Genomic DNA, 70,196 nt, shown 5'->3' on the forward strand with positions numbered 1-70,196 from the left:
TACATTATTGTCTCAGCTTCCCCTTAGAGACCAAGCAGCCATGGGACTGAGCAGAAGGTGGGAGATCCCTGGAGAAAAGATCAGCGGTTCATTCCTATGTTACTATAACTACACTATTTACAGTTCAACAGTCATTTTCCTCTGTCAGACATGGCAAAGAGGTCTACAGATCTGATGACATGATATGGCTAATAAGATCTAATATGTACAGGTTCTGTTCTTTACACCCAAGGATCCACACTAAATCTGACCGTTCTAGTTCTAGAGGAATTTGGTACTCGCTGTGTAACGGCCTCCGTTGTGAGCCGTCTGTGCTTTAATGGTCGATCAGCTGATCTCAATGCTAGCTCTGCATTACGATGGAGCGCTCAGCACCCATTCCTAGGTTCCAGGGGTCAGCAATGACCAACAGGCTGCAGATAAGCAGTAGAAGAGAAATGTTCTGAAATGTGTAACGAGGTCGGCGCCAAGTTCAAAGAGAGAGAGGGGGGGAGGGAGAGAGAGAGGGGGGGAGAGAGAGAGACAGAGAAAAGACAGAGAGAGAGAGAGAGAGAGGGAGAGAGACAGAGAGAGAGGGAGACAGAGAGAGAGAGACAGAGAGAGAGAGGGAGAGAGAGAGAGGAGAGGGGGGGAGGGAGAGAGACAGAGAGAGAGAGAAAGAAGGGGGAGAGAGAGAGAGAGAAAAGACAGAGAGAGAGGGAGAGAGAGGGGGGAGAGAGAGAGAGAGAGAGGGAGAGAGACACAGAGAGAGAAAAGACAGAGAGAGAGGGAGAGAGAGAGAGAGAGAGAGGGAGAGACACAGAGAGAGAAAAGACAGAGAGAGAGGGAGAGAGAGGGGGGAGAGAGAGAGAGAGAGAGAGGGAGAGAGACACAGAGAGAGAAAAGACAGCGAGAGAGAGAGAGAGAGAGAGAGAGAGAGAGAGAGAGAGAGAGAGAGAGAGAGAGAGAGAGAGAGAGAGGAATAAGTTAACCAATTTGGAGAACTGTACTAATAACTAACTATATGTTCTGTTAGAGGCTCCAACAAACACAGAGCTAGACCAGAGTGACAGCTTCCTCTGAAGGAGGTGAGAACGTGTTACATCTGCTCAGACCTGGGGGGGGGGGGGGGGGGGGGGAGTCTAAATGTGGCACCATCTCGTTCTTAACAGAAGACAGTCGTCTTAGTGGAAACCTAGGAATGAGTGCCGACCAGGTCTGTCAGAGCTCTGCACGCCTCCTCCTGCTTCAGAGGGCTTCTGGGAGAGTGGCAAGGTTCAGGACGGATCAATGGAAGTGTGCCATCGACGATCCGATCCCCACACAGCATCGATCAGTCCCACCAGCCTGCCTGGAATACCGACCGCCGTATCTGCAGCTGAACACATCCTCTCTAGTGTGTGAATAGATACGAGTAAAAGTACAATCATCCCAAGTAAACAAACGCTTCTTCTGCAAGACACGCACACACACACACACACACACACACACACACACACACACACACACACACACACACACACTTCTTTTGAGTATCTCGTGAAACGCAGGTTTAAACACACACACGTCGGTGGTCCCACTTGCTCAACCAGTCCCATGGCCCGGCAACGATGGCACCCATAGCTCTCTGTCTCTGTGTCTCTCTCCGTACAAGCGTAGCGGGGAGTTTGGCAAGACCGATCACTGAATACAAAAAGGCATGCATAGATTAAACCTGCTAAAAAAACAAAGAAAGAAAGAAAGAAAGAAAGAAAGAAAGGGATTGAACGTGAGAGTGATCGCTGTTCAGCTCTCAGCCATACGGAGAGAGAAGGATGCTGTGACACTTTTATCGTGTTCTCTTGTTAGTTGTTGTGAAGTCGCAGAGAGACCTGTGGGGTCTAAGCTAGACTCTCAGTAAACCAGGTCAGACCGGTTCTAACCCTCTCCTCAGAACTCCCTCACTGAGAGCAGACAGTGAGCTCTCTTTAGGGTGTCACTGTTCGAGACCCAGAGCTTGATTTATGTTCCCATCACACACACGCACACGCACACACACACACACACACACACACACACACACACACACACACACACACACACACACACACACACACACACACACACACAATAACACCGGGTACGTCAGCGTCGTGGTCCCATTGCGTCGCTGTTGCTCACATCGACCACTTGGGGTCAGTGTTGCCACAGAGAAAGCGGGGCGGTCGCAGTTGTCTGGTCAAGGTTAAGACGAAGCAGTCGTCAGCCTCGAGGCTCTTTCAACAGTCCTTCAGCGACGCTCCGCCTCGCGCCCAATTAACCCTGGATGTCAGACAGCAACGGCAGCTTTGTCTGTTGTCCAATTAGAGGAAACTACCAAATATTTATATCTAACGTTAAAAAAAACAAAAAGCTAAAATAACAGCATTAATTCAGCCTTCAGTCGTTGAACGGCACACAGGTCTGTTATGGACATGAGATTAATTAAGCCCCAGTAATCACCCGATCAGCCCCACTACGTCTTCCTCTCAGCTCTGATGATTCAAACTCGGACGTCATCCAAGCGAAGCAGCAAACTGCAGGATCTGGAGCAGGAAGAAGGATGCCAGAGCAAAGCTGGTGTCAGAATTGAAACCAAAAGGAAAGAGCATGAAGAACCGCAGATAGTCCAAACAGCTAAAACTGGTCCTCATAATTCAGCCAATGATTATTGGTGTCTTTATACGTCTGTGTCTTTGAGGAGCTGCCCAGTGGAAGGCCTCCTGACAGAGAGGCTGCTGCTGCTGCTGCTGTACATGGGGCGTCTAGACTACAGTACATCAACCCGGGGGCAAGGGCGAACCGGAGGAGGAGGAGGGGGAGGAGGAGGAGGAGGGATCGCTCAGCCTACGATCTCAAGTGTTACAGCGGAGGGTAATGAATCAAGCTCCAGCTCCACCTGGTATCTACAGCACTGAGGAACAGACTGAGGCGACGGCTTGGCTGCAAAGCTGTGTGTGTGTGTGTGTGTGTGTGTGTGTGTGTGTACTGGCACATGAGTTTGGCAAAGAGTCTATCAATTCAAATGTTTCATCTGGCAGAAGATTAAAGAGGTGGTGGTGGGGGGGGGGGGGCAGGAAAGACATATATTTGTGAAAAGCCTCCTCTAGCTTTCAAGGCCTTTGAATGGATCCGTATTGTTTCTGTTAACCCTGAACAACATGGAGGTGTCTGTACTATCAGTGAACCAGAGAAAAGTGAGTGCAGGCTCATAAGTCACAGTATCACAACAACCCTTAACCCCGGTGTCGAGATGTTGTGAGTTAAAGTGTGACGAGACGTCATCAGAGAGAACCGGTGCAGCACAGTCTAGAGGGGGTTCCACGTCCAGAGAGAGATCCCAGAGCGGCGCTGTGCAGAGCGGGAACCATCCACAAGTGCTTTTTCTTTTTTTTCTTTCAGGAATGAGGAGGGCGTGAAATGGGAATCAATGTCTGTTGTTTTTTTTTGGTGTTTTTTGTTTTTTTAGGGATCCTGGGTCACCCCTTTCATCTTTTTGTCTCCACTGATCCGATCGATGCTCCGCGTTCGATGGCATCACAGGGAGCAACAAATCAAAACACGACGACACGGAACTCACCGAACCACACGTCTACTACCACACGACCATAATCCAGCCTAATACTGTGAACGGGGTCAACGAGGGTCGGGAATGTTAAGAAGAGGGGGGGGGCCCTCATCTACGCTTACATTTGTGATTGATGTTTACGATAACGCCATCTACAATCACTAGACATTCTCACTGTCTTCTAAACCTAGAAACACCAGGGAATGGAAACACAAAAAGTGTGGGGGGGGGGGGGACGTCCGCGGAGGAGACGTCCTGTTCTCAACACAACAAAAATGGCCGCCGACACCGTTAACGGCGGCGTTGGGGAAAAACCAGGCCAATTTGTTCTTCTGTTCTCATTCGGCCTCATGAATCTTTAACGGCTGCTGAGTTATTCATCCTGACACAGAAGCCGCGGTTCCATCGTCCCTCATGAGGGACAGAAACGGGAGTTTTTGACAGGATTTATTTTGCAAAAGTTTTGAGAGTTTGAGGCTCCGTCACACCTGGGCTAATTATTTTCCAAAACCCTAAACACCTAAAAAGTGTTGTATGTTACATGTGCTTTAGATGGTGGCTGATAACTCTTCACAGTACGACCCTCAAAAATGAAGCAAAGCTCCTTTAATAGCGGCGCCTTCTTAAGTTCCTGTTCACGACTAGCTGGTTTCAAAATGCAAACGTATATTAAAATTAAATTAACGTTAGTGTGTGAGAACAGTGCTGCGTGTTGAGAACAGAACGGTCCCACACGGAGAACCTTAAACTGTTAAAAAGGTCACGGAGAACAACTGAGGAACCTAAGAGAGAGGACAAACAAGAAGCAACAGAACACCTCAAAGAAAGTTTGTTTTTTTGTTTTGCTTTTTTTTTTTAAACCACAGTACTACTCTCCACTACACGATGCACATGGCGTGGGTAGGGTTAACACGTTACTTCATTTACATTTTGAATCCTCGGTCTCCAGCCAGGGACCCCTCCCAAAGGAGGACCCAGTGTGGGTGTGTGTGTGGGGGGTGAGGAGGGGGGGGGGGGGGGGGGGGGGGGGGGGGATGCACTGGGCTAGGGGGGGCAGAGACATTCGCACACCGACCGTCCCGGAGACAGAGAGAGAGCAGCGGCACACAATTTGCATGTTTCTTTGACGTGTAGCTGTGATTGTTGTTCCTATGAATCCACGTAACCTCGATGAGGTTTTACCACTTCTGTGTGTGTGTGTGTGTGTGTGTGTGTGTGTGTGTGTGTGTGTGCGCGTGTGTGTTATGGGGTGCAACTCTATGCAAGCCCGGCGACAGCAGATGGTCTTGTGATCGTCCCGCCAGCTTGTAAGACGGCAGGAGCAATAATTATTATCATATAACGGAATCTTGCACACGGCTCGCTGTACAAAAACAAGCTACTCACACTATGGCTTCGTCTCTTCACTCAAACATCTACAGTTCTCTCTCGGAGAATGAATTTTGGCTTCATGGCTCTACGTATACAGTATTGCTGGAATGTAATATTTGAACAGAGCGTGTGTGTGTGTGTGTGTGTGTGTGTGTGTGTGTGGTCACACTCGCTCTGTTAGTTACTTCACTTTTCCTGAGAAAAGGTGCTATGCATATGTTGCTATATGTGTGTGTTTTTTTTTCCGCTACTAGAATGACGTGTTGACTTGAAGACCCCCCCCCCCCCCGACGGCGGTGCTTGTGTGTCCTCTCTCTGCCTCCGAGTGTGACCCAACGCTCCGGGCTGCTCCCCCCTGGCAGCGCTGCGAAGGTCAGGCCGTCCACCAGCACAGCAGAGGGCGGGGGGGGGGGGGGGGGGCCCGAGGTGGAGGCCGGCAGGGTGAGCCTCTCTTGTTGTGATGTCGGGGGCTTGTGATGTAGGCACCTCCTGCCCCACCAGCCTGGTCCCCATTGCTCTCTACTGTGTTGGTTGCTATGGTTGCCGTGGCTACCCGTGTCCGGCGGGCTTGACTTCCTAACCCAAAACCCTCCGGGCCGGCGGGCGGCCGCGGCAACTCTCGGCCAAGTGCGCTCGACCCAAACTCACACAGCTGACGTCGTCGCAAAATCTCACGAAGAAGAAGAAGAAGAAGAAGAAGAAGAAGAAGAAGAAGAAGAGGCCAAATCTCATCGGATCGTATTTTACAGCCTTTCAGCTCGACATAACATGATGCTGAAGAAGAACCCGTCTCACTGCTCAGCCGTGGTCAGAATACATAAAGGAGGCTCTAAAACATATTCAAAATGTCTTCCAAAAACAATTTGTTTTATTCGGTGGTAAGGACTCACAACTTAACTCTCGTCTGCATCTTTACATGCACGGTTCTCAACGGGGCGCTCTAGCATAACCGCCGCTGATAGGAATGGACGGTAGCCAGGTCTCCCTGCAGCACACTCCTTTTAAAATCCCTGACTGTACAGAATACAGTTAAGTATTTAAATGAAAGAGGAAATCCGTTTCATGATCTCATTAGTGTCACAGAGAAACAGGGCTACCGGTGTCCCACAGCTCATGCCAATTCCCAAAACTTATCTCATGTAATTCTTAACTTAACGGACGGCGAGTTCGCTCCTTTCAATCTGCCGATACTGCGGCTCTTAACAGCATCAATTAAGACGAATGAAACCACTGAAAGGCAGAGAGATCGGGGTCCTTTAGTTCTCGTTCACAAATCAATCCAAATCGTGTCATTTGACGCGGCCACTTCAATTTTGAATAGAGCCAATAGACAGGAACGTATGTTGTGCGTTAACGCTTCTTTGCGAGTCGGCGGCTGTGTGCGTTTGCGTGTGTCAAACACGTTTTTTTTAGGACGTGCTCATGCCTCCCCCGAGGGACCCCTGGCTGCGTTGTTTCATATCATCTTCATGTTGAACTTCCTGGTCCCTCCCGAGGAGCTGCCGGTGACGGGTTCGGATTTCCTGAAGGAGTACTCCACCGTGAAGTTGTTCCTGCGTTGGCCGCGTCCCCGGCTCCACACGAACAACAGCAGGAAACAGAAGAGGACCACCCCCAGGAAGGTGATGCAACCCATCGCCGTGGAGACCAGGATGGTGGTCAGGTCCAAGGTGAACTTGAGGAAAACGCGCGTGCTGTTCAGATTGGTGTCGTTGAAGAACTCCCCGCCGTACAGCGAGCGGTTGAGAAAGAAGGCGGAGGCGGCGTCCAGCGGCTGGCCGCGCACCGTGAGCGTAGCGAAGTAGGTGTCATTGCCGCCGGCGTTGCTGGCGATGCAGATGTATGTTCCGCTGTCGGTGAGCTGGGCGTAGCGGATCTCCAGGGTGCCGCTAGGGAGGACAGTGACGCGCCCGGAGCTTTTAGCCGTGATCCGTCTGCGCTGTGGGGAAATCCAGATAATAGCAGGTGGAGGTTCTCCTTCGGCTCGACACAGAAAACTCACAGGTTGGCCCTCGCGAGCGATCACCTGTGAAAGGTGGAGGAAAGGAGAGCATACACTAATTATTTCAGGACTTTCTGTGCTTGCAGACGCAATTAAGAGTAACCTCAATGATAAAACAATAAGCACTTATCAAAGTTTGAATATTAAAGCTGAATGCAGTCGTCTCCATTACCTGCTGCAGCTTACGGTTGCGTATCTTAGGTTTCTGGCATGTAAAGTGATCGAAGAGTGCAGAATCGGTGAAGGCGCTGAGGCTGACCCCTTGCACCTCCACCGGCCCCGCACACACCGGCACTCTGCCGTCAAAGTTGAGGGTCTTGCGTCTCTGCAGGATCCACAACAGACGGCAGTCACACATCAGGGGGTTCCCGTCCACTCTGAGGGTCTCCATACTGTTGACAGAGTGGAAGGAGCCCTCTTCAAGAGTCTGCAGGTCGTTGGAGGAGAAGTTGAGGACCCGGATCTGTCGAAGGCCCCCGAGGGCATGGAGCTCCACTGTCATCAACCCCGTGCTTACCATGATGAGCTCCTTCAGCCTCAGCAGGTCCTTGAAGGCCCAGGGCTCTAGTGTGGTGATGGGATTGTAGGACAGGTTGAGGTGGGTGAGGTGTACCAGATTTTTGAAGGAAGCGGAGGGGACAGAGGTGATGTTGGTGTTGGTGATGGAGAGCCAGTGGAGGTCCAGGCCCTGGAAGCTAAGAGGGGAAATGTACTCCAGGTACGGCCAGTGATCGATGTCCAGACCCCGCATGTTGGAGAGCTTGCGGAAGTTCTGGTCCTCCAGGGCAATGATGCTGAGGTGACGGAGGCGAAGGGTGACCAGGCTGCGCAGGTACGACAGGGTCTGGCCGGAGATGGACGTCAGGTTGCAGCGCTCTATTGTGAGATCTTCCAGCCCCAGCAGCCCTGAGAATGCCTGGAAATCAGGAAGACGAAGGGGTTAGAAACCTAAAACTACATATATTTACTTCATTGACATGTATGCATGATGGCCAGAAGACAGTATGTTCACACCTAAACTCCATTATAATATGACCAAATACATGTTTTGCATGTATATTTTGCTCGTAATAAGAAATTCTTGGAGTTTGTGGCGCCGTGAGAATTGCAAAAGGTGCACACAAATCTGTTGAACTACATATTATCGTTTATTTAGAGCCACAGAGTATTTTCCACCACGATCAATAAGAAACAGGGATCGTCTGAATCTAATTTCCTGGGATTTGTTAAAATAAATTGGTTGTTCCTCCATCTACTTCTTCATCATTAACACAGTGATGAAAAAGACAACATGCTGGAGAACCTACCTTGTGGGAGATGTAAACCAGGTCGTTGTCTCCCACCTCCAAATGTTTCAGACCCCTCAGATCCTGGAAGGTGTAGTCCAATAAAATCACCATCTTGTTCTCGCTCAGGTCTAGGCTGGTCAGGTTGCCCAGCTTGGCGAAAGCCCCCATGGGCACTAACTTCAGCTGGTTTCCCCTTAACTTCAGCACTTTAAGACTCTGGAGGGTGGCGAAGGCATTGGGCTCCAGCGTGGCGATGAGGTTCTCGCTGAGGTCCACTTCCTCCAGCCGCGGGTACGGTGCCAGGTCGCCTGCTTGCACCCAGCGGAGCCGGTTCTTGCTGAGGTCCAGAAGCTTCGTCTCCGTGGGGATGCCCTCCGGGATGTTGGTGAGCCGCCGCCGCTGGCACGACACCGACCTCAGCTGAGCCGAGCACTCGCACCGCGGCGGGCAGGCCTGGCTATTTCCTGGCAGCGTCAAGGTTATTATGGCAACCAAAGAAGCAGCCAGGAACCACGGCCGCACCTTTGGCCACGGCACTAAGGCACGCCCACCAGGGCCAGGAAAGCCAGTCATGGCCCTGGTCCTCCAACGCCTCGCCTGTCGAAGGCAGGGTCAGCGCACCATACACCTGCAAGACGAAACAGAGGGGCTGAATTAACAGGAAGAAGCAAAGGCAGAGAGAGAGAGAGAGAGAGAGACAGAGAGACAGAGAGAGAGAGAAAGAGAGAGACAGAGAGAGACAGAGACAGACAGAGAGACAGAGAGCGAGACAGACAGACGGAGAGAGACAGAGAGAGAGAGAGAGACAGAAAGAGAGAGACAGAGACAGAGACAGACAGAGAGAGAGAGACAAAGACAGAGAGAGAGACAGACAGAGAGAGAGAGACAGAGACAGAGAGAGGAGAAACCTGAAACATGAGAATAATGAATGACACTAGAGGAAGAGGACGTCATTGATACGGCAGTAAAATATAACTGACGAGACGACATTACAGGAACACGGCTCCATGAGAGATATTTAAGATAATTTGTCTCATCTATGGCTTGAGGTGGAAGAACTGGGATCCTGCATCCTGCTGCACCTCCTCAGCTCTCCTTGCAGCACTGAGACCGTCTGCTCCATTCTGACAAACACAATTAATTCATCATCATAAACACAGACTGTGAGCTCCTCCGTCGTTCACGCTACGCCTGGAAGCCGATGAGCGTTTGAATCGTCGTGTACTCGAGTCACATAACGTGTGTGTGTGTGTGTGTGTGTGTGTGTGTGTGTGTGTGTGTGTGTGTGTGGGACGTAGGCATTTTGCTGGGTATGAATTAAAAAAGCGCTTTTGGTGCCTCCTTGCGCGGTGATGATGAGATGAATCACTCGTGCTTCAACATTCCTTCAGGCAACCTGTCATCTCTCCCACACACCGTTTTCAACTCGGAGACAGTCAAAGAGCACCTGGCATTAGATCTGGAACACAACGCGGTGACCATCTAGTGAGCAGTAAGTGGAGACGCTTCTATCTACACTTGAGGAAAAACAACTTGTGTGTGGAACATGTTTTGCTCTCATCCTCACCAGAAAACCCCCAGATGTTAAACTCTGGGGTTTAAGGGAGTGTCCTGTTAAAATGCCCTCTGATGCCGGCAGTAGAGGAAGAAAGAGTCAAACGGATTAATAATATATGTGTTGGTTTATGGTGGGCTGTGTTCAGAGGGCCAGTCTAACAGTTGAGTTGACAGTCTCTCCTCGCTGGGCTTCGCCTCAAGTCTCTTTTGTAGTAAGTTGGATTTTGCAAACAGCCTCTTGAACGTCTAATCACATCCGACTGTCGGATCAAACGGGATGAAATGGGAATTTAAGCTGAAAATGAAATGATGGCAGGCAAAACTCATATTTTCATACATGATCACAGACGCAGAGGAAGTGTGTCTCATCTTACTGAGCCTTTTGACAGATCTGGAAAAAAAATAAAATAAATAAAAACACTTTGTTTACAGATCCCATATCTGAAGGGATCCGGGTTGAATTCTGGAGCACAACTTTTCCATTTGCTGAGACGAAAAAACAGCAGGCAGAGGGGAGGACTGACCCAGTTCTCAGCGGCCAAACTCGGCCTCTCGCTACCAACCAGTACCACAACAACAACAACAACAACAACAACAACAACAGAGCAGCAAACCCTCAGCGGCTCTGTGGAGGAAAAACCCAGGAGAGGAGAAACAAACACCAGTATACAGGTGTTCCCAAATAACGAGCTATTTATAAGACCAAATCAAACACAATTAGCATCTGCATCCCAGCACCAGCTAGCTAATGACAAGATAATACTTCCTCACCTCTTACTTCCACACTCGCGGTCCCCAAAGTGGACTTTGATGATAACCTAACCTGTCCTCTATAGTGCATTAGAACGAGGCGGACATTTGAGCTTCTTCTTGGGATAAACGGGAGTGAAATATCTCCGCAGCTGTTCGATGGATCGCTATGAAATACGGCGCAAGGCATTCCTGGTCCCCTGAGGATGTTTTGTGAAAACGTTTAACCCCCGAGCTTCACCTAGCGCCATCTTCAGGCGTCTATTGTCACCACGCTAATATGCTGACACAGACCGTGTTCAGAATGCCACACTCACTCTGTATGTATCTACAGTACATCATACACGTGAGCTTTCTCCTCTCAACTGTACCGTTGACTTCATCCACTAGAAGTCGTAAGAATTTTATTCTCTGGTCTCTTTCTCAGAAACTCTTGCTAATCTAGAAGACCTTATCTAGACCACCAGCTCAAATCCGTATTTTTATGGCATTTCCAGATTCATTTTAGAACGTCTGGACCGCTAAAAAACAAACAAACACATGAAATGCTAATTTTTTGCAAATCAGATCCAAGTCATATTTGGAGGCGGTTTTGAAAAGCGATTCTAATCAGACTCCTAGAGATGCGTCTCAGTCTGTTTGCTCTGGCTGCTCAAATTGGATTACAGAGCGCTGAGCAGATATCCACGCTGTTTACTCTCACTCTCACTCTCACATCTCAATGTTTACCTCTTCTGTTCGAGTGTGTCCGGTGTGACGGAGCTCTGCACACCGCGGCAGTGCCATCGCTTCGTAGCGTCCGATCTGATCACTTGCATAAAGAGTCTTAAAGATTTGATTTGAGAAACAACATCAGGTTCTCCTGGAGTCTGAACTCAACCGTATACATTCTTTACATCATGTATGTTAGTATGTCTTTTAATTGTGAGTGAATATAGTGTCTGTGTCACTGAACATCTGCCCAGCTCTTAGGCCATGTGATGGATGCAGCCTGCCTGCCTGCCTGCCCCCCCCCCATGAGAGTCATCCTACGGATCAGTGGCGGTTGCAGCATGAATCAGTGAGCTGACACCGTGGAGGCAGACAAGGTCCTCACTGCTGGACTCAAGGACAGGCAGGAATCTTTAAAACACACACACACACACACACACACACACACACACACACACACACACACACACACACACACACACACACACACACACACACACACACACACACACAGTCCATTAAACCCATGGACCCGGAGGAGTCCAGTGTGCAGACGACTAAATACACACCTTCACTCTCACTCCCGAACACAGAGGATGTAGCTGTTCTGGTGATGTAGCAGCAGGTGGTTTCATCAGCAGCGTGTCTCTCTCTATTCTGCTTCAACAGAGCTCAGGGTAAGTCTTGCAGCTTGTTCCCCGCATCTGGACAGCCAAGACACACAACACAATCACACTAAGAGGCCACCCCCCCCAAAAAAATCGACACCGCCAACTGTAAATTAGCGTTTTGCCAGATGTTGAGGCAAACAGCAGTGGCAAATCCAACAACCACCCTGACAGATCCTGCAGCAGGCCAGCTGTCCAGGCAGAGAGAGAGAGAGAGAGAGAGAGAGAGAGAGAGAGAGAGAGAGAGAGAGAGAGAGAGAGAGAGAGAGAGAGAGAGAGAGAGAGACGGAGAAGAACGGGAGGAAAATCTGCCCGGGAGCTAAAAAAAAACAAAAACAATGAACTTTCAGATAGCTGACCCGATGAACAGATGTCGGGGAACAACAGCCCCGTCCAAATCGCGCATGCATCAGCGTGCTCCGACCACGGCCAGATGTCTCAAACACCGGTTGTTTCACCTGATTTACACGGACAGGATAGACCCGATTAAAAACACCACGCTGCCAAAAAAAAAAAAAGAAAAAAAAAAAGGAGAACAATGAGGTCGTGGTCATTGTCTGGTGAGTATTTTGTGTGTCTGACCGTAAATAGGTCATCCATGTTGACTGGTTGCCTTTATAAGCCTTTATATTCGGTCAGCAGAGCGTGGATCTCCTCAACCGTCATATCCCTCCTTCCTCCGCTTTATCACACACACACACACACACACACACACAAAATAAAAACCTCTAAAAATAGAGTCAGTGATGTAGGAGCAGTGGAGCAGTCAGCAGGTTATTAGACAGAGAGCGCTTACATTTTATTGTTGCCGACCAACCGAGGTGCAAACTTGACAAGTTTTTACTTTTCAGAGGAAAAGCTGACAGTTTGTGCTTTCCATTGCTTAAGTAGCTATAAGTCCAACATTAAATCTGTGCTTAGTCACTCCATTTTAAGCCCGAGTCAAGTGTGGAGTGGAGCTTAGTGGCTCTTTAATACAGATGCAGTGAATTGGGGGGGGGGGGGGGGGGGGGGGGGCGACAAGGAGGGAAGACAACTGTGCTAAGTTTGTTCAAAGCGGAGAGTTATGATTTTATTAAAGCCTGGAAATTCTCAGTTTTGTTGTATTAATCTACAAGAAACATCAAGTCCGAGTCAACATGAAGGATTCTTTTGTAAGTCTGAAAAGGCGAATGGAGTTTATCTGTGTCTCCTCTAATCAAAGTTTGACTCACGCTGTAATCTAGTCAGTGAAAACAACAAACAACGACGCCCCAAACTCAGACCCTCGGTAAAAACAAAAGGAGAACCGTCATCGCAGCGTAATTAGGCGGTAAGAAATGGAAGAAGCCCTGGTGTGCAGCTCAAAGAGCAGGATCCCCCACGGTGATGAGGCGTTCAAAGAGAACGGGAACACAACGATAGAAATATGAATAAAACAACAGAAAAACAAACAGGAACGCAGAAAGAATCAACAAATGTAAACACCTGGTCATTAAGAGAAACGGAGGATTTTCAAAAGCGGACATCGGTTCAGTGGGGAAGGTAAAGGACACTGCAACTTGTGTTGAGTTAGTGAAGAGAGAGAAAGAGAGAGAGAGAGAGAGAGAGAGAGAGAGAGAGAGAGAGAGAGAGAGAGAGAGAGAGAGAGAGAGAGAGAGCATGCTCATGAAATCACTCTGTAGCTGCAACAACTGTGAGTCACGGAGGCAGCGAGCGTGACCCGATGGAGGCCGATGCACTGCCTCGTTTGACCTTCATCCGATTAGAGACAAAAAACCCCACACAAACGGTGTATTTGACCGACGCGGTCGTGTTTAATTGCACAGGCTAATGGAACATCTAGTATTTAAACAACAAATCAAAGAAGTCCTCTCCTGTAGTGAGAAAGTAGCCATGAGCAGCGGTGATGTAGATACTCGACAAAAAAAAACAAACAGAATTAATAATTACTAAAAAAGTGGCTCTTCAAAGCATTTCAATTGCAATTCTTTGAGGTTCGAAAGACATGGGCCCCAGTCGCACACACACACACACACACACACACACACACACACACACACACACACACACTGAGTAGACAGGCTGCTGAGCTGAGGATAGAAGGTAACATATCCACACTGTCAGTCTCAATCCTCTCATATATACTCCTGAGAACTTGAGTCCGTAGCAAAGCAAGAGGCTTACAACACACACACACACACACACACACACACACACACACACACACACACACACACACACACACACACACACACACACACACACACCTCATCATCCTGTGGGGAAGCATCACCCCCGTAATGACGACCGTCTTCTCGTAGAGGGGATGATGTTCCACCAAACTAGAGACAGTTTCTGACTCATCCTACTGTACTGTTTACCGTCGGAACGGCTCCCAAAAATACTCGACAGATCTGTGTGATTTCACCGAGCTTTACGTCTCGTCTGCATCCGTCCCCGAGAAGCGCAGCAGAGCGACGCGCCGCCGACGCCGAGACTCAGTTAGCTAAAAGAGGCGACGAGTTGAGGAAACCAAACTCCAGCCTCTGTTTACCGACTTGCTTCGAAGTCAGCCACGATCACACCGGAGCCGAACGTCAGAGGAGAATGATGCCTGACAGCCGCAGAGGAACAACAACACAACAAACAAAAAGCTAAAACAAGCTGAGATGAAACCCCACAAGAGCAAAAGCAACAACAAGCATGTGCTGCTCCTTCATTAAGAGGAACGAGTCTCAGTCCTCAGATGACTCCTTCAACAAACACCATCTACTCCTAAAAATACATTTCATATTGGAATGACTGTTGGTTGAATAATACTCCAACACACACACGCACGCACGCACGCACGCACACACACACACACACACACACACACACACACACACACACACACACACACACACACACACACACACACACACACACACACACACACACACACACACACACACTATAAATGTCCCTGCATTCAGACAGGAGCTGTCTGGGTTGGTGTGTGGGCAGAAGGTAGACAACGCTAAGTGGATTAGAATGGAGATGAGCCCAAAAGGTCGTTTCATCCCTGTGTGTGTGTGTGTGTGTGTGTGTGTGTGTGTCTGTCAAATGTTTTCCCTTTGAACTTCACCAACACAACGAGACCTCGGTGAGGGGCGCCGGGCACAGCATGGGAGTCCGACTGGCAAATCCCACGACTCCGCTAGCTTCGGCCCGTGTCGGTTTCACTCAGCGGAGCAGGAGGTTCTCAGAGTGATTACTCACAAGCAGCCGACCAGAGAAATATGGAGGCAATTAATCAGTGATTATTCTCTTTGAATGCTTCTGAAAGACATTCACGAACAGTGTACGTCTCTACGGGGGACCTCTAACCTGAGGACCCGGCACGAGAGAAGACTGAGACCTAAAGGTAGTGTTTTGGTACAGATCTGATTCCGATTGTGCTCTCAGGAATCATTATTTCAGGGATCTCTTGGGAACATTTCTTTTGCAATTTTCTCTCAAGGGTTGCCAGACAGAACCAGGAACGCTGTCGTCAAGACGGGTCGTTGGCCGGTGCAATCGTTCCACAATCGTCTCTCGCTATGTGTGAATTTAGACGATATTAAAAACACATTTATGATTATTGAAATGACAAATGTGGCCTCGACGGGGATACGAGCCGTCTGAGGATCATCCATCCGTCTACGAACGTGGTCACCTTAAGAAATGTCAAATAAACTAAATCAGCTGAAGATGATCGATTGCGACGTCTACAAAAAACAGAGTTGATGCTAAGATCTCGGAGAGAACGAACTTCTGCGTTTGAATCGAGACACAACAGTGAACTTCCTCACTGTCTTTTGGGCCTTTGACCGTCTCACCGCCTTGTTTTCTTGGACCACTACGAGCAGCGAGTCGGCGTCTGATCCAGGCAGCTGTTGGTGTCGTACCTCAGCGGGTTTAAGGTGTTGCATCATATGTGTCGCTGAGAAAGAGAGGCACAACCCGCTCGCTTCACTTCTTTGATGTCTCGTGTTACTTTGTTCCTTGCTTGATTTTGCTCCCACTCAATACCGGCTTTGTTATTTTCCTCTCTGTTGTAATGAGCAACAGCGCCGTCCAGACAATCAAATCCATGACAAACATCAATGCAGTGTGTGTGTGTGTGTGTGTGTGTGTGTGTTTATTTCATTTTTTCCGGTAGTAATTATAATTTTTTTTTGGTGCTCACTGCAAGCGAGACCAGAAAGACAATCTGTGAACACTCTGCTAAACCGTCCACCTGTGGAAACACCCGGCCGTCCATCCTGAGTCCATCCTGAGTCCATCCTGAGTTCATCATGTTTTCATCCTGAGTTCATCCTGAGTCCATCCTGAGTTCATCATGTGTTCATCCTGAGTTCATCATGTGTTCATCCTGAGTTCATCCTGAGTCCATCCTGATCACATTAACTGACGATCGTCAAACTTAACCATCGGTAGAAAGTATTCCTGATCACAAAACTAATCGCCAGACAGTTTTCAGTGTCTCAGCTTTCACTGCATTGGTATTTCAACCTTTACGAGAAATCCCCTGTGCACCCAAAATAGATTAAACTGGAATCCTGCTCTCTCTGTGTCTCTCTCTCTCTCTCTCTCTCTCCCTCTCTCCCTCCTTCCTTCCTTCCTTCTCTCTCTCCCTCTCTCCCCCCCTCCTTCTCTCTCTCTCTCTCTCCCTCTCTCCCTCCCTCCTTCCTTCCTTCCTTTTCTCTCTCTCCCTTCCTCTCTCCTTCCTTCCGTCTCTCTCCCTCCCTCCCTCTCTCCTTCCTTCCGTCTCTCTCTCTCCCACCCTCCTTCCTTCTCTCTCTCTCTCCCTCCCTCTCTCCTTCCTTCCGTCTCTCTCTCTCTCCCTCCCTCCTTCCTTCTCTCTCTCTGTCTTCCTCCCTCCCTCCTTCCTTCCTTCTCTCTCCCTCCCTCCCTCCCTCCTTCCTTCCGTCTCTCTCCCTCCCTCCCTCTCTCCTTCCTTCCGTCTCTCTCCCTCCCTCCCTCTCTCCTTCCTTCCGTCTATCTCTATCTCCCTCTCTCCCTCCCTCCCTCCTTCCTTCTCTCTCTCTCTCTCTCTCTCTCTCTCCCTCCCTCCCTCCTTCCTTCTCTCTCCCTCCCTCTCTCCTTCCTTCCGTCTCTCTCCCTCCCTCCCTCTCTCCTTCCCTCCATCTCCCTCTCTCCTTCCTTCCTTCTCTGCCTCTCTCTCTCCTTCCTTCCGTCTCTCTCTCTCTCCCTCTCTCTCTCCTTCCTTCCGTCTCTCTCTTCCTTCCGTCTCTCTCTCCCTCCTTCTCTCTCTCTCTCTCTCTCTCTCTCTCTCTCTCTCTCTCTCTCTCTCTCTCTCTCTCTCTCTCTCTCTCTCTCTCTCTCTCTCTCTCTCTCTCTCTCTCTCTCTCTCTCTCTCTCTCTCTCTCTCTCTCTCTCTCTCTGGGTGTAACCTGACAGCTGAGGAGAGTCCTGTGTTTGACAGTTGTGATGAATATACACACGGAGGGATGGTTGGGATTAAAAGGGAAAAACACAAACAAGACACTGCATCATCCAGTGAATCGCTTCAAACACCGTTTGTTCTCCAAAAGCAGAACAAACATCTTTGGATTCGTCTATCTGTGCCCCATCTGTGGCAGCCTTGCATTACTGACCCGTATGGAAGGAACACACATTGAGATTAACGAGATCAATCAGTGCACCTACACACCTAGACACAGGCGTCTAAGAGGAGAGACTAAACCCCGTCAGACTTGTGTCCCGTTAGAACTTTCCTTCTCATCCCACAAAATCTGCTAAACATCTGAACGTTTGAGATTTACAAGAGACACTTTAATCTGGTGTAAGTAACCACTTCCATCGGCACAGACCAAAGACATACTTGATGTCCCTTCACAGTGGACGGTGGGTCTACAGGGGTTAATAGCTACTCCGGCAGTCTAAAGGTGTTAAAAACAAAGAGGATTCCAGTCGGGGCTCACATTCACCGGATCACAACAAGCGTCCTTCTGGTTTACGCAAAGGCCTGGCACATTTAATTAGCGGCAGCTACTCTGATGATTCTCACACCCTGCAGTGTTTTGACCTGCTTTTCTCTGGCTCAAACCTGAGCACACACACACACACACACACACACACACACACACACACACACACACACACACACACACACACACACACACACACACACACACATAGAGAGAGAGAGAGGCAGATGCATATCGTGTAGTACACAAACAACAGAGGGCGGCCCAGGAATCCGGCTTATTAGATGGGTAACTTCGCCTGCAACCATATGGTCTCTCCTCAGGTCTCTGTAAGTTTTCAGTAGAACTAGTTCTACCTCGTGATGTCCCCCTTCTTCCCCCGTCCACCTTTTAATGAAGTCATGTGATCTGAAGGTTCAGGGGTTATCATAAATAAACCAAAAAACAAAAGGGAACAGATCGGTTTACATTCTGAATAAAAGTCTCCCACACATCATCACTGAACGAAGGTCTGTTCAAGCTCCCGACATATAGTCTCTTATGTCACTGGCAGCTCTGACTCACATGTACTTAATTAAACACTCAAAGCCTAATAAATACATTACAATGTGTCGGTTAGTAAGCCTACGAGTGTGATGTGTTCGTGTCTGTGTGACTCGCTGCTGTATGCGCTCATGATGTCATTTCGGGAAAGATCTTCCTGTGCAGATCGGACGTTTGTTCCACCTGCCAGCTGGTAGGCAGATAGAGAGTCCTTAAGTCCACACGTGCTCTACCAGAGCTGCACACGAATAAGCCCGTGTTTACATTTAAAAGAGTGCATTCAGGAACGACATCTTGTGTGTCCTGAGGCGCAGAGATCATCACACTATAATGAGCAAGAGTTAAAATTAGAGGGAAAGAGAACAGCAGGGAGATAAAAATCTATTTAATCAAACTTGACCCGTGTGAGGAAGAGGTACCTTTCACACATGCAGACACCGATCCGTTTGAGTGACACACAGTCTGACGAGTGAGTGGACGGCCTTGAATTAGTCTCGCCCTCTGGGCATCTGTGGCCTTATTACTCGCGTGGATTGAAATGACTCATTAATTATCCCAGACGTGCTTCCAAAAAAGCTTGGTCAGCGCCTTGAGCTACATCCTCACATTTGTGAAATACTCGCAGAATATTCCGCCGTAGTAGTAGTAGTAGTAGTAGTACTAGTCCTGCAGTATTGTGGGGGTCATGCTGATAAATGAGGTCTCATAACGTTACGTCGCGGAAGACAAATCTCTCCTTTGCGTAAAACAGGAGACCGTCGCCGCGGTTCTGATTACCGGGCTCTAGATGGGATTTGAAGGGAGTTCATTTCTGGTGTCATTTCCTTTCTGAAGGCTAATGAATTTCCAGACGACAAAATGGTGGGGCCATCCTGAGGGTCGCTCATTGGGAAGTGAAATCACGTCTTCTTCTCAGCCGCAGATCGCGATGATAGCCGGGCGATGGCTGCTAAGAAAAACATTTCCTTGGAGACATCTCACCTGAAAGGCAACGGCCCCCTTTTTCACCCTGTGCAGCTCAGCGCATGTGTGTGTGTGTGTGTGTGTGTGTGTGTGTGTGTGTGTGTGTGTGTGTGTGTGTGTACGAGCGTGTTTTTATATCCCTTCGGTGTTGAGAAGAAAAGAAATTAATTCAATTCTCCAGCTTGTTAGATATGTGAAAGCCAAACAGGGAATTTAAAACCAAGACGGACGACGCCTCCTCCATATATATAAATATATACGACTGCAGGAAGAAGCATTATCACAATAAAGCAAAGGGAGGAGATTGAAAAAAGATAAGTGCAGAGACGCATAATATGACCACAATGTGAGCGACTGATACATTTGGGTATCTGGGGAGGAGATGATGGACATGGAGGACAGCAAAGAAGTGAGTGCTAAAAGAGGAGGGAAAGGAGGAACACTTTGACCGTCTCACTCTGTCACTAACGATGGAGGAAGGTCAAAGCTATTCCACAGTTGAGAGAATCTAATGATGCAAATCAGGTTACGCTCAGTCAGATGCCAGAAGAGAGGCCCGGGGAATCCTGATGTTGCTCGATAACACACCGCGAGAAACGTTGTGTTCCAGAGCGAGACGTCGGCGAAAAAAGGCAATATCTGTCTAAAAGGAGGAAAAGAGGAAAGCTGAACGCAGCCTGGCTGACTTGACTGCTACAAATATATGACAGCAAACAGCGAGGAAAGGATTGAGTTGGAGAAGGAAGGGGGAGGGGAGGAGTGTGACAGCTTTCCATCCCCGGTCTTTGAAGAGCCGCATGACGTCGGATTCACATGTGGGAGAATTTGCAATGAATATGTACACAGCTTTGACCTGAATGCATAAAACTGATTGCAAATCGCACGAACGCTAATAGTTTCTCAATTGCATTTTGAAAAAAAATAAATAAAAAATGCACAAAATAAATGTGGAAAATGGAATAACTTGACATCAACTGATCCCCCCAGCATTTAAAATGACCTTTCGCTCTCAGTCAAGCTGTTGCTGTGAATAAAACCGTGTGTCCAAGAAGGACTTTCATGCACAGTAGAAACGTGCAGGAGGACGGGGGGAAGCATTAGCACATGCACACATGACGGGGACAGAGACGGCAGAGTAATTGCGGCGCTTCGTGGATAATAGTGACCTTGTTAGCCCAAAATCTTATTGGCTGCCTGTTTCACCGACTCTACGTCTGCGCAACCAATAGGGACGGTCGCTACCGTTTCAGATGTGGGGATGAAGGGGCAGAAAGAGGGGGGGGGGGGGGGGGGGGGGTGAAGCACAGAGGAAAAAGAGGTGAATGCAGGGAAAGAAACGGGAATGGATGACGCGGGGAGGGAAATGGAGAGTGACAAGGATGGAGATGCAGAATGAAAGAGAGCGGGACAGAGCGGAATCCTTTGTACTGAGGAAACAAAGGCGACAATCCCCGAGCACTGATAAAACCGTTCAGCTTGTGGTTGTACAACACCAACAGAGCACACTGTAGGTATGTGTGTGTGTGTGTGTGTGTGTGTGTGTGTGTGTGTGTGTGTGTGTGTGTAAGAGGATGGTGCTTCACAGGACATTAGGTGCTAATCACAATTCCTGGATCCTTTTCTCACCAGCGATCCCTGAGGAGGATACAGAAACCCCCATAAATACACATGTATGTAGACACTGTGAAGGCTTTGTCAACACTGCAGAGCAAGATGGTGATAAGAAACAGATCACTGTGAGGAGGAAGGAGGAGGGAGGAGGAGGAGGAGGAGGAGGAGGAGAAGTTTCTGGAAAGGTCATGAAAGCGGTTGAACAAATGAGGGAGAAGACGTGTAAAATGATGAACACGCCGGACGGGAAGCAGATGAGAGCTGCAGATTAAAGAGACGACCAGTTGGCGGAGGAGAGAGCTTGGACAGGTTGCCAGGTTTGAGGTCCATGTCTGCACCTCCATACGCGTGTGCACACACTTTGAGAATGAAAGGAAATTCTGGGGCTCAGACAACGTGACGGTGCTTCACATTGTTGAAGCGTATGTCCTGCAAGCGGCTGTTTCGGCCTCAAGACTGGGTGTCGATTTGGCTAATTTGTTGCTTCATTTACAACCTGCCTTCGACGTAGTTGCTGTGGTCTCAGTGCGACGTTATCAGAACGGACCGAAAACGGGGTAAAAACTACAAAAACCGTGAAACCCACATTGTAAGAAACACCCACTACTACGGGGACGATGTAGTTGGAACCCTGATCACATTACTGATAACACAGAGTGACATTCATCCTCTGGTACATCCACTGCTCTGGAGGAATTGGCTACCGCTGGAGGAATGTCATTATCCGGCGCTAAAACCCAGATAAGAGAAACCCTTTGCCACTGATTCATCAAATTACTTCCCCCCCCTAAAAAAAGAGCAGCAGCTAGAAAGTGAGCGGTGGCAGACGAGACTCCCTGACAGGATATCAGAGCAGTCAGGGTCCTTGAGCTCTGAAAAGGCTGCTGTGGGACTCTGGCATTGAAGACACACACAGAGATGATGGGACTTCTCCCTGGGGGGGGCATCCGGTTAAAATTCAAGGACTCTTTCATTTACGCTCCCTCTAATGCTCATCTCGCTCGCTCCCTCCCTCTTAGCGAGGTCACGGCCGAAAAGTTTCAACGATGCCCCGGGAGGCCGAGAATAATCATCCGAGTGCGCATCTGCATCCGTGTGTGTGTGTGTGTGTGTGTGTGTATCCAGGCAGGGGGGATTGACCTTATGTGCACACACAGATTGTGTGTCTGTCTTTTTGTCCATGTGAAGACTATGTATAGACGTGTGGTTGACCGCCCGGTGGCCTCTGTCTCACCCTCGCAGGGTCCTCAGAATCCCCCCGCGGCACTACTTTTGTTTTTGCCTCCCAATCAGGCCGTCCTGATGCGAAGAGATCAGCGCTCTAAGCCTCTCCCCCCTGGGATTTCCTCTTCGTATTAAATGCAAACTAGAGAGAGCTGGTGGAACTCCTTTTGGGGCATTCAAGACGTGTCACTCCACGTCTCAGACGGCAAACATCGAAATGCGAGTCAAAAGGCAGTGAGACGGGAAGCTCTCCGTAATGAGGATCAATGGCGGTCTCTTTGAGCAGAAAGCTGGTGAGATAAACTGTTGCATGCTATGCCATCAAAAAGCTATTCAGCTGAAATCTGCAAAACAAGCACCGACAAACGACCTCAAGGAGTATTATTTGAAAACGCACAAACCCATCAACAAACATCGTAAAGACAGCAAACAAACACGACAAATGTAAACACACAAATAGCATTTATATATATATATATGTAAATGTATGAAAAGGAAGAAGCACACAAAGAACGAGGCTGACAATCCCATCATGTCTACGCAGTCCTTCCCGAGGACAGAGAAGAAGCCGCTCTCTCGTCACGTGAGAGTGATTGAACCGGTGGGAGGAATGATGGAGCGCAAGAAGAGAGGGAGAAGAAAGAGTGAGCGCTACAGGAGAGGCGCTGGCAGCTCGCCATTCCAAAATAGCCGGAATAGTGCAGCTCCAAAATAATTCTCTCTCTTTTCTCCACAGCGGCTGAATTATTCATTTCTAGACCAATGACATGCAGAGATGGGGGACAAAGAGTCATCGCTCTATTTTGATTCACATAATAAATTCATGACTCGGTGTTTAAGAAGGAGGTAAAGACAGAGGAGGGGAAGGGAGGGAGGCTCAGGTCAGGTTGAGAGTGTCGGAAAAGTGTAAAAAACGAGGATGAAACGGGAGCGAAGCGGAGGAACGGGAGGAACGGGAGGAACGGGAGAATCGAGAACCGGACGGGATAAATGCGTTTCGGCAGCTTCTCTGTTCACGCACTGAAGGTGCGGCTGACGCGGCATATTAACCCGGGATCAGCTGAGGGTGGAGCTGACGGAGACGAGTGAATCACACGTTTTATAAATACTGTATTGGCACAGATATGAGACACTACTTCATGTTGGATGCTGGGACTATAGATATTTATGTATTCTCAACATCCCGTATTCTCTCTGAATGTGACACTGGCTCCTACGGAGAGCGTTGCATTGTGGGTCCTTTGTAGCCTTAATGTTGCGGCTCACAAAACGAAAATGAATGTCGAGCGAAAAACAAGTTACAAAACAGCTTCCGACAGCAAAAACGAGCCGAACCGAATCGCCTGTGGAGTAATAATGATCTGTCCGATTATTACCATCAACAACATCATGATGAGGAGGTCGAAACAAGTCCAACAACGGAAACAACCAGAGAAGATGATTGTGATGGATTCCAGAGCCCGACAGGAGGGCGTGTGAGCACATTGGACTTAAATAGAAACATCGCATATTTAGCTTTTTACGGGAGAATGAGAGCTCTCTCCTCTTTTGGCGTAACAGTGTCTCGGAGCGACTCTCCGAACAAGACTCTTATAATAAATTGTTTACCTTTAAAAAAAGACGAGGGCCTTTTATAATTCAGTTAGCTTGCAGAAAACAAGGTCGAGATAATAACAGGAGGAGAGGCAAGAAGACACAGGAGGAGAAAAGCAACTCGCCACGGGCTTTTCTTTCTCCCCTCACTGAACAAACAACAGTCACTTTAACGGGAGGCTGAAACTCAGGGGTCAGAGGTCACACGACTCCACACAGCTACGCTAGTTCAGCCGCACTTCCTCTTCCTCGTCCTCTTCCTCAACCCTGGGAAACGCAGCACGCCTTTCCCTCCTCGCTTTCCCGTCTGGAGCAGAATAGGAAGTGCTTCTCCGGAGATGCAGCCTCTCTCTCAAATTTCCAAATTTCAAAAGCTTTATTGGCATGAAAGTTTTAGAAACAGTATTGCCAAAGCATCAACAAAATGAAACATACAATAATATTAATACACAATAACATTAATATACAATATCATTAATATAACATCTAGATTGATTATTAATTACATACATACAGTGTGTGTGTGTGTGTGTGTGTGTGTGTGTGTGTGTGTCACTCACTGTCCCTCAGGTTGTGACATGTTAGGACATATTGGGCAGCTAGATACTTCCTATCTCCTTCTCCTAGGAGTATTTTTAATTTTGAGTTGTTATTACATGTTTTAAAATCTGAAATTACAGAGTTGAATTTGTTAAAGTAAATGTTCCTAATTTGATTGAATGCTTCACATTTCTCTCTCTCTCTCTCTCTCTCTCTCTCTCTCTCTCTCTCTCTCTCTCTCTCTCTCTCTCTCTCTCTCTCTCTCTCTCTCTCTCTCTCTCTCTCGTCTCTTCTTCCCGGCTGCCTTGCTAAAGGGCAACACATTTTCTCGAGCCAGTTTTACCGGTGAGGCCGAGGCTCAATGGAGCAGATGATTAATGAGAGTGTTGCTGTACAAACGAGAGCAGAAGCCAAGAAAAGAGGGATTTCGCATTAAAAGAGGCGACTAACCTTTAGCTCTACAGGAGCCTGAACGGATCCCGCGTACGTTCACGCTGCCGCTCATCGGCCGGCCTCTCTGTTATACGCGACACGCATAAAGGACAAAGTGACACATATGTGCTGGCATCCCCGAGTGACTTCCACATGCCTGCAGCGTTGGAAGCGAGGGTGACGCACTGTGTGCCTCTGTATGTCCGTGTAGCACGCACACACACACACACACACACACACACACACACACACACACACACACCAATGGGGGAACAGTCCCTAGGCTTCTGCAGGCCTGTTTGTGTGGCAGTGAGGCAGAAGCAATGTTTGAATCTGTGCTCCCTCAGAGCGAAATGTATGTGTGTGTGGAACAGAGGGTCAGTGCTCAAGGACTTTATAGAAAATCTGTCCATCTACAGTCACCCAAAACTAATTATTCCCGCAGCAGGGTGGATGCTTAATGTGGGGAAGATGCACAACAGATTACGATGACATCTCACACTGATAATCGTTGCCTTTGAGCCGCTGCTAAAGTGGAATTGACCTGCTCCGTTTGTAGATATAACGGCTCATTCTAAAAGGAACAAAAACACACCTTTTAATAGGATCTCACAAGTTCTGCCAAAGGATCCCCCCTCAACGCGACACGCTGTTCCTTTAAGGCAAAACGAACGTGTTCACAGTGATGTCATACATCCGACACAATTTCAGATCCAATGCCAAAAAACGTTCCTGACCCTTTGGTCCATTCTTTCATAGAGGGCAGCCCCATTTCAATGTCTGCGCGGAGCAGAGAGCAGTGTTCAAGAAATGATACTTTGACTCATTAAAATCCAAATTTTTGCAGGACGGGGTCACAACACTCCGAGCGCTCCTGACCACACCATCGCAGGGGAACGTGCTCGTGTGTTGTGCCTGAACAAACGGAGGGATCAGAGGAGGAATCGATAGCAATACAGCATTAATTCAACGGAGTCCTTTGCGGATCAGAAAGCTGCTTCGTCCACTCAGGACCAGAATCACAGCGGAAAGAGCGAACGAGAGAAAGACAAGAGAAAAAGTGAAGCGTGCAAGCGACACTGATTGACCTTATGTGGGCAAAGAGCACGCACACACACACACACACACACACACACACACACACACACACACACACACACACACACACACACACACACACACACACACACTTTAACAGCGCTCTCGTCTTTAAGTCATGCGGCTAAAGTTAATGAATAACGTCCCCCCTGCCCCAAAGGTCTGTTCTACAGATGGCATTAGATGGTAACACACACACACACACACACACACACACACACACACACACACACACACACACACACACACACACATACACACACACACACAGTGACAACACACACACACACACACACACTTACTGTACATGCACACTACAGGCCATCAGGGCGGTCATTAAAATAACTAACGCAGATTTCTATCGCACACATAAACACACACACACACACACACACACACACACACACACACACACACACACACACACACACAGAGAGAGAAGAAGGGGACGGCGGTAGAGAAAGAGAGAGGAGTGAAGGTAGAGTGAAGCTCTTGAATCCTGCGTGTGGTCATTAATAAGAGTTACATTATTAAAAACAAAGGTGATATTATTTAACCTGCATTACCATTCAATTAACAATCACAGATATGGACTCTCACTCACACACACACACACACACACACACACACACACACACACACACACAGAGTAAAGGGTAATCTCATTGACCTGCATTTACATCTGCGAAGCGACGTGAAGCGCAGGTGAGCGAGAGCCACAAACTTCATGACCCACATCAACATTTAATGAGGAACGGAGAAACAGGAACCCTTAATTCAAGCAGACGTTCATGTGACGACGTGGCGTTTAGATATCGCGATTATTAAGTCAGAAAATGAACTAAAAGTATTTATTATCATCGTCATCGATGAGTTCAAACTGTTAAAGTTAGTTTAAGTAGTCGTAGCTTGACTTTGGCATAGAGGAGTAGATGATTATTCAAAGCGATGCACTTTTCCACAGCCTCCTTTGCAAATTGGATATCTATCCATCTCACAACTCCCCGGTCATTTTTTGCAGATATCCAACATTGCTCCCACACTGTTGATTTATTGGCTCTTATTGGCAGATATAAAAGGCTGCGATATCACTTCCTTCTTACAGCATCTTCTCCTCTGAGCGGCACGACTCTCTCAAACACAACAGTCAGGACGCCATAGATATCGTAGCTTCTGTAATTCTTACAGTTATGAAACGTTTTCGGTAAGCGCCGTTGAATCGGTTAAACCTAACAACCCAATCACTCTCACACACACACACACACACACACACACACACACACACACACACACACACACACACACACACACACACACACACACAGAGTTGGTGGAGCCGACTTCTCTCATTTGCAACAAGCAATAACAGAGATTATTACTGTTCTACGATCTCCATTTCTCATCGTTCACTCTCATATTTTAGGTCACGTTTCGCAGTGAGAAGAGGGATTTTTTTTTTTTTCAAGTTACACGAGTCTCATTTAGTCGCGACGTTCAGACGTCTCGCGTTGCGATCTGAGAGTACCGGATCAGAACCGGTCACAGGCGCAGACAGAAGAGGTCAGAATCAGTAGAGGTCACGCTCGAGAGTCAGAAAAAGGGGATGTGGACACACTCGGTTATTGATTTGCTGTTAATGAACGGGAGGATGGAGGTCTGGCAGTGAGAGAGGTCACGTGTCTCTTCACATCCTTATGTTAACATTGTAAACAGCAGCGATCAAGTGTTGTGTTTTGCGCCATCGTCTGCTGCTTCAGAACCAGTGAAAGTACATCTGCTGACTGAGAGTAGCGTTGCTAGCTAGCAACGACATGGCAGTGTCTGTTCAAGGCTCAGCTTGAAGGTCAATAAGTCTCCATTGTAAGAACCAAACTGGAGGTTTCACTAAGCCAGTGTGTATTCATGATGTGTGTTTTCTTTAACTCCGGTTTGTAGAAGCAGTTTGACTATAATGGCTGTTGGCAGAGTGTGACATTAAGTGCAGTTATGTGATGTTGTGGCTGTTTGTCTCGAATAGTTTCTTTTTTTTTTTTGCTTTCTGCGGTTGAACAAGAAACCTCATTATGAATCCTCAGAGTGAGGTGTTGAAGTAAGAAGCTTTCTTCTGAAAGAGACAAAGACGTAGCGTAACTGTAAACTAGCAAATAAAGTAAATATATATATATATATATGCATTGATTTGACAGGAAAAACCCATGACAATCTGTGAAGTGTGTCCCTGTTCTCATTATTAGGTGCATCTTTACCTGGCTGAGCATCTTTACTCACAGCGGTGTTGAATTATTGAACAGGAAAACGGAAGGGCTTTGTTTGTGTCTCTCCAAGATTTTTGTAATTTGAAAGGAAAGATTCAATCATTACCAAATTCAATATGAGAGTTTATTTGAAAGAGGATGACTCCAGGGACGGTTGTGTCGGACGGAACAATGAAGCGAAGCTAAATGCTAATATATGGAGAGAGAGAGTGAGAGAGAGAGTGAAAGAGAGAGTGACGGAGAGAGAGTGAGAGTGTGAGAGTGATGGAGAGAGAGAGCATGAGAGAGTGAGAGAGTGTGAGTGAGTGAGCGAGAAAGTGAGAGAGAGAGAGAGTGTGAGTGAGTGAGAGAGAAAGTGAGAGAGAGAGAGAGAGAGTGTGAGTGAGTGAGAGAGAAAGTGAGAGAGAGAGAGAAAGTGAGAGAGTGAGAGAGAAAGTGTGAGATGGAGAGAGAGAGTGAGAGAGAGAGAGTGACGGAGAGAGAGTGTGAGAGAGAGTGAGAGTGTGAGAGTGATAAGAGAGAGAGAGTGTGAGAGTGAGAGAGTGTGATTGAGTGAGTGAGAGAGAAAGTGAGAGAGAAAGTGAGAGAGAAAGAGAGAGAATGTGAGAGTGAGAGAGAGTGAGAGTGTGAGAGGGAGTGAGAGAGAAAGTGAGAGAGAGAGTGAGAGAGAAAGTGAGAGTGTGAGAAAGTGAGAGTGTGAGAGACAGTGAGAGAGAGTGAGAGAGTGAGAAAAAGAGAGAGTGAGAGAGCGAGTGAGAGAGAGAGAAAGTGAGAGTGTGAGAGACAGTGAGAGAGAGTGAGAGAGTGAGAAAAAGAGAGAGTGAGAGAGAGAAAGTTAAGAAGGCTGACAACCAGACAGCAACAGTAGCAGCATCATGAATATCAAGGGTCACGTCAGAGAAAATGCAGCCGGGAAAGAAAATGAAAGTAAGCAAAATGGAAAGTGGAAGGGCAGAATGAAGAACATAGGAGAAGTGCGAGAGAGAATAATTTATCGTGAGGGAGGGAGTGAAATAAAGAGAAACGGCTCGAGGAGGAGGAGGAGGAGGAGGAGGAGGAGTTGGGGAAGAAGGTCAGGAGGTGGTAATAGAGCAGTGAGTCGTAGGTCCCACCTGCTGGGTATTTGCCCTGAGACCAAAGCCCACTTGTTCAATATTGACTGGTTCCCTTTACATGTGAGGCAACACCAGCGGCAAACGCCGTAAAAACCCAATAACCTCTGTGTATCTGCACAGCTAATGGAAACATGAACGAAACCTTAACATGACCTGCAGCAATTTACAAACCGCAACAGGTGCAACATTTGTTAAAAAGGTGATGTGATGTGTGTCCAAAAAATACCTAATTCCAAATATAATACTGTTGTGCTGTTGTTGCTGTGTTCGGCACAGATCCCTGCGAAAAATAAAAAAATCACACCATAATCATTTGAATATATTTTTCAATGAAAGTAATGATGCAAAAATGATGATTCCCTCTAATATCGCCCTCCTTGTGTGGACACTAAAGCAAGACCGTTAAATCCAGTTTTGTGAGCGACCTCTGATGCAACTACAAGGCTCTGCACTGTAATTCCACAGCTTAATAAAGACTTTTATTGCGAGTGTGTGTGTGTGTGTATTGACATGGAGGTGTGTGTGTGTGTGTGTGTGTTGACATGGAGGTGTGTGTGTGTGTGTGTGTGTGTGTGTGTGTGTGTGTGTGTGTGTGCCGGTGGGTAGATAGCCGTGGGCGTTGTGCCCTTCTCCATGCATGCACCTCAGTCTCCGTCCAGGATTCTAATAGCAGCAATCTTCCACTCAGGACATCTTTTAAGACCCTTGCTAGTGTATTTCTCAAGGTCACCCATCATGCTCATGCTCACACACACACACACACACACACACACACACACACACACACACACACACACACACACACACACACACACACACACACACACACATACACACACATACACACACACAGACACACACACTTGTTCACACACTAAGATCAAAAGCTCCTTCAACACGCCCACATATACCCCGGTCACCTTCCCAATCAAATCCTCTCACTGCTCAGCCAGCCACTCTCTCCTCTCATCACGCGCTCACATTTTTTCTCCCCGAAGTCTTGAACCTTCTGTGTGTTTCAGAAACTCCCACGTTACCCGAACGCCCCACTCTGCTGAGGCGTTGAAGTTCTGGATTCATACGACCCGTGTGTTATTATTCATGGCTTTGACCAATCCTTCCTTTCGGGTTACAATGAAATGTAACATTTATGCCCAAACTGTCATTCGCCAACATCCATCTGAGTTTACAGACGGACTTTACGGTTCAGTTTGAAGCTCATGGACCCATTCGTTACGGGTTACAATGTACCGTCACATCTTAAGTGTCCACAAGTTTGTCTGTGACAATGAGAGGTCCACATGAACATTTGGTGATCAATCTATATACAAACAATGCAGAGCTCTGCCCTCTCAAAGCTACACCGCTGATGCTACGTTAGCATTTATACGTCTATAGTTTGACTCTATGCTAAAGCCTTAAGCCTGGCTTGGACCAGCCCAACAAGCCGTAAAACACAACATTTACATATTGAGCCGTTGTGCAAGTATGACGGCAAACTGTTGCTTATTTACAGAAGATATGAAGCAACATTAGGATCACTTTGAGTCATGTTTCAGGCTTGATGGCATCCCTTTTAGCGCTGTTGGTCTCCACTTACTCCTGAGAAAAGTACGTGAGTTACATTATCATAAACTACAACAAAAAAAGACCCAGCTTAATAAACATAATAAACCAGGATTGTCCAGCATTGAATGCTCTTTTTTTATGAAGCAACCACCTTGTGGCAGTCTCTGTCTCTGTCTCTGTCTCTCCCTGTGTCTGTCTTCACCTTCCTCCCCCCGGGGGGGCTGAACACTATCAGAAAAGACATCAGCAATCAGCAGCTGTCAACACTGAGGCCTAACGTTTCCGCCGACGTTCTCTCATTTTTCCAGTCACCGTCTAGACTTTCTTTCCCTTCGACTCCCCGCCTCATTCCATCGCCGCCTCCGTCTTCTTTTATTCTTAACTTAACTCGGAGCGGAAGAAGTCGGCGGGGCGAAGAGAAGTTGTGATCGGAGGCGAGTCGGTCCTCTCTCCTGTTTTTGTTTTCAGGAAGACGAGACTGCGAACGGCGAAGACGTAAGAAACCCAAACAAGTTAATGAGGAGCAGGAAATAATGAGCCGATTGCATGATTAGAGGCATAATTCTTCGGAACGCTAAAAATAAAACCGCAGCTATTTCCCATTTGCATATCTCCTCTGGATCTACGAGCGATGCAACACTGAAGGCGCTCTTTCTGATAAAGTTGGAGTAACCGGGAGAAAATGTCCATGAAATCACCGGCCATCCTTCACTTTGATCGGGGGAAAAAAGGCAGACGTGAAACTAACCGGCCGTGCCGTCCGGAGGGGCAGAGTCAGGTAAAGGTAATTGCTTAGCAAGAGAATGAAACAGCAGATAGGATCGGGGGGGGGGGGGGGGGGGGGAGAGGTGACAGCCTGTAATTGGAAACGGAGAAAGGAGGAAGATGGTGGAAAAAGAGGGATAGAGAGAGAGAGAGAGAGAGAGAGAGAGAGAGAGAGAGATGAGGCTGATACACCTCATAAAAACCTGCTGTCATAAAGACATATGCCCTCTGCCACAACATGACATAACACATGGACACATGGCATCCTGCAGTGTAGCATGTCTCAGACCAGAGCGCACAAAACAGCAGCCACACAAGTTTATACCCCCGTCCGATATTTCTGGCCGTGCACAATTTACGACCGCAAATAACACTCAAAATTAATGTAATGAGCAACGTTACATTAATGCCACAAGAAGAAAAAGAAGTGTTCATAAATCCAAAGTGACTGTTTCATTTGAAAACAGGACAACGTTCCGCCAGCGGAGGTTTATTTACATGCATCACTCTGACAGCCCACGAAAACCCCATTATGAAATGTCTCCAGCGCTATACAATAACGTTATAACGGGATGTAGACGGTAAGAGAGCGTGACCAGGCGCACACACACACACACACACACACACACACACACACACACACACACACACACACACACACACACACACACACACACACACACACACACACACACACACACAATCTCTCCTCCTTCCTTTGCTGCAAGTATCTAAGGGCAAGTAGGGAGACTTGTCAGGGCGGGTAGTCGTCAAGCCTTAAGATCTGCACTGTTGCGTTAGAAGTGTTTCTGTGCTCTACTGGTAAAATCACAGCAACCATTGAGTATAACATGTACATGCCTTGTGTGTGTGTGTGTGTGTGTGTGTGTGTGTGTGTGTGTGTAGTATAAGTGAACATACCCAGGACTGAAGCGTGGTCCCTGATGCCTCCTCATCTGTCCAGCTGTTTGCGTATATATGTGAATCTGTTTTCCTCTCCTCTCGGCCCACAAGTTGCCAACACCGCTCCACACGTGCCAGCTCCTCCACTCCTCAGTCCGTCTCCGTCTCACTCTCAGACCGGGGCATCAGCAGCTGTACCAAAAGCTGCCACTCATCCACCCCACCCCGCCCCCCCTCCCTCCCTCCCCCCCCCCCCACTCTTTCCTTTCCTACTCCCTCCCTCCTTCCCTCCAGCCGGCAGGCTCGTATGTGCGCACACACCTCCTTTTTCGCTCCTTGTTGGTTATTGTCCCCAAAATATGATCCAGGCACTCACGGGGAGGGGTCGCTCGTGTGAGATTCTCCTCAGCGGGTCGGGGCGCCCTCCATCTCCCCCCGGCGTGGACGTGGGATTATAAGAGAGGAGAGGGAGGATGGGGAAGGAGCGTGCTGTTGCTGTAGCTGTTGCCTCTGCCTCCGTCAGTGTGAGCGCCTCTCTCTCGCTTAGCATGCTTTTCATCTTTTCTCTCTCTCTCTCTCTCTCTCTCTCTCTCTCTCTCTCTCTCTCTCTCTCTCTCTCTCTCCCAGTACCCCCCCTCCCTCCCTTTTCTCAGTCACTGTCTATCTGCTGCTGCTGCTCCGGCTGTTTGGATTCACAATTCAGTGGGCTGCCGGGCGCACAGCTTAGGGAGTCTCTCCAATCATCCGGGCAGGAAGAAAAACGAACAGAGCGAGAGAAGAAGACACGGAGAGGACTCGAGTTTCAGCCTGGAAAAGACGAAAATAAATAATAATTAAAAACTAGTTATATGGTGCTTTACAAAAGACAAAACAAAGACATGTTAAGATTTTATAAAATACAACAACAAATGCATTAATTGCCTCATGTATTATCATTCAATGTGTTCAAATGCAGGTCATGATAACTGCAGAACCACCAGCATGGATCTAGAACCCTAAAAGAATCTTCTGCACATCTGGACTAAAAACATATGTGTCTGCTCCACAAGAAACCTTTTTTGTTTTTACCTATTTACTAGTTACTAGTTGATCTATGTATTTCCATACATGGTGGATGGAATCATTTTTCATTCAGAGGGTTTGAAAAGACTTTGAGGATTCTGGGAATACCTTCAGAACAGCAGTACGTGTTGGTAAACTTTAAATCTTCTGGGTTTAACAGCAGTGACGTGAAACATACGTCAGATTTACAAATACATGAACCCAATAGAGAAGCTTAAATCACCATTCAACTGGCAGCCTGACCACTGACTACTGGTTGTGTTTCATATTTCATATCAGCATTCTTTACACGCTCACACACACACACACACACACACACACACACACACACACACACACACACACACACACACACACAGGTAAAGTACATATCTGATTCTACCGGCAGCGTTTCAGAAGCGTAGCACTCGCGAGCACCACCCGCGAAAATCGTGAGATTCCTCGATAATCTGCGTAACAACCCCGGATGTATAAAGAGAACAACGAACACATAAAAGGTTACTTTACCTGTCCGACGGTGAACTGCTGTTGATTTGGTCACATTTCACTGTTTTTTGAGACATTTTTAAGCTTAGGTATTGAATCTTACGTGTTTGTGGTCAAAGCAAAATAGAAGAAGAAGAAGAAGAAGAAGAAGAGAAGTGTAGAAGAAGAGCAACGATAGAACAAGCATGAACCCGACCCGTGGGCTCTCGCTCGCCCCCTTCAGTGAGGCAGAGGTACTGTTCGCCTCTTTGTGCTTTTTCACTGCGGTTTAACGTCAGATCAACACTAAACATGTTCTACACAGACGTGAAATACATTATTCTATGTAAAGAAAGGACATATAATAAAAGAGTCTACAGATATTACAGTGGTGACAAACAATGAGACAGAAAAAGACTCAACAGTTAGTGAGGATTCACAGTGAGGAGAGGAACAGCTGGTCAGTGCCTCACCTCACTGTCTCCTCTGTTTGAACAGGACATGACGTCATTCAGAGATTCTGATTATAAAAATGCGTGAAATGATTGGAATCATACAGAACTTACATTTATAGCACAGATCAGTAGAGAAATATTAATATTTATTTTATTTTAGCATTATTTGTTTTTTACTTTTCATGATGACACACACACACGTCCCTGTTCAACAAAGCTCGACAGGGATTTAGCTTCCAGAAAAACAGCAGCTTAGCTCAGTGACTTGAATTTAATGAACGACAGAGAAGACGACAAATCGGTGCCAAAAATGAGACAAAGAATTGAAACAATAAAAAGTTCTTAGGAGACATTCAAACAAAGATAAAGAACTTAGCTTGCCTGATTTACTCCAGCAGGTTCCTCCAGAGTCTCCTCTGGCTCATGCATGGAGGTCAGTCCCATAAGCGGTCATTAGGGGTGGGACTCTTTTGGTATCTGACGATTCAATTTCTTGAGATTCTTGAGGTCACTTTAGGATTTACTCCTGGCTACATTGTATGTCACGTCCAGTGATGGTTTTGTTTTCAATCTATATTTGAATTTTGAATATTTGTGGACAGCCCTAGTGTGCAGGATTACTGTCCCTAAGTAGCAACATCTAGGTCCTTCATAGACAGAATGAATAGACTTTTTCCCCTCACCCCCAGAGATCATTATTGTCGTAAAAGTCCATTCTACCACAGACAGGCCGCCAACGTAGAAACGCATAAATACTGGTTATAGACATTCTGGGTCTTTTAAATGACTTTGCTGCACCATTCTGGAAGAAACAGAACCAAACCGGTACCGATGTGTTATTATGAATGTAACAGAAAAGAGGGATTTAAGCTCAAACCATTGTTCTTCAGGAGTGTCATTCTTCCAGTGGGCTGGTTCTGCTTAATCATCTACCTCGTTTTGCCTGAAGCGCGCAGAGAGAGAGGAAAAAAATAGACATTTTTATTGTCCGGTCCTGTTGCCTTGTCAGGGTAAATCAAATCACAGGAACCGAGGTTCAAACACACACACACACACACACACACACACACACACACACAGAAACACACTCTCCTAGCCTGACTGACTGGCCCTGAGGTCAGTTAACAGCTCATCGCAGGAAAGAAGAAGTCTGGTCTGCGACCCTTAGGTCAGGTGTCGGGCTCGTCACGATGCCTGGTGGAGGCCAAGTCCAGCAAACGCTCACCACTCCGACCTCTGAGCCATTATATTGTACATGTCGCAGCAGCACACGCACCACCGTCTACGCTGCTGCTTGACCCGCGTTGCACTAGTGTTGCACGATGGTGGATAATACTGGCAGTTTAGCTGAGATGACACAACATTTAAAAAAAAAAAAAGAGAACTTCGGACTTATACCAGAAGAGATATTTGTACTCTTTAAGCAAAGGGTTAGCTGCCTCTGCACACCTTCTGCTCATGTGCTTAAAGTTAACTCATCCAGGACTAGTCGGTCCATTCAACCACACTGTTTAGACAGCAAACAAGAGAACCTACCAGAGTAGAAGAGCTCACCTCTTCAGGAAGTGCTACCCTGAGCCTTCCACTCACCACTTACTGTATTCATACTAGCTTGTTTCTGTACTTCTCTCTGCTTCATGCTCTTAGATGCTTGTTTGAAAAGGAGATGTACTCATGACTTCTGGTGACTAGTAGTTCTCTTGAATACCTACGTTGAATACACTTATTATATGTCGCTTTGGATAGAAGCGTCTGCTAAATGACTGTAATGTAATGTAGGTCAGCTTTTTAGAGTGTTAACTGTAATGCAACTACTAGAGTTGAAATTGTGATTCGTTACAATCCTTTCTGTCTAATATTGCTCCAGAGCAAAGATCCGGTTTTTTTTTTCAGTAATGTTGTATTTATGGCGATGAAGATCGATATGCTTTTGTAACCCCCTGCTGGCTAAGTACACTTCTCTCTCTAGGTTCAGTAGCAGCTGAGCTTTGAGCACAACAACCCAGCAACACAAGTTCATTCAGCTCTATGTTACTTTAGTTTGAATAGTAATGAGTAATGAAACAAATCCAACTCCTACTTACTCCTAGTTCCTTATCATATTGTCCTTAGCATACAGCATTGACCCAATATAATTATAAAACATTAAAATAATAAATAACTAATACAAACACACGTCTTTCACATTAGCAGTTAATCCTACAAAGCGTTTTCTCTCAGCTAAACGGTATTATTCTGTAGAAGTGATGAACGGTCCTGTGTTTTCTCTTTTAGTAACGTTGTGAATATTACTCAGAAACTCACGCCTGAGACATTAAGTACATTAAAGTTAAAAGCTCGGCGTTCCGGTTACTTCAAGGATGCGACAGTGATGAGTGAAGCTCAATATCTGACTAAGTTATGACAACGCTGGAGTCTAATATGAGAAGTAAAAGCAATACAATAAAACTTAAGTCGGTAGTTAAATTGTTTATGACTAGCAGACTTGCTTCTGTTAACTTTCAAAGAATTAGTTTTGCTTTCTCGACCAACATCTAATTCAGTTAATTAGATGTTGGTTGGATTTGTAAGCAGAGAAATGGGCGACATCCTGTGAAGAGCCCGTGACATAATTTGCTGCAACATTTGTTATTCGCACCATTTTGTTTTATTATTATTGATGGTGCGCCATGTGACTCAAGCACCAGAAGAGCAGGTGGTGTTGTTCGACTGCTGTGTCCTTAATAAACAAGCTTTCCTGCTGTCCTTAAATAATGAAGTAAGTAAAAGGAGTGCCAGAGAAGAAACAAATGAATGAATGAGCTCCGGTAAACCAACATGTATGAAATGAGAAAAGCACTTTTGTCTCAGGATTGAACATTTCTCAGATAGTTAGTGTTGAAGTGTGTTTTTCACCCACAATCACTGAAACAGACGTCTTCCTGTGACCTCTCCCTCGACTACAAGGTCATGAAATCATTTCCAGCTCCGCTGACAATTCTGGTATTTTCTTTGTGGCTCCACCTCGAAAGGTACACTGGTGGGTGTGCAGCGACTGCATACACAAGATGTCTTCACAGCATGTGCAGAGCGGCAAGATTACGGCTTCAAATGTAAGAGAGACTTCGATACCAGCGCGGGTTTATACACGGCAGCCGAGCGACAGTCTCCTTTTCTCAAAGCGCCTCTTTTGGGAGGACTTTCATTTGCACTGACATTTAGGACAGAATAGGGTGACATTTGAGTCGTGAGAGGACGTGGGACGTGGGTCGGACGTAAATGTATCAGATGGTTTGGATGGAATACAGCAGGAAACGAACTGGTGCAAACCCTAACCCGCTTAGGAGAGCTGAATGTCAGGAAAGCACACGCAATGAAAGTCTGAGTCTGTTTGAATCCAATAATAAGAGCAATGAGACAGGACATCTGATTTAAACATGCATACGTCACGGATGTCTTCTGTTGTTCTAGGTAACGTGTCAGCAGCTGCGCCCTGGAACTAATCACTGCCTCGTTTCACCGCTGTTGCGTTTGGCAACTTCTCTGCATTTCAGCCCGTTCAAAAGGCCGACAGTCAAGAGCCAAGTGGCATTACATCTCTGACTGTGGTCACACTCACCAAAATACCACGCGCTTCTCATGTGACCTGAACTATTCTCTATACTGAGGACGCGGTGCTCGGGAAAACAGCTCCAAAACACAAAGCTGTTAAATGCTGCAGATGTGTTATGCGTGTGATATGTTTGGGTTATTTAGTTCTGAAGAGGCTTCAGGAATAGCTTCACATGTTTCAAGTATATCTCAGTTTCGTACATTGAAAGAGTTATTGGTTCCTGGAATCACATCTCCGGTTTATGTTGGCCGTGAAGAGATGGCGTTCTACCACGATGTAAGAGATGAGGGAGAAATCACCTGGATCTGTGTTTCGCCGGATGCAGCAAGTCATAAACAACAGCAGCACCAAGTTACAGCCGGCGACACTGAAACCGGTGAACATGATAGAGATTAGTAAAAGGCTTACTCTAGCCTCATATCGTTTCAGGTGAACAAGGACTGTGGATTTAGGATGAATAATTACAGTGACCGATAACTCTTTTATTACACATATGGCATGTGAGTGTTGTATTAAGACCTCTTAATATCCTCCAACATCCTAAAGACGCTAAAGAAATCCTAATTCAGTTTTTCCCACATGTTGAGACATTAATTCAGTCCAAACCTCAACGAGTCCATATAATAACCCAAATAATCCACGTCAAACAAAGTATTCTTATTTACAGTAAGTAGGACATCTGAAATATATATTATGAAATATATATAACTAGACTTCCTGACGACACACTGCCTCACTTCTTTTAATTAAAAATGAGTTACTTACTTGTATGCAATCTGTTTTTGTCATTCTTCTCAGGACTGCCCACAATAAGGTCAGATATAAATAAGTGCGACTTGTGTCTTGAAAGGACATTTTGACTTGTCATAGTAAGAAAAGCACCGATGTTACTAATAACACCAACGTTGGCTCTATCCAAGTGTTGACAGTGAACAAGCATGCATGATACCAGGACCTTGGAATCAAAGCATCAATTATTGAATTATTCATGTGTGCGTTTTCCCTTCTGTGACAAAGTCAAAATGTCTTCCTGGGGAAAAAAGGCCAATTAGGAAAAGTCTCGGACAGATAACTGGAGCTCAGCCTGTGTTCACCACTCCCTCTCTCTGAGCCGGACACGACATGTCAGGGAACAACTCCAACAGCCCCAAACAAAACGGATTGACGAAAAAACAAAGAAGAGAACTTTCTGTCCTGTTTGTCCACCTTCTCCCTCTGTCCATTTCTTTCTCTCCCGTCTACTCACCGCTTCTATTTGGCTCAGAGGGAAAGATCAGCGATGACACATTCATTAGCGATGATATTAGGGACGAGAGGAATAGCGGTTAACTGTGATGCTAACTGTGTTGGCGATGCAGCATCGTTATCTCTTCCACTGCGTGTTGCTGACAGTCTTATCAGTGGAAACAGACCTGGACGTGAGCAGGGTGGCGAGCAGGAGGAGGATGTTGAGCGGGAGGAGGGGGGGGGGGGGGGGGGTAGAAAAGCAACACTGAAATTAAAGGATAAGAAGAGAAAATAGGAGACTTGGGGGGGATAAGTGGAAATGGACGATAGACACATGGAGGATTTCAAAAAGGTATAATGCTTTGTTAACGAGGTGAACGCAAGATAAATGACAACAAAAAAAAAGGAGGACAGTGGGAGGGAGATGGGGAGAAAACGGGACGTGATCCGGGTGGAAAGTGGGAGCAGAGGGAGGGACCGGGAGGACGAGGACAGCGAAGTTGGGCGAGTGAGAAGATGCCTAAAAGTTGATAAGGAAGACTGGGCGAGGGGAGACAGAAATGAGGTTTCTGATGGACTGATCAAGAGTCTCGAGGGCCGGCAGACGCCACTAATCTCTCGCTTATGGCTCAGAGTATTGGCATGCTGGTTCAGTCCGCCCTGAAGGCTAATATACATAATGACCAAAGTATTCTGAACATCGGTACGCAAAATGGTGGCTTGGAATCGCAATGGCGCAAACAACATGTAGTATAATTCGACAATAGTGACAGGCGGTGTCCCTCAGGAAGACATCATTAAATTGTCCCCCAGTGCAGATTGTATCCACGACACCGGTACCTCACGACCCATATTTAAAAAAGTCGGACATGTTACAGTGCTTCATGATGGAACATCCTGAAACATGTTGTTGTGTCTGGGAGACATTTGTGTGCATCAGTGTAGTTGTGTGTGTGTGTGTGTGTGTGTGTGTGTGTGTGTGTGTGTGTGTGTGTGTGTTCTGCTCCAAACAAACAATGTGAAAACACGTCAATCTTGTCCAGATGCTGCGTCCAAAAAAACTGTAAGTGTGATTCATATCTCCCTCTACTCCCAACACCATCATCTGCTCCCAATCAAATGTATGACATTAAGAATAGCATCATTTTGTTTTGACAACAAATCGGCACCTCGACGAAAAAAGGTTCAGGTTTGTGTCCAAGAAATAGCCTGAAAGTCTCACTTGTTGTTACAGCCAACACATCCAGGCCTGACTGAAGACACCGAGAGACGCACATCACACATTACTGAACAAACGTACACATACTGGCATGTACTGCTATCAAGTACCAATCAATCACAAAAAGAAGACTTATTGATTTGATGGCTCAACCTGTTGTCCAAAAACCTGTTTCACGCTGTGCAAAAATGTCTTTTGTTTCTTTGCAGCAGCATGTTTCACACACGGGCTTGACATGGAGTACAGGATGGTGAATTCACTGCTACGCAACAGTTCAACGCTTCACTCCTTCACCTCCACAGCAACCGCTGTACAGCAACGAGCAACGCAAACTGTCTGAACTGGATAGAAATCTTCAGACGCACAACGTGTTTTTCTCAGTGATACCATCAGAGAGGGAAAAAAAAAGGGCATTATCAGCGTTTTGCCCTACAAAACGCTCTGCAGCTATACGCAGCGCCCCGAAGGCAGTGCAAACACATATTGCCTCACTCAGAAGCCACAGCAGGCAGGCAGAGCCAGTGTGTGTGTGTGTGTGTGTGTGTGTGTGTGTGTGTGTGTGTGTGTGTGAAGTCACAAGAAAAACGCAGACATGAAAAGACAGGTGAGAAGAGGGGCGACGAAGAGGAGCGTCAAAGACATTTTAAAAAGTGAGCGAGACGCAGCTTAGTCGGGTGGAGATATTAGAGGAGATAGAAAAAGTAGAAAAAGAGATTACGAATAATCATATCTGCAGGGGAAAGTGAGACACAGTGCATGCCCGGCAGAGATAGCTGGAGGGCGTGATTTAGTGATTGTTGCTTGTGTGTGAAAAATGCAAACAACCCTGCAAGGTGTGGAGAGACGGAGTGAGTGTGGGAATTAAGAGATGACAGCAGAGGTCTGGGTGAAAAATCAATACAGATATGACTGGAGAGAGATAAATAGGATTGAAGGAGGATTGGGGGGCTTGGGAGGAAGAAGGAGAACGCCGAAAGGATAGGGAAGGGGCGAGAGAGGGAACGAGAGGGCTACAAGTAGAAAAAGAGAGGGTGTGATGGATATAAGAGAGCGCAAGATGATGTGAGAGGAGCTGTTGTTTGTCCTCAGGCTGCTCTCTCTCCGAGGAAGGACAAGGATGTGGGGGTGGTTAGCAACATTTACTGACACAAACTGTGAGCGTGTGCGTGTGTTCATTTTTTTTTTTTTTTTTCTCGCAGCAACCAGCCACCAATAACATTATATAAGAATGATCAAAACAGAGGAAACCATGGCAACTGTAATCCAACAGCCACTAGCATAAAGGGAACACGCCATAGGTGTGACAGCGCAATTACAGATGCTAAATATCTTTTCAGGTATAAAAAAAAAAAATGTTCTTCCACACGCCTGAAGTAACGTTTTTTTTTTTGGTTCACCACGAGGAGAGAAGAGCTCACAGCCTAACAGGAGGACGAACAGAGATGGTTTTTGTTATCGTGCCACCGCAGACCACAGGGCGCCCAGACAGCGACGGGCAGAGCTGCTGGGAGATGAGTGTATTCCAGGCTTGAAGCAGAGGCTTCGATGGACAGAAGATCACGTCATCTGGGTCACCGTCCCAAATGACTCCCTTGCTTCCAAAAAACTCAGGCACGAGCCTTCCGACGGCTGTCTGGATCCCCAGCTTAGGAGAGGATGAGGGGGGGATAAATGAGGTAGCTCCAGAGAATGCTGCTTCACTAGCCACAGCTTAAAAGCTCATTTACATCTGTTTCACCCTCACACTGGGCTAAACTGGGCCTCGGATGGCCTAAATACCAGTTAGCCCACCTGTCTTTACTTTTCGACCCAAAGACCGTCAGAATCAACCAGACATTCCACCAAACTGATTGTCTGGCCTGAGCAGAGTCTGCAGTGAGACAGCTTCGAAAGCCTGTCTAAAGCCGCTGATGGAGCTACTTGCTCTAAGTACGAACGCACGCTATTGAAACGTCCATATATGTGTGGTTATATACAGTAGGTGTTCTTCTCAGTCTGGACCAAAGTGGTGGACCGGGCGACCCATAAATGGAGTCATGCCATTAATTACAACAGTTGACCACAAAAATATTGCCGGATTTACGAAGAGGTAGAGAACGTCACATCATAGTCTGAGAAACCACGCCCAAACATAATGCTGCATCGCTTTCTGATTCATCCAAACATGTCAAAATGATTCAGGTTAACGTTCAGATATATAGTTGGCCTAAAACTGACCTTTGGACAAATTGCTTGCTGCACACGTAACGTTAGGCGTATTGAGTGTCAGGATCCACAGCAGCAGATTTTAGCCATTTTTCCACTCAATGGAGAGCGATTCATTGTTTTTCCCGTCCAGCATAGGCAGGTCTTAAATGTATGCTTTTCTCTATAGCAATATATATCATTAATAACTTTGTGATATTTGATTTTCCTCCACATTATCCTCCTAACAGCAATTAGACGAGAGACAAATGGATGAATGTACTGTGTGAGATTTCTGGTCCAGGTCTGTGTGATTTAGAGACTGGAACAGAAAGGCTCGGCTGCTTCGTGGTTTTCATATCGACTCTGACGGTCAGGCGTCCTGCGGGGACCCGTGGGCCGTCTCGTTGAAAATAAGGAAATAGCATGCTTAAAAAAAAAGGAGTCAGCCAGAAGATCCAGTGAGGCCTTTTATGCAATAATTAAAACTTAACTATCAAATCCGAAAATCACTAGAGGCCACTGCGGGGGAAGAGAGCAGCAGAGAGTCTAGTGTGTGTTTAGATTTCATCAGGAGGACAAACGGGGAGATTTAATCTAGTGTCCGTCTCTGCTTTCACGTCTCAATTGTCCAGCTTGAGGAATATAGTTCCTCATTGGACTACACAGAGTGTGTGTGTGTGTGTGTGTGTGTGTGTGTCGGCGGGTCGATGGCGGGGTTGTGGCTGACTGCCTACCTCTTAACATCACCTGCTGATTAAATATTATCAAAAATGTGGCGCGAATAAACAGACGACAGAAGGCATTCCTCGCTGTGAAGCAACAGTTTCCATTCAGAGCCAGAAGAATGTGGCATCTGTCACAGTAGCTGATGCAATATTCCATCACATAGTCACTCCGGACCATATCGGTTATCGACAAATTCCCGGGAATTTAACGAAGCGTTTCATTCCAGTATGTCGTCTTTCTTTGCTGTGGATTTGCAACAGAAGCGACGGCGCGGAGGACGAGCCGCAGCATTCACGAAATGCGGCTCACGATGAATTCACAGACATTCACTTGTTCATTTCAGGGTCACAGGGGGCTGGAGCCAATCCCAGCAGAGGGTGAGAGGTGAGGTACACACACACGCCGAATGATGTCAACTTCCACCCAGGCGCCAAATAACTTGATTGCACTGTAAAGACAGAAAAAGGGACAGTCGTGGATCAACGTCGGCCATGTTGTTTGCTGCTACCCTGACTGGACTACCTTCCTTCTAAATAAGAACAGCAGCGCCAGAGGCTAACATAGCAACACTGCTACTGCCGGCTACTGGTGAAGAAGAGCTTCATCTGTAATTTAGCAAATGTCACCACGGTAACGTGTTCGACTAAGACGGTGAACATGGCAAACATCAGCCCTGCGTGTTAGCATGCTGACGTTAGCATTTAGCTCAAAGGCTTCACAGAGCTGATAGCATGGCTGCGGACTCTTAAGTCTCGTTATTAACAACTAAAGGTTCAAATGATCCTTGTGGTTTTAAAATGGGGAGTTTATAACGGATGTACATATGGAGATTATCGATAAATGTACCCACAATCTGTTATTTAAACAAAAAATAAATCATTGAGATGAGATACAACAGACCTGTAATGAGACGAACTTATGTAATCGTTGCTTTTTGGGGAAATCGAAACAAGAAAGTGGATTAAAACTAGTTCTGTGTCATTACAATCTATTACACACCTGTGATTTCTGCTCATTTCACAATAGGTTTGTTTATGCCGCGTGATACTGTGTGGGTGCCAATGTGAGCGTCTTTTGTGTCTGCTGCTGAATTGTCTTCACGAACATCATCCTGAGAAGACAATGGAGAAGACAATGGAACAGCCGCCCTGTCTCCTCTGTTATAAGAGCCACCCTAGCATTTCATTAAAGTCTTAAACCAACTTCAGCGAAATAAAAAGCTGCAGCCACACAGAGACGCACTCTTCTTTCTTTCACACACTTTTAAACTTAATGTTTTTCTATTCATAAACAGACACAAATGAATCACAATTATTTATGCGCATATTCATCTTCATTGCTTCCCTTTTTTTTTTTTTTTGTGTGTGTGTGTTCGTCATAATGTGGGAGCGGAGCCTGGAGATGAGTCCTGGAACACGCTGGATGGAGATGAAATGGAAGAAAGATGAGTCAATTAATGTGATGCAACAAGAATAATGTCTTTTGACGTGTGGAATGAAGTGTGAGGATCGCATATTCTCACTGCAGATGCGCAAACACAAAAACACAATTATTGTGGCCGTGAATCTCTGCAGCCTGTGTGTGTGTGTGTGTGTGTGTGTGTGTGTGTGCCTTGCATCTGATGATCTTTGAAAATGGTTTGTGACATGTGGTAGGCCAGAGGACACATCATTGAATCATATTGGTTGCTGCTCATATTAGATTCTCTTGTTTTCTTTCTGTCACGTGACACGAGACACGTCTCCTACCTGAGGCTGCTCTCACCTCCTTGTTAATGTGCACGGGGGTTTCATTTTCTCACAGCATCGATCTGATTTGGACCGCAGATGTGGAGGAGGTAGAGAGAGAGAGAGAGAGAGAGAGAAGGAGAGAGAGAGAGAGAGGGAGAGAGCTGTTGATTTTCTTTGAGTGTCGAAGCATTATCTGCTTTTTAGAGGGTGTTGTTGTTCAGAAGCAGCCGGCTGGAGAGCAGTGCCTGCTGTACCTAATCGGAACCGAGAGCATGACGCCCTGATTAAAAACCCAATGAAAGCACTCTCTCACAGACACACACACACACACACGTACACACACACTAACACGCGCACACACACACACACACACACACACACACCCACACACAATCCATGTCTGCTTTGGAAACAACAACTCTCTCCAAACCTTCTCTTTGCTTAATCCACACACTTACATGAAAGCTCATTACGTTGGAGGTGCCCAGAAAAAAGGCACAGCTACATCACAGACAGACTTCAGTATGTTTCATAGTGGACTTCCTCTGCTGGGTGAAAATAATGTCTGTAAATGTAGCGGGAACCGCGTCTACAGATGCTATGTGTCAAATCAAAACTACGGTGCAGTCCTCCAGTGTGAAGGGCAACACTTCTTCACACATGATGTGGCTTCAATCCTAGAACGGCTGTGATTCTAATAGGTCCTGATATCCTATAGCAATATATATATATATATATATATATATATATATATATATATATACATATATTGCTATCCGCTTGCGTGTGATATCCGTGTTGATGCACATTGCATGCCTCCTCTGCTACTCCAATGCACATGGTGTGCAGAGACGCCACAGTGATCTGCACCATTATGTACAAATGGGCGATGCTTGTGGATCCCTCAGCCACCTCCACCTACGCTTCAGGTGTCCAAAACGCCTGCTCCACCACCGCTCTGCCTCGGCTGATCTTGAGCAGTCAGCTGCTGGTCCTCCATTGTCAGAGAGAGCTCCACAGTCAAAGCCTGGTAAGCCTTCCATGTATGCCAACACACACACACATACCGATGGCGGTGGATATAACTACATCTAGGCTGTTAGGGAAGGACAAGGCGGGTTATTAGTCTTTCACCCTCATCACTCTGCTCCCTCTCTCCCCACTCTAGCCTTTCACTCTCTGCCCTTCTCCTAGTTTCGTGGCTCTCGACCCCCGTGGTCACGAGCGGTGTGTGGTTACGTGTGCATAAAAAGAGAAGGGGAGGAGAATCTAAATTCATTTTCCGTGTTTGTATCTCCCTCCATCCACCCGCTCTATGGTCCTAGCAGGCAACATGTAACCTGGAGTCAAGTCCAAGCCTCCGTGACGGGAGAATCGTTTCTTCAACGCCCTCATCACACCTCGTAATCACACTCATCCACCCGGGTTCTCTCTTTCAAAGCCTTCATTCAGAACTTGAGGGCAGAGCACAGATACACTTTTCCATAAGTAAATATATTCAAAGTGTTCATAGTGTGCTAAAATCCTCCCTTTACTGCCGCCAAGCTCTGGTGGCTAGTCGTAGAGACACCACCGTGTTTTCGGTAAATTAGTTACAAATTGAGAAGGTTTTATTTAAATTGCAGGCTACTGTTGTCCATTATCAAAAAGCACGAGACACAACTAACTCTGCTTCATGTCACCTGTTCATGAATATGAGACATTTTTTTGGCATCCTTTTTTTTTGGCCGAAATAAGGAAACATGTATGATGTGATGAGACAATAAAAGTTAGAATGAATGCTTGTTTTAATAAAGCGTATGACCACAACCTGTCCCTGGCCTGAACCCAACATGGTTTGCCAACGCTTACCAGCTGATCGTTAAACAGTAATGAGTGGAAACCAGCAGCTGTTTGGAAGGAAGGGAAGATGTATGAAGTTTTGAACACAATGTAAAACAACTGGCGCTGACCCTGGAGGACCTTGCTCAGGGACACCGTTGTAGAAACTGCGGCAAGTTCTATTTATTCAACTCTTCCACCCACAAGTTCCAGACAGGGTGAGGATTCTAACACCTTTACTCACCTTTACAAACTCCACTGCTGCTCTGCATTAACGCCAAGAATATAAGGAGCGATATGAAGAAAACACATGGAGTGAATGTCGACGGGTTGCGCTCACATTTCGGCACATTTCTCCTCTGAAATAAGTGGAAACTATTTATTTAATGAACTGACTTCCTCTTTCCTTCTGCCCCACTTCCTGTCCTGGTGCTGCCTTTCCTCTCCTGGATGTCCGGTCTGCATGAGGGGAGATAAGACAGCGCATTAATCACCACTGGTATTACTTGCAACTCCTCTGACAATAATTGAAGCACACACACACACACACACCACACACACACACACACACACACACAAACAGATAATAAACCTTATACACCCTCAAGCTCTTCGAACCCTCAGAAAACAGTTGTTTAAGCACTCGGGGATTCTCACAGGGTTTAGAGAAGCAAGGCTTAGAGCCAGGGTTGGAGGAGGTCAGGGAGAAGGTCACAGAGGGATGGAGCTGAGAAAGAGGAAAAGGTCCAGGAGGAAAGTGAAAGTTGGGGATTGGAGCGGCAGGCGGATAGATTAACCGGCCTGAAAGAGGGAGGTCTAAATAAGAATATATTAAGCGTGAACAAGAGGAGGATTGACAAGCGAGTGGGTAGAAGTGAAGGGAAAATGGAGGCTTTGACAGAAACACAGTATGAAATTGGTTGCAGAGTTAGAGTGCATTTGGAGACACACTGCCGGAGAGGCCCGAAAATGAGAGGATTGTGCAAAGAGGATAAGGGAGAAGGAAAGTGTGAGACTGTTGAAGCCTTTGGTGGCTACCTCTAGTCACCTCAGATTGAAAAACGTATCCTCTGCTATAGGCAACACAACACAGCCATGCGCTCACTCTTTCTCTTTTTACACTTAAACACACACAAGGTAGGATGCCGATCCCTGGACCCCTGACTCGACCGTTGAGCCTGTGCCACCACACTCTCTCTCTCTCTCTCTCTCTCTCTCTCTCCTCTCTCTCTCTCTCTCTCTCTCTCTGTCTCTCTCTCTCTCTCTCTCTCTCTCTGTCTCTCTGTCTCTCTCTGTCTCTCTCTCTCTCTCTCTGTCTCTCTCTCTCTCTCTCTCTCTCTCTCTCTCTCTGTCTCTCTGTCTCTCTCTCTCTCTCTCTCTGTCTCTCTCTGTCTCTCTCTCTCTCTCTCTCTGTCTCTCTCTCTCTCTGTCTCTCTCTGTCTCTCTCTCTCTCTCTCTCTCTCTCTCTCTCTCTGTCTCTCTGTCTCTCTCCTCTCTCTCTCTCTCTGTCTCTCTCTGTCTCTCTCTCTCTCTCTGTCTCTCTCTCTCTCTGTCTCTCTCTGTCTCTCTCTCTCTCTCTCTCTCTCTCTCTCTCTCTCTCTCTCTCTCTGTCTCTCTCTCTCTCTCTGTCTCTCTCTCTCTCTCTCTCTCTCTCTCTCTCTGTCTCTCTCTGTCTCTCTCTCTCTCTCTCTCTCTCTCTCTCTCTCTCTCTCTCTCTCTCTCTCTGTCCCTCTATGGCTGATGTGAAATCAGGCCTGAAACACGGAGCGATTATTCCAGCACACTGCAGTTTATTACACCAGAACCACGCTCTGCTGCAGATGCATCCGAGGAAGAGCTTGCCCAATACAGCACGCTGCACAGGCCCTCCACCACTACACTCCTCGCTGTTGTTTCCCCTTTTGGTAATGATTTTTATATTAATATTATAAGGTAGAGACTAATCCCAGAAGGTGCACTTAGCCAAGTGAAGAGCCCGGTTAGCATATGGCCAGCAAACCTTTTCATAAACAGCGACCAGCAGTAACTGGCAGTACACTGCGCATCTGACTGCACTGTGAACTCACTGATGTGATGTAATGCAGCATTATAGTTGCTCTGTACTTAAAAATAGCCTGCTGCAGCCTCGCAATGTACAGCTACGGTATGTATGGCTCCATAAGAACATGCATGGGGAGATTTATAGCTCATGAATAGCGCTCTAAACCACGGACAGGCAGTGATTTAGTAGCGCATGTCCATACGACTAGGGACTCACGAGACACAGACTAATGAAAAGAAATAGTCAAAATGAGAAATATCCTGACTTTTAGATCCTTCCCATAATGAAGCTCAATATCATCATCTACCACCTCGTTTGTAATGCAGGACTTCTGTTAGAAATCTGAATATGAAATCTGAATTCTCCAAGATGACATCACAATCGCTTCCTCGGGGTTGTTTCTTTAGATGAGACGAAGCTCCATCCAGAGCCACAGAGGACATCGTGAGGCTGTCGTCAAAGGCCCGATTGTACCGACCGCCACTAAGAAACTAACTGACTATGACATTAAAAAACGGCGGAGTCTCCCTTTAACACCAGTGTGTATTTCCAGTGTGTGTGTGTGTGTGTGTGTGTGTGTGTGTGTGAGGCCTGTGTCCCATCAGTAGATTACAACTGACAGAGAAAAAAGAAGGTGTTATCCTTTTAGATTCCTCGCTGTGCACGTGTGTGTAGTCGCTGTGTGTGTTTTCATACAGCGGCTCATGAGTGTTGATGTGCGCAGCGGTGCGTGTCCCGCTCTCCGTCTGCGCGGGACATCTGATAATAAGCCAATCAACGGGGCTGATGGAGAGGGCTGAGCGATGAGAGCTCCGTCCCCCCGGCGGAGGATAGATGATGTGTTCTGATGCAGTCGGGGGGCTGCCTTCTATCCCCTCACCACCACCGAACACCTGAGACCAGGGCCATGGCAACGCGGCGAGCCCCGGCTGATTCGGGCCTCATTGTTACAGAGAGCACATACACGGTGAATTACGGTCTCAGCAGAAGCCTCGCCAAAGTAGCGACAGGAAAAACACAGTTTGTTTTATAACGCTTTGTGTCTGCGGAGAGGGTTGATTCCAGTCCGAGCTCCGTTTACTTTCAAGCCGGACAGCAATTATCTCGTGATATATTAACGAGCGTCGTGGCATTTTATGCATACAGAAGAGGAAACGTTGATAAATGAGGCTCAGGTTTACATTCATCACTGCACTCTAGCTGCACTGAGGAAGCAAATGGTAATCTTACTTCATTTTGGCACCTGGCGTGGGAGTCCTGCGCAGTCTTGGGCTGTTATTACGAGGTATGCATTGATCAGCCTCTTATCACCTGCTGCAGGACCACACACACACACACACACACACACACACACACAGAAATGCACAATCAAGCAGACGTTCCATTACACAGTTTTACAAGTCGCCTGTCACACATCTCTCTCCTGAATAGATCCCACATTGATTGTTATTTTTTTCTGTGTTGAACTGGGTCGGTGTGTAACCGACTCCCTGGATTTACCGTAAATGCCAAATAGGCAAAAGATAGAAGCAGGACTCCACGGCGCTAAACAAGCAAAAGAAGCCGTGAATCACCACCAAAGTGTCCAGGTGATCTGTGACGACACTACAGGGTCACAGCCATGCAAATATATATAGCCCAGTGGGGATGAATCAAAGGAAGCGGCAGCAAAGTCCTTCTCATCTGTGCAACCATTCACACATGCAAAAGAATCTATTCAGCTGGAAGGGGGGGGGGGGGGGGGCATTTGGCCGGAGCATCCTTTTCGCCCAGATATTCAAAAATGAATGTTTTTTAGTTTTTTTTAGAAAGAATAATCACCACGGCACACAAAACAAGCACAGGCATGTGCTCAACAGACAGGCAATAAGAAATCTAGCGTCAGGTGCCAGCTACCACTCAGTGGGCACAGCAATCACATATGTGAGCCTGCATGGGAAATCAGAGTGGTGCCTGCAGTGGCGAGATAAACAGAAGAGCGAGGCCTGTTTGTGTGTGTGTGTGTGTGTGTGTGTGTGTGTGTGTGTGTGTGTGTGTGTGTGTGCATCCGTGCTCTCTACCTTCCAGGACAGATCCAAAGCCTGAAGGAGACCGGGGGCCACGGTTCAGCTCAATAACCGTATACTTAGCGCCATATTTCTCCCCAGTAGTTCTGGACGCCTCATTTCACAGCCAATAAATACAAACAGTCAGAAGAAGAAAACTAAAATACATCCAATAAGGGGATTCTTTGTTAGCCACTTCATAACGTGAGCTAAATATCGGACAGGACTGGTAATGCACCAGCACATGTTTTTATTACCTATTTCTTTTTTGGTACAAGGTTAATACAAAAAGAGCAATTTTATTGTGTCGGTAAAATAGAAAAATCTTGTGATTTTATAGGATGATCTTTTACAGTGGAGTCACATTAGGAAGGGATACTTTCACTGCCGGTGTGGACAGGACAAATGATTATAGCAATAATTTGTTCAATGGACATATGGGGATGTGAGCATTTCATTAAGATAGATTTGAAAACATTAACAAGTACAATAGGAGCCTAAACTCCAGTGCAACCATTGCCCTCCTCTGGCCTTAGTCTGTCAGCTACAATGACCAGAGTCTGGTGGTTTAATTGTGCTGGTTTGTACCCATCCGTTTAGCATTCAGCTACATTTGCATGCAGAGAAGTTCGGGGGTCCTGTTAGATTGACCCTCGAGTACCAACAGACAAACATCCACATCCCTCTTTTATTTCCAATGTCTGTCAACCCTGCATCTCCTTTCATCACGAGGAATACACTCATAAAACAAGTTATTGCTTTGAACTTTTGGGTCCACTTTGAAAGTAATGTTCCTCATGCATGTCAAGTGAGAGTCAAAGAGACGGAGTGTGTGTGTGTGTGTGTGTGTGTGTGTGTGGGAGAGAGATGCACAAAGATGGAGAGGGAGAGAAAGAGAAAGCGTGAGTGTTATCTTTTTCTGCTTTGATCTCGCTTGCTATTATCCACTTCTGCCTGCGGTCAAGTGTGCAGCTGCCATGGCTCCCAATGAAACAAGGAGGCAGACAGAAAGAGGGTTCCTGTTGAGTGACGGCTGCGATGGGTCCTCGAGTCTCCGCTGTCACCGCGCAGAACGCAGCTTTATGTAAGCAGGGGGCCTGACGGAGGGAGATGGAGACGCAGAGGACAATGAGCAGAGGAGAGAGAGAAAGACGGGGAAGCGAAAACTGCGTCAAGAGAAAGAGGAGAAGATAGAGAAAGAGAGGAGGGCTGTCATCATAAAGAGTCTGACTCATTCCTACTGTTCTGGATATAGCACTGAGCTGAGAGGCATGTACGACAGCTCCAGAACAATTACATTCCCTCAAACCAGGATTAGTTTCATAATATGTGCGTGAAACGGGCCAGTCTCTGCACAACCGCACAGAGAAAGAACCCAATTTCCACTGAGACTGCCACCGAATCCTTTAGTTATTCTATCCCTCAATACAAAATGTAGACATTCATTCAGATATATTTAGTGACATTTCAAGGAAATTACATTTTGTATAATTCCTGCTTGAAAAGAAAAGGTTTAGGAGGATATTCATACTGAATCTTTGCTAATGCAGTACAGCTTTATGTGGAACACCTCACAGCAGCAGCATGGTCAGATATATGATTCAGTTTCTCTCCCATTGTGTCTGTAGTTATCCGCAGAGGCAGTTAAGGGCCTCTGCTTGGCATGTTCTCCCTCTGTAAGTGCCTCCAGAAAGGACTGGCTGTGAAAGCTGCAGTCAAATAGCTGTAATTATCTACAATCAGTTGACAACCGGGGGCCGGCTGAAAGGCTGCGAGCACACAAACACGGCGGAGGGAAAGAGGCATCGAGGGGGCAGAGGCTATAATATATCTGGGAGAAGAAAAGAAAAAACGGTGGCGACGCTAGTTTCAAAATCAGCCGGTAACGGTTGTGAAAATCACGCTATAATTGAGATCACAGATGAAGCCGCAGCAGATGTGAATACTAATCGGAGTCGAAAATGACAACAGGACTGACTCGTGTCTGAAAAGCCTTCTGTCTCTGACAAAACATCGTGTTTCTCTCTACAAAGCATCTTCATCAGAGCACGTTGTACATTTTACACAGCCTATACTTTTCACATGTACAATATTTTACCCCTACAGTGAAGTCGAGTCACAAGACTTGCCACTTGTGCAGGATATATTGTGACACTTCCCGCCACGATATTGCCCATAAAGCCTGAGAAGATAATATTCCTAATGCACAGGTTGCTCCTGATGGCTCAGGCATGGCAGAGAGTGACTAAGTGTAATGTGTAGGCTCCTTCATTTGGTGGAGAAGAAGGCTGATGGATGAGCACGGTTTAGGAGGTGTTGTCATGCAGCAGTCATTCAGTGTGGCTTTGTAGCACAAGGCCTGTGCCAAAGAACACCGTATATAATCCATCGGGCTTAATAATAATCTTTAATGTTTATATATATATATATATATTGCGACGTCTTTGGGCAGTAGAAGCCACACTGTCAAAATTTCTTGCGAAATTTTCTAGTTGCTCTTAACAGCCATCATACGAGAGCAATTAGGATAATCAGCTCCGTATGTTTTTCAGGGTGACCGTGGCTCTAAGTGGAGAGCAGGGCCGCCTTTCAATCAGAGGGTCGGTGGTTCGATCCCCGGCTCCTGCTCTACTAGTCTCATGTCAATGTGTCCTTGAGCAAGAGACACTTAACCCCAAAATGTCTCCCGTAGCTGCGTCTACGGTGTGTAGATAGATACTGAATTGTAAGTCGCTTTGGATAAAAGCGTCTGCTAAATGACGGTATTCTGTATTCATATTAAATATACACGTCCTGTGTGCGCGTAACTGACACACGAGTGGTGTTAGTGGAGTGATAATTGCTTCTTTATCAGCGCTTATACATCAAATAGTCCAAAGTCCCTCCTCTTCCTGTCTAACTCTCACTGCATGCAAACGACGGATTCATCTGAAGGCGATTGGCAGTTTCACAAATTCCTAATCAGTTTAAGACACTGGGATGAGTTATTGATTATAACATGAAGGAGCACGCATCGAGCGGTGGGGCTGAAGACCTCAGTAAAGACAAAACGCACTTTTATAATCCGTGATATCTCACGTGACCAAAAGCTGTCCGGACTCACGCGGTCATCGCCATATATCACACTCTTCCTCGGCATACGAGGTTGCACATTACTCGCTCCCGCAGGCACACGAGCATTAAGGGCCGCGACAGACGCTGCGGAGCATCGGCCTGGAACCGCTGCTCTGGAAGGCTGAGCAGCCTCAGATGAATAGATGGTAATTAATACACATAGCACACAGGAGACCGCAGTATACAGTCTCAGGGCAAATTACCCCATCAATAAAATGGCCTATAGACACAATGAGAGACAGAGGGGAGGGGGGAGAAAACTACATACTAGGGCCAAGCAACTCTCAGGTGTGAAAGTGAAGTGGTTCACTTCTTAATAAAGAGACACTCAGTCATGCCTCTCTGGAGAAATAAACACAAAAGACACGTTAAACGAGTTTTAAACGGAAGGTGAGATAACGCGCGGCAGGCTAACACAAAAGATATCATAACACCTAAAATACACAATGGGCTCTGCAGTCGTAACGTTAAACTCAATGCTCACAATGAAACATTATTAATTGGATTTAAGAAATCCAACGTCTCTTCTCTCCCCTTCGCTTCTCATCTTCCCTCTATCTCCTGCATGCTCGTCCCGTAATGATGAAACGAGGCTTCGAGACATTTGGAAGAAAAGATCAATGGGGGGGGGGGAAATGCGTAGCCTGCGCATAATGAAAAATCTTTCTTCCAATCTTCTCCTCTGATCATCCCATCCAAGTGTCACCAGGATCATTCCTCTGGCTCCTCTCTCTCTCTCTCAGGACATCACACCTCTGCTTCCCCCTCTAACGATGGGGGAAATGAGGGACAGTTTATCACATTGTTTGGACGTTTGAACATTAATCTGCCTGACGGCCGGGTCCGGTTAACAGCGGACCGCTCCCCCACAGCAGTGAACTCTGCAGGACACTCATGATCCGGTCAGTTGCATGTTGTGGTCTCAGAAAGATCAAAAGGCCGAGCCAGCTGCCCGAAGAGATCCAGAGAAGCGCAGGAGTCCCACGGAGACTCCGGGAGAGCGTGAAGGCTTTGGGTTGAGACTGAAAGTGAAAGGCGAGCGGCACTGAGACGTGTGACCGAATCCTTGTGGATCCGGCGTCATTCCTCTTCAAATGCGGGCTTTACACTGTCAGCACATCTGAGAGGGAGGCTGTTCAACACAGGCAGATTGACTCGTGAGGCTGTCTGGCAGCTGACTTACTCTCGTGATTTGCAGCTGCTTGTTTCAGCCATTTGATTTACATAAAACAGCACAGGGACAATGTTAACACGGCAACACAACTGCCAGAATAAATGCAAAATAATCATAAGAGCAGCTTAAAGTCTGGTTTATAGAAGTAATACAAGATACATATAGGCTATGCTACACAAAGTCCATAAGGAGAAGTGGACCGCTGGGTCACTTGTGAATGTGTGTGTAGACAGAACTCACAACACTCACACACAAAGGCATAGATCAGGCTGAACACTTCTTTACAAGCTTCTATCATGTAAATGAAATGTGTTCCACATCCTTCCTCTGGACTCACCTAACCTTCGCCGCTACAGAGACGGTTCTGATGAATGGATCAGTTATCATTTCTCGTCTTTCAGAGCCGTGTTCATTATTTTACGGACCTCAATGTTCCCGGAGCCCACAAGAGTCGTTTTAGTGAACCGATGTTCTCCAAGGTCAAGAACGAGCTTTCATTCTTAAATCGTGAGCCAACGCAAATCAGAAGTGTGAAAGAAACATGAATACAATCATAACGGTACTTTCATATCAATATACATCTGCATGTCAGAAAAGAAAGTCTCCATCCGCTGATGAAGACCTTGTGATTCGGCTGAAAGCTCTGGACAAAAGCTTTGTAGACCTCGAGGGTGTCTCGGGGACATGCAAGACCTACTTGAAGGCCACTTTTCTTTTTTTCCTGATTTACCAAATCAAAGCATGAGGCATGAACGTGTTTGTCGTTTAATATCGAGTCAAGTTCTTCAAGGACAGAGAGTAAAAACTCAAGCAAAGCTTTGACGGTGTTGAACCCCTTATAAAGACTTTATAAAGCCTGCATGTTAGTGCATGTTAGTGCATGTTAGTGCATGTTAGTGCATGTGAGCCACTGGTTAGCCTCTCTGCACTGCTCCCAATACGGCTGTCACAGCCGATAACGTCGTCCTCGTAGCTCCCGCCCTCTGGTTCCCTCTCAGCTAAGCACTGTTAGCTACATCTACAACACTTCTGCCGTATAGTTTGCACTGTTAGCGCCGTTAGCGCCGTTAGCGCCGTTAGCTGCGAGCCGCTGACACGCTGACAAACGTTCAGAGACAATCAAAAAATGCTCCCATGTGAAGCACGTTTGAATCCGGTGGAAGTCATTTAAGCCCCAAACAGTCGACACAGTTAATGTCGTCTTCACGCTCCGCTGTGCTCCTCCTCGCTCCTCCTCGGCGTACGAGGGTCGAGGAGCAGCTCCCACTGGGTGCTGGACGGTCAGCGTGTCCTTGGAGCACAGTCCACAATATGTAAGGACAAAAATGGGGCTGAAAGCTTTACCCAGATCTCTCCGCTGACTTAATTTGGAACAATGTCCACTGTATTTGGCACGACGTGTCCACGCGGGGCTCATGTTGCCCTTGAAACGTCCTTTAAGACTTTCGGCCCGGACTTCGCACTTTTGTCTTTTTACCTCGACACACGCTGAGAATAAGACAGAAGGAGCTCAGGTTACGTATTGACCTTCGAGGAGGGAATCTGTAGGCTCCGTTTAATGCTGGGAGACTTAATTAATTCATCCAAATCAAATGTGCTTTTCAATTAGACCTGTTCCCTCAGAAGATGCACTCTAACTAGTGATGAAGCTGTATCCTTGGGACTAGAGTGTAAGCACTGACAAATCAGTGGGGTGAGAGTGTGCACTCGGTCAATTAAGTCTGCAGACGAGCTCATTACAGGCAAGAAGAACACTAAATGACATGATGCCCCTATTACAGTCGGCGTGCTGTAATGTGAGAGCCCACAGCAAACACACACACACACACACACACACACACACACACACACACACACACGCTGAACATATCGTACACTTGGTGTTTTAAACAAACACAATAAACAGATTGAAATCTGCTAAAGGTGTATTTCGTAACAACACTAAGAATCTACAGCTAGCTGCTCTGTCAGGATGAAGGCCTACAAAAGGCACAACAGTGCTTTGATCACATGCTAACACCAGCATGCTAACATGCTCACATGCTAACATGCTCACAGCGATGGCGCTTCCACGCTGATGTTTACCACGTTCACCATTTTAGCTTGGTGTGTTTAGCAAGCTACCATTAGCTAATTGTTACCATCAGCTATCAATCAAATCCACGTTCCTGAGGGGAACATAGACGTCTGATCCGAAGGTCATGGCAATGTATCCAACTGTGAGATATTGGGCCACCCAAATTTTTGATTTAAAAAAAACAAAAAAAACAAGCAACACAACTGACAGAGATTGCTTGTGTCAGTTTTTGGGACATGACATCGTGCGATGCAGCTCTGGGCGCTATTTGAGACCCGGGCCTCCTTCTTGGTCAGACGACCCGCGGCGAAAGGTTACAGAGCTTATGTCCACTTCAAAGTGAGAACCGATGGGGACGTCAGCGTGTGACTCAGCTGGAATCGGGCAGAGTCCCAGCAAAGGTATGAGTCACCGACATCGCCACAAGTCTGTTTATCAACACTTCCTCCCTCCTCCCACATGAAGGTGGCCTGAAACCACCTCACCCTGATGTAACCCAGTCAGCTTTACATCTGTTTCACACGGCTTCCTGTTAGCGGCCTCCATCCCTCTCTAACACACACACACACACACACACACACACACACACACACACACACACACACACACATACACACACAGTATGAGAACAATAATGCGCTTCTGCAGTAATGTACAACGGAACCATACGATTATAATTTGATTGACAAACGTGTCATATGTGTTTCGATGGTCAGCTCGTTTAAAGTGTGTCAGTGCTTCTGCTAGTCTGTTTGACAGACTACAGACTTCATTTGTGGAGCAAAGCAGCCTGAAACTCTGTCTTACAGGTACAGTGGCGCCCTCTGCTGGTGACTCGTGAAAGTCAAAATGATGTCCAAAAAGGAGACAAAAAGTGGGAAAGCATCTTAAAATAAAAATCATAACCATTCACGACTCTTAATTGTTTCTTCTGGCTGTTTTCAAAGTACAAAACCAGTTTTTCAGTTTTTCTTATGAGTAAACTATGTGGGATTGACACCGAATAAGATTTTTAGAAGATTTCTTTTTTCCATATGGCTCAGAGTTTTCCAAAACTTGACGTACGGTTTGTCTTTCTCCCTCGACTCTCGGCCCTCTCTCGGGATTCGACAGCTGTGCGTCACATGCTAATGTCAACCCTCCCTCAGTCAACGCCTCTGACTGACACTCAATTCTTTTTCTGTTTTTTTCATTCTCCGGCACCTGTGCTCGGCTGTCAGACAGTACAGAGACCGACTCCGCTGCCATTTCTGCCGAGGAACAACAGGCTCTGTGACAAAGGTTTTGCCGACGCTGCCCAGAGGGGGGAGAACCCCAAATGTTGGAGACAGGTAGGTCCTTATTTCAACCAGGGGTCAAAGGTTAGGCTTCATCACAGGGGAGAGGCTAGCCAGCGGTGTACCGGTAACACCAGCCCTTATATTCAGCTTTGTATCCATCTGTCTCTCCAGTGGCTTTGCGTCATCTATTTATAGGGCTGCTAGGACATTAGCTCAATGTCCGGGTAGAAATGTCATGGAAGACATAAGGGCCTCAGCTTTCCTCTGTAAATGTGAAGGTCAAAAAACTGCGTTAAGTTGATTCATAAACTAGAGACGTTGACCTTTAATTCCTTATCATTTTGTGAAGCCGATGTGAAACGCTGATGAGAAAATGGAGGTAACTTTCACAAAGTGAAGAATAGACACAGACATCGTGGGTCCAGCGTATCCTCTTGTTTCTGGGATGTAACAGGCGGCACAAATAGAGCATTTCTAAAGAAAGAAATAACAATCCATAGGCTGAGCTGACCTCTGACAGCAAGCCAGGCTCATGTGCGAAGCTTTGTGTAATATGGATATGTCTAAATCTGCCGAGTCATGTTCAAACAAACTCAAGATTTGAGCCACGTCCATCTTCTCCCCTCTCGTTCTCTCAGGGAGGAGATGGAAGAGAGCTATGAGACATTTGAAGAGGAGTTAAGGCCACCAAGAGCAGATCCTCCTCCACAGAAGCCTGTTCGACAGATCCTCAGACCAGGTGGCGACACACACACACACACACACACACACACACACACACACACACACACACTCATAAGCTGTAATGCCTGCACATAAAAGCCTTTGTACATATATTGTACGACGCTATTAATACTCGGGAACAGCAGCACAGGGAGCCACTGAAATATGACCCCTTGCCAAAGGCAACACAGTGATAATGCTGAATGGATGGTGGGTGTAATAAGACTCACTCTCCACAAACAAACACAAAGTCCTGCTTGTGAGGCACAGCTCTAAAACGTCTCAGGAGACCGTGTGGTCTGTTCATTCGCCAGCGCTTCGGTCCAGATTGAAACAGATGAATGAATTCTGTGACACCCTGAGTTTTTGTCAAGTGTCAATTTAATTTGCCCAATTACTGAATACTTTGTTGAATCCTAATGCGTTAACTTCGTCATAGTAGATTTGTATTTTATGTTTATAAGAGGTTATAATATCAGCCAACAGTACATTTTGAATACAAATCAATGGAGATAAATACATTTGAGGGAAAGGTCGTTCGTTGTCATTTACCCCTCAGTACATCTCCGTGTCTTTTTCAGAAATGTACGCTCCAAGAAAAGTCAGAGAGGTTAGTTGGAAAACTATTTTTTTTTTTTTACAGTGTTCAAATCCCTAATAGGTCTTTTTTATGTCTGAGCTCCATGTTGTTCTCCAACAGGAAAAGTCTCAGTTTTCACAGCAACCTAGAGCAGAACCCAAGATGTTACCCAGGGCCCCCAGCTCCCCCAGAGCTGGTGAGTCACTCCCATCTCCCTCCTCAACCCGTGTCAGCTTCTCAGTGTTTACTCTACTGCATTGCAATAAAAGCTTTTCCTCCTCTTTCCTTCACTTCCATCAGCAGCCTTACGTAAAGCCTCGTCCGTCCAAAACTTGACCCAGATTGAAACGCCGTGGGAGAACGTCACCCTGAACCGCTGTCTGTTTGTGGCCATTACCATCCTGGTGCTCACCTCAGGCTTTCAGAGGCTTCATGGCAAGTAAAGTAAAAGTAGAACCACGGTTACAGAACGACAGGCCTGCTGTGACTAAGTGGTGTCTTTACAGAAACCCTGCGTGGTCAAGGGACGGCAGAGGAAGAGGAAGTTGGACTGACAGCGAGACGGACGGGCAAAATACAACACAGGAGACAACCACCAGAGGTAAGGACAGTAAAGACACCTATTGGACACATTTGTCCTCCGACATGAAGATAAACAGATGGACCACAGTGTCACCTACGTCATGTGTTCCCCCCTCCCTCAGCCTGAGACAAGTCTTTGGGAGGTCATGTTATGGTGGCTGCCAGACCTTGATGATGAAGAGGATGAGGAGGACGACGACGATGACGACGGACGAGTCAAAATAGAAAAGTCAAAGAGAGGAGCGACGGCGCGAGCGTCGAGAGGTCTCAGGAATAAACCACTGCCGGACAAAAAGCTCATGAAACAAAGAGAAGGGAAACTCAAGGAAAGGAGAGGCAAAAAAGCCAAGGACGAAGAAATCCAAGACAGGAACGAAGGAGACGAAACGGAGGAGCCTGAAGCAGCGGCGGATGAGGAAGAAGGAAAGGAGGCAGAGTCTGAGAAGAATCAAAAGATGGAGGAAAAGAAAGAGAAGAGAAAGACTCAAAAGGGATGAGTTAGATTCTGTAGCAGATGGTAAATTTATTCTCTAATCCTTTTTCCCCAGATTTGATTGAACATTTGTAAAGGTGGTGATGTTGAATTCAATAATAGAGATCCTCTGTCAAATATCACCAGAGACTCAAAATAATGTTGTCGCTTTGCATAACAGCTGTGATTCTGAGCAGTGGAACACGGACTTACCTGTAAAGATATTTGCATTTTATTTTCATTTAATCTGCCGGCGGCTTCATCTTAAATCTCCATGTGATCGTTTTGATTCCCTTTTAGTTTTGAAAAGTCTACATCTTCAATAAACTGCAGCTAGTTGTCAATATGATGTAACTAGAAGGTGTTGAACGTGGCAAACTAAAGCTCGAGCTCGCGGGTTATGACTCATTTGACCCTCTTAGCCCGTCGTTCCCTCTGAGCGCCGCTCCACAGAGCCCAGTGAAAAGGGTTTTCATCCTGAGCTGCAGCCTCCATCTGGATATTTCAGGAGCTTCTGCAGCGCTGCTCTTCTCTTCTGCTAGGACCCATTCACACCATCACACCATCAACTCATCTTTCTGTGGGACGTCTTTGTAAAAACAAACTTTGAGAGGCAAACGCTTTTTTTTTTCTCTCCAAAGAGTTTAATTACAAAAACAGAATCCTAAAAGACGACCTATTTTCAATCATAGCTCCGAATCCAGAAAGTAAGCATTTATACAAAACAGTGTGGTCATACAAACATAAACCAAATAAATGTTTAGAAATCTACTAAATGTAGACTTTAAACATTAAAAACACCATGAAAGAAAGCAATCGTGTTCCACTGGTAGGGGATCAGTTATTGGACATAAGGCCCTCGGGGGGAGGGGGCCTCATTGGCATGGGAGGCATGGGCATCTGAGGAGGCATGTGGGGGGTTCCCGGAGCGCCAGGTGGGAGAGGGGGCATCCCTCCTGGCGGGGGAGGGGGCATGGACTCATTTGGTGGGCGATGTCCAACTCCGCTCATGAGGGGAGGGGGGCGCTTCACACCTGCAGGAGGCGGGGGTCCGCTGGACTGGGGAACAGCTTTCTCCATTTTGAAGTGGAACTGTAGGAAGAACTGGGAGGAAGGAGAAGATGGAAGAGCAGTTAACACACGTTTCCACATTCCTCACATCAGAGAACCGGGTTGGCTTTGTGCTAAATGTGAGTCACTACCTGTTTAGTTTCCCTGTTCCAGTGGGTCCAGAAGCGGTTTTCTGCTTTATCAATTTCTCTACTGGGGACCTAAAAAGAAAAGCAAAGCTGTTACGTCACAGCAGGAATAACAGCAGCATGAGAGCAGAGCAGAGGTGCAGCTTCCTCACCTTAAAGGCAATGGTCTCGTACGGCTCAGCGGCCAGGAGCAGGTACTGCCAGCGGCGGTCGGGAGGCTCGATGCGCTGCTCGTAAGCAGACATGAAGCGATGCCGGGGTCCAATTCCTTCAGCGATCTCTGGGTAGTCGATCTGATGAACGGAGACGGTGGATTTCAAAAAAACGAGCCGACCAATAAAACTAAATACGTTTCACGTGATCGAAAAGTGAACAGCGTCCTCTTCGATAAATAAAATAAAGATTATAAAGACAACGGACATGAAGACAACTGGGGGAGCGTAGCAGTAAGGACCAGTAAGCCTTGTATTAAAGTCCATGTATTACATAGTAATAAAACCAAACACTACATATGATTTATGTAGAACAATAACCAGGGCAATGAAGCTCAGCATTTACACTTATTACAACAACACGCTTTGACACCACCGGTATAAAACAGGAACTCATTGGAACTCTTCTGCAGTCTTGTAATAACGAGCGTCCAGCTTGTAGAGTTGGATGTGGCTTTAATAAAGTAAAAACAAACTTATTAATTGAGGATCGCGCAGCAGAACAAAGTTGCACCGAATGCAAATAATTGTGTCGGCCTTGGTGTGAAAAGTTTGAACGCAAAAATACGTCAACAAAGATTCTCCATATTCATATTTTGTTTTTGTCCCCGGTGTGAAACGACCTTCACTAGAGCAACATCTCAGGTAAGCAAACAGAAATATGTGTGGCATTTAGCTCTGACACAAACTGTAGAATAAACAGCAACAACATCTGCTCACTCTGCTTGAAATCACAAGCAAACTGAGGAGTGACTTCAGCATGAGGCGCTGCATTAAGACAGCCGCTTCTGAGAAAAGGTCAGTTTCTGAGACGTACAGGATAAAGCCAGCCGTGGCTGAGCGGGTATCGAGAAGCTGGACCATATCGGTTTACAGTCGCTTCAGCTGTCAGCGGTGAAACAAGACGACGCTCCAAACAAAAGAAACTGTTCAAGCTCACTGAATCACTTTAAAGCATCTTTCTTAAGTGGAGCTTTAATGTTGATTTACTCCGTTTCGGAATCTTCCTAAAAATAAAAAAAACAAAAGGGATTCCCACCAAACACTCACCTGGAAAAGTAGGGACTGCTGTCCAGTCTCTGGGTCCCTCTGTTTGGTTACTGTAAAGAAGAAAAAGACATCGATTATATGTTAAAATGCAATACATTTGCAGTGAAACCTCAATCATCATGAAGTCAATAACGATTGCGCTGAGTCATAACCAGCCAGCTTACCTTTGTATCCTGGTCGGCCAATTTTCACAAACTTTTTGACCTCAACTTTTACTTTGGCTGGAGCTGGCTGAGCAGGAGCTTCTTTTGCCTCTTTGGCTGCTCTCCGCGCTCTGAAACAAACACATTATATAGTTTTTTTTAATTGTTCATCAACTCAATGGACACAATGGGTTGTTGCTTCACAGCAACCATCAAACAGCTGATGATTGTCGGTCATGGTTAAGTGAAGTTGAATGAATCGGTCACATTAAAGACAACATGAGCTCTTACAAGTTGGTCTGATGTTTCTTTCCTTGTGTGTGAGCCAAGTAGCTGCCCTGTAACGCAGAGGAGAGCAGTTTGTCAAACAAGACGCTCAGAAAACCAGAATCAACGCCAAGTTCAGACAACATAAACTGGGAAAGTGTCCCTGTGTGCCTCCATACCTCATTGTTGTGAAGTGTCAAGCAAAGTTTGCACTCGTACGATCCTAAATGATTTTTCATAAAGTAGGGGTCTTTGTTGATGTCGATTGTCTCCAGGGCCAGCTGGCGTAACCGCTCTCGCCTGTCGCGGTTACTCTCGGAGGCAGACGCCACGCCGCCGCTCCCCGTCTTCCCTCCAGCTCGATGCTGGAAATCCATCTTTGCAATGTGATGAGATCAACCACCTAGACACACACACACACACACACACTGGACAGGCGCCCCAAGTAAATCCTTCCTGAGTAATCTGAAAAAAAACAAAGCACACAAATGTTACCAAACACGTAGCTAAAGAATCATATTTACCGTTTACCTGGATTGTGGTGCAACACACTTATGAATACACTGCTGACATTACTCTGTATTGTTTGTGTACCATTCATTTTAAAAAGGCATGTTAAAAACAAACACACGGTGGCAACTGGTCACGTGTTTCTCTTGTCACTATTTTTTCACAATGCAATGACTCCTCAGACCCCTCTTGATTGAGGTTATGTATGCTAGCTTCCCTTGCAATGGGTCGGTCTAAATACTGGGAAGTAAAGTAAAAAGTTAACAGAACCAATTATTTCCCGATAGCTGGTGTACATTATATCTAAGTTAGGAGGGAGGAGGTTATCACGCTACAAAACAAACGTACCCTGGTGATCTTTACAAACTCCAGTGAGCTACAGTATTGCTAACGCAACGCTAGCTCCTCAATACAATACGACACGGCTTAGGCTAAGCTAACGGTGCTAGCAGCCTATAGTTGATGGATTTTAAGATATTTGAAGAGTCAAACGACAAAATAAACATACCTAGCTATGTATGTATGCTAATAAATGTATTAGTTACACGACAAAACAATAACTATATATGAAGGGTTATTGAAAGGTTTAGTTTGTTCAAAACACTCACCGACACTACAACGTTAGGATCATGCCGGAGTAGGTTTGTAGTGCGCATGTGCAAGTGGATTCTTCTCGGGCTTTTGGCGGTTGGCAAACCGCTTCAGGTGCACTACCGCCACCTGCCGGACTGGAGCGAGGGCAGGCTTGACTTTCCTGATAAAAAATAATCATGGACCGTTTCTTTTTCTCGAGACTCCACCGTGTCTTATAGTTTAAATCATTTTCTGTATCGATAAGACAACCACCACAAACAGCTCTTCATCAATACCATTGAGACTGACTGAATAAAGACACATAAGGGCTCTTGCTGCTGCCGCTTCTGTGGCTATGATCTATGGCACTTTTCTTTTTGACCCATGCACAACATTATTATTATATCATGACCTCTCAAATAAACTATTCAAGCGAAAACACAAACAAGTCTAAACATCAAATAGAAAGTAGATCTGATTAGTCTCACACAGGCAGTTATTAATGCCTTTTAATAACTGCTAATTATAATAATAATAATAATGTTTTACAGAGCTCAGATACACACACACACACACACACACACACACACACACACACACACACGGTGTCAAATGATTTGTATGTTTTAAAATTATTTTCTTTAATAAATTATTATAATTTTAACGAATCTATTTATCCATGTTGTTAATTACATGTTTGTCATAACAGTAAACATGACGTTGTATTGTCACTGCAACAACAGGCTGCCTCGTGTACGCCTGCACAGTTTGTAAGCGCACTGTTCGCCTAGTTTGACCCTCACCGCCTACCGTAAGTTACTATTACAGAGTGTCACTACCAATCCGAGAGGAAGGTGTGTGTGTGTGTGTGTGTCCGTGTCCGGTGTGTGGCATGAAGGAGAAGTCCGTCTCTACTGTGTTTGCTTGATACAGAAATGACTAAACAGTCCGTCACACCGACACAGCGACGTTAAACCGACGGCTATTGACGCGTTGTCGCCACTCACCGCTGTTCGCCTCACTCCATTAGTATGTTGTCGGTGGGAATGTCTCGGCCGCAGCCAAACTATCCCCTTTAACCTGCATTTCCTGCGTCAGTGAGCCGCGATGCGTTTCAACGAGAAGGAGCTGGTGTCCCTGAGCCGCCAGCCCTCGGAGATGGCAGCCGAGCTGGGGATGCGAGGACCCAAGAAAGGAGACGGTAACCCGGTTTAGTACTGGCACGTCCACTTCCGTTTCATGTAGCGCGGACAAGCACGCAGCTAACGCTAGTAGAGATCAGCCACGGTTCAAGTGCATGTTGTCCATCAGCCGTGTGCAGTCTGTGTTGTGAAATCTCCTCTTGTTATTGTGCAGTTGTGAAGAAGAGGCTGGTGAAGCTCGTCGTTAACTTCCTGTTTTACTTCAGAACAGATGAGGAGGAGGTCAGTCGAACAATACTCCCGTGTTTCATTTTATTGCCACAGCATTTCCTTGATGTATTCACGGTCGTACCTGCTCCTTTTTATGAGGAAGTGAAACCATTTCTCGCTAAACACAACAACATCCACTTTGTGTTCGTCAGCCCATTGGCGCGTTGCTGCTGGAGCAGTGTCGGGTGGAGAAGGAGGACAGTCAGAGCTTCTCTGTTGGTGAGTTAACTCACCTTCACGCTGCTTCCAGACCCTCTAAGTCAGTGTGAATAAGTGGATTCACAATGCATCGTTGATATGCTTGCTTGTAGCCATTACTTATGACTTTTATATTACACTTTGTGCATTTTCTGATATGTATTTCTGAGTCGTTTCGTGCGTTTCTCTTCGCAGCATTTCTGGATGAAGCAGAGAGGAAGTATCTATTTGAGTGTGACTCAGAGGAGCAGTGTGGGGAGTGGGTGGACTCCATCATCAAGGCCAGGTAGGACCGACTCTCTCCATCCCATTACAACAGACACAAATGTCAACACGAAACATAAAACATGCATACATATTGCATACGGATTATTGAGTAATCTAAAAATCTAAACAAAAGGCAGTATGTCTGTATTTTTCCAACAATAATGCTCCCAAACAATGGATGGTTACCCTCCCCCCCCCCCCCCCCCCCTCCAATGTCATATTCATTTGTCATCTCATCTCTTGCAGTTACGAGTTCATGAGGAAGAACCTGATATTCTATCGAACCGAAATCCACAGGCTCACCGGCAAGGTAAGGTCCGTCACGGAGCGGCCGCTGGAGGCACCGAGCGGCAGGCGGACGCTAGAAAGGAGCTGAGCGTGAAAGTGTGTTCAGCGTAGGAAGATTCAGACGTTTAGGTTTTATTTAACGAGGTTTTTATGCTGTTGAGATTTATGCCACAAACCCTCCACAGAAACAGTAGAGATGTGTGGGATTTGATTTGCGGTGCTCAAAGTCTACATTAAGTACTTTTTTTAGAAACACTTCAAAGCAATATTTCTTTTCAGAAACAATCTCATGATCACTCAGGAGAACCCAGAGACCTTGAAACGGTTCTCAATGAAAACCGTTCATAGCAAAGTCTGTGAAGAAATATGCTTGTTGAGGTTGTCAAATTTATAATGTCCCTCACCTAAATTGTACAGTTTTAATTGTTTCATTGAACTAAACATTTAATATAAAGTTTGATTTTGTATCAATAACAGGGAATCTGCTCTCTTCACACTCTTGAGTATTTGTTTCATTGCGGTCTTCACTCGTCTTCTCCTTCCTCTCAGGACCCCTTGGAGCAGTACGGCATATCGGATGAAACTCGCTTCCAGGTCAACAGCGGTCTGCAACTTCTGCCGAGGGACACGTCCTCCCTGTAGACCGGCGACCGGTCTCCAGATGGACTTTTCTTCTTTTTTTTTTTAGTTCGCTTCTGCCATTCCAACAATCTGTCCTCACGGGTTTGAAAACCACAGGGATTACCGTAGACATGCTTTTTTTTTTAGATCTTCACTGCTCTGAATGTATTTAGCGCGTCTCCAGACTTACAGGGACATTCTTATGCACAATGTTATTATAGCTCGGTATCTGCAGCCATGCAAAAGTAGTGGGCCGATAGCGCTCGGTCATTACAGGTAACACAGGACGGTTGAACTTGACACTTTTGTTATTTTCGGTTTGGGGTATTTTTCATGTCGTTCCGTCTCCTCTTCAGACCTTTTCTCTGTGTCTTGGTTGTCGGTGTTAAACACGTTGTCCTCTGTGTTGTCTACTGGACACGCTGTCCCGTCGGTGCGATGTGAGAGGATCTCAGTGTCGCTGTGCTGTAGAGCTCCGGCTGTGACTTTCTTTGAGGACTGTTCGTAATGTGAGCATGACTGGGTTTAACGGGAATGAATCCAGGACATATGAACAATGTTAATCAAGTAAATGTATGCTGTTTGAAGAAGCTCGTGATTATTACCCAATTCAGAAAAGAAAAAAACCTTATTAAGCAGTATTTGAACTGCATGGGCCCTTTGATCTGCTGAGTTGAGCCACACATGTTACTCCAGTATATAGTTATCTTCTAGCCCAGTTCGACTATTTAGTTTTAAAAGCTGTACTTTTTGCACATACTGTTGGGTGTTGAGGGGTTTCTTTTTTGTTAGACTTTCATTAATGTACTTGACTCTACTGTTTGTTTTCTGAGGCACTTTGAATCAGGTTCCTCGAGGGAAGCTGTTGGACCTGTAATATTAATATCTCACCAACTTCTTTGTCAGTTCACTAGCGGCCCAGAGTCCACCGGATGTTGAACATGTCTTTATTTTTAAGCTGTTGCACATGAAATGTCTGTTTTTACTTCATGTTAGATTGTTTCACTCGCATCTCTTTTTTTTTTTTTTACTAATAAAGCCATTTGAAAGATACTAAAAACATTTTTATTGGATCATGTTTTAGTCATACAATTCAATTTTTTTTAACAAAAAGAGATGACGTAACTGCCGAAGACGACGAGCGAGTCTTTGTGACAGTGACACGTTTCCTTAGCAACGCAAAAAATGTGTGATTCAAAAAGCAGCGACGTCACATCCTTCCCGTGATGCTTAGCGGGCCCCAAATTGAACGATCGGCAAAAGAAAAACAATTGTATTTTTGCGTGCTCTGTTTTAAAGAGTGAAACGCATAAAACAAGACATTCCCACTGGATTTAACACCGCACAGAGAAACACGTTAACGCTGCGTAACGGGACGCTTTAATCCGGGCACGGTGGGTGTTAATGCAAGAGTAGATTGTGAACAAACAACGATGCTAATGTGTTAGCCGGACCGCTAGCGTGTTTTACGTTAGGTCAAGCAGCTGAGTTAGCTAGCGTTAGCAAAGCTTTGTATGCTGGGTGACTGAATAACACGGGTTTAAAATAACGTTAGCGTCTCGATTACGGATCGACAATGACCACCGCACCCGAGTTAGTTGTTTCATGTAACCGGCAAGCTAACACCTTCAGTCAACGTTACGCGTTTCTTTCGTGAACTAACGTTAGTTCATGTTGTTAGCAGAAGCCTGAGCCTATGTAACTACACATGTAACTACTGTAGCGGCTGTCACGGTCGTTTACGAGCGGATTTGCCGCTAGTTAGCTTAGTTTAAGTAAGGTTTACGTGATGGCACGAGAGTTTAACGGTCTACCGTTGTATCTAGGAAAGCTCCTTAAAGGCCCCGTTTCAAGTTTCCATGAGCATCCAGTTAAATGTACTGTTGTGTTCTTTATCTAATAGGTGGATAGAGGAGGAGGAACATCCTCCGACTAGTGTGATCCTCAGTCAGCCTCCAGTACTCAATTCAGTGAAGTGGATCGTTTATTTTGTCAAAAGATATAAGTTAGGCAATCACCACGTTATTATTGAAGTGTGTTAATCAACGAGTTGATCTGCAGAAAACTAATAACGAAAATATTGATGAGCCATCCGAGGTTTAAAATGCTTAAATATGAACATGCTTCCTTTCTTGGTTTGATATTTGCTCAACAGTCATTCACGAGCTAAACATGCTGTCAGTATCATAGCTACGAGAGGACCAGTGTCGTCTGACATGAGCGTTCAGGAAACTGTTGTACAAACGTGTTGATCAGTCTTGACCTGTTTGCAGGCGTCATGGATCAGGACTATGAGTGCAGGCTGCTCAGGCAGATCAACATTCAAAATGAGAACGCAAGCCCCATAGTAAGTAACTTCCACACACACACACACACACACACACACACACACACACTTGTACA

The 70,196-nt window shown here is 46.3% G+C and overlaps 5 protein-coding genes across 7 annotated transcripts in view; 3 read left to right on the top strand and 2 right to left on the bottom strand.

The window, feature by feature from the left end:
* Nucleotides 1-5,237: 5,237 nt before the first annotated feature.
* Nucleotides 5,238-32,720, bottom strand: LOC137892508 (leucine-rich repeat and immunoglobulin-like domain-containing nogo receptor-interacting protein 3). The gene is made up of 4 exons (XM_068737711.1): nucleotides 32,500-32,720; nucleotides 8,246-8,855; nucleotides 7,111-7,854; nucleotides 5,238-6,962 (listed from the first exon to the last, which is right to left on the bottom strand). Exons 2-4 carry the CDS (start codon nucleotides 8,798-8,800, stop codon nucleotides 6,393-6,395), a joined length of 1,869 nt encoding a protein of 622 aa, XP_068593812.1. The 5' UTR covers nucleotides 8,801-8,855; nucleotides 32,500-32,720; the 3' UTR covers nucleotides 5,238-6,392.
* A 25,926-nt stretch (nucleotides 32,721-58,646) lies between these two features.
* On the top strand, nucleotides 58,647-61,408 carry LOC137866006 (junctional sarcoplasmic reticulum protein 1). Its single transcript, XM_068701631.1, has 7 exons — nucleotides 58,647-58,747; nucleotides 59,335-59,435; nucleotides 60,001-60,029; nucleotides 60,120-60,195; nucleotides 60,303-60,434; nucleotides 60,506-60,600; nucleotides 60,704-61,408. The coding sequence occupies exons 2-7, from the start codon at nucleotides 59,342-59,344 to the stop codon at nucleotides 61,076-61,078; spliced, it is 801 nt and encodes a 266-aa protein (XP_068557732.1). The 5' UTR covers nucleotides 58,647-58,747; nucleotides 59,335-59,341; the 3' UTR covers nucleotides 61,079-61,408.
* Nucleotides 61,409-61,674: 266 nt separating this feature from the next.
* On the bottom strand, nucleotides 61,675-66,103 carry sf3a2 (splicing factor 3a, subunit 2). Its single transcript, XM_068737470.1, has 9 exons — nucleotides 66,015-66,103; nucleotides 65,043-65,188; nucleotides 64,104-64,389; nucleotides 63,949-63,995; nucleotides 63,679-63,788; nucleotides 63,515-63,564; nucleotides 62,405-62,545; nucleotides 62,256-62,324; nucleotides 61,675-62,157 (listed from the first exon to the last, which is right to left on the bottom strand). The coding sequence occupies exons 3-9, from the start codon at nucleotides 64,299-64,301 to the stop codon at nucleotides 61,891-61,893; spliced, it is 882 nt and encodes a 293-aa protein (XP_068593571.1). The 5' UTR covers nucleotides 64,302-64,389; nucleotides 65,043-65,188; nucleotides 66,015-66,103; the 3' UTR covers nucleotides 61,675-61,890.
* A 3-nt stretch (nucleotides 66,104-66,106) lies between these two features.
* Nucleotides 66,107-68,829, top strand: plekhj1 (pleckstrin homology domain containing, family J member 1). Its single transcript, XM_068737471.1, has 6 exons — nucleotides 66,107-66,208; nucleotides 66,364-66,431; nucleotides 66,572-66,638; nucleotides 66,813-66,903; nucleotides 67,131-67,194; nucleotides 67,722-68,829. The coding sequence occupies exons 1-6, from the start codon at nucleotides 66,115-66,117 to the stop codon at nucleotides 67,812-67,814; spliced, it is 477 nt and encodes a 158-aa protein (XP_068593572.1). The 5' UTR covers nucleotides 66,107-66,114; the 3' UTR covers nucleotides 67,815-68,829.
* Nucleotides 68,830-68,938: 109 nt separating this feature from the next.
* Nucleotides 68,939-70,196, top strand: part of LOC137892394 (fizzy-related protein homolog) — a 7,007-nt gene continuing 5,749 nt past the window's right edge. For 2 of the 3 annotated variants that reach the window (XM_068737466.1, XM_068737468.1), the window contains exons 1-2: nucleotides 68,939-69,187; nucleotides 70,067-70,140. In XM_068737466.1, the coding sequence (XP_068593567.1) occupies nucleotides 70,072-70,140 (69 nt within the window). In that variant the 5' untranslated portion in view covers nucleotides 68,939-69,187; nucleotides 70,067-70,071. Of the gene's footprint in view, nucleotides 69,188-69,210; nucleotides 70,141-70,196 lie in introns of those variants that run through there. The other variant, XM_068737467.1, reaches the window with a different exon arrangement.

This window comes from Cebidichthys violaceus, unplaced genomic scaffold (assembly GCF_023349555.1).
Source record: "Cebidichthys violaceus isolate CVI_PGR_0920_01 unplaced genomic scaffold, fCebVio1.0.p SCAF_8, whole genome shotgun sequence".
NCBI classification, from domain to species: domain Eukaryota; kingdom Metazoa; phylum Chordata; class Actinopteri; order Perciformes; family Stichaeidae; genus Cebidichthys; species Cebidichthys violaceus.

What these genes read in the sequence shown, in the direction of transcription:
- sf3a2 (XM_068737470.1), bottom strand. Translation starts at nt 64,301, where the DNA reads ATGGATTTCCAGCATCGAGCTGGAGGGAAGACGGGGAGCGGCGGCGTG. An exon ending in TGGCCGACCAGGATACAAAG is followed by an intron (nt 63,565 to 63,678) that starts GTAAGCTGGCTG and finishes TCTTCTTTACAG; the next exon opens with TAACCAAACAGAGGGACCCA. An exon ending in GGAACAGGGAAACTAAACAG is followed by an intron (nt 62,158 to 62,255) that starts GTAGTGACTCAC and finishes CCTTCCTCCCAG; the next exon opens with TTCTTCCTACAGTTCCACTT.
- LOC137866006 (XM_068701631.1), top strand. Translation starts at nt 59,342, where the DNA reads ATGGAAGAGAGCTATGAGACATTTGAAGAGGAGTTAAGGCCACCAAGA. An exon ending in CTCCAAGAAAAGTCAGAGAG is followed by an intron (nt 60,030 to 60,119) that starts GTTAGTTGGAAA and finishes GTTCTCCAACAG; the next exon opens with GAAAAGTCTCAGTTTTCACA. An exon ending in AGGCTTTCAGAGGCTTCATG is followed by an intron (nt 60,435 to 60,505) that starts GCAAGTAAAGTA and finishes GTGTCTTTACAG; the next exon opens with AAACCCTGCGTGGTCAAGGG.
- plekhj1 (XM_068737471.1), top strand. Translation starts at nt 66,115, where the DNA reads ATGCGTTTCAACGAGAAGGAGCTGGTGTCCCTGAGCCGCCAGCCCTCG. An exon ending in TCAGAACAGATGAGGAGGAG is followed by an intron (nt 66,432 to 66,571) that starts GTCAGTCGAACA and finishes TGTGTTCGTCAG; the next exon opens with CCCATTGGCGCGTTGCTGCT. An exon ending in CAGTCAGAGCTTCTCTGTTG is followed by an intron (nt 66,639 to 66,812) that starts GTGAGTTAACTC and finishes TTCTCTTCGCAG; the next exon opens with CATTTCTGGATGAAGCAGAG.
- LOC137892508 (XM_068737711.1), bottom strand. Translation starts at nt 8,800, where the DNA reads ATGACTGGCTTTCCTGGCCCTGGTGGGCGTGCCTTAGTGCCGTGGCCA. An exon ending in TGGTTTACATCTCCCACAAG is followed by an intron (nt 7,855 to 8,245) that starts GTAGGTTCTCCA and finishes CCTGATTTCCAG; the next exon opens with GCATTCTCAGGGCTGCTGGG. An exon ending in GCAACCGTAAGCTGCAGCAG is followed by an intron (nt 6,963 to 7,110) that starts GTAATGGAGACG and finishes CACCTTTCACAG; the next exon opens with GTGATCGCTCGCGAGGGCCA.